At 40.8% G+C, this 72089-nt stretch overlaps 2 protein-coding genes and 1 pseudogene across 2 annotated transcripts; 1 reads left to right on the top strand and 2 right to left on the bottom strand.

Annotated features, from left to right (window-relative positions):
* Positions 1-30239: 30239 nt before the first annotated feature.
* On the bottom strand, positions 30240-52488 carry LOC148009126 (protein THYLAKOID ASSEMBLY 8-like, chloroplastic). The gene is made up of 2 exons (XM_087673779.1): positions 52029-52488; positions 30240-31133 (listed from the first exon to the last, which is right to left on the bottom strand). The coding sequence occupies exons 1-2, from the start codon at positions 52425-52427 to the stop codon at positions 30753-30755; spliced, it is 780 nt and encodes a 259-aa protein (XP_087529905.1). The 5' UTR covers positions 52428-52488; the 3' UTR covers positions 30240-30752.
* Positions 44547-46859, top strand: LOC148009127 (uncharacterized; annotated as a pseudogene).
* A 4859-nt stretch (positions 52489-57347) lies between the features above and the next one.
* Positions 57348-60264, bottom strand: LOC148009125 (uncharacterized). Its single transcript, XM_087673781.1, has 6 exons — positions 60069-60264; positions 59184-59699; positions 58990-59099; positions 58402-58740; positions 57787-58153; positions 57348-57352 (listed from the first exon to the last, which is right to left on the bottom strand). The coding sequence occupies exons 1-6, from the start codon at positions 60262-60264 to the stop codon at positions 57348-57350; spliced, it is 1533 nt and encodes a 510-aa protein (XP_087529907.1).
* Between the last annotated feature and the right edge of the window lie 11825 nt (positions 60265-72089).

Genomic DNA, 72089 nt, shown 5'->3' with positions numbered 1-72089 from the left:
CGCAACAAATCTAAAAAATCATTAGAGAAGTACTCTCCCCCTCCATCCAACCTTAGGCCATTTAATATCTAATATTGTTTCCTTCTTAACCAGAACTGTAAAGCTTTTAAAGTAAGTAAACACCTCTTTTTCTCATATATAAATAAATCCATAATTTTTTAGTATGATCATCAATAAAAAAGACATGACACTTGCAACCATTGGTAGTTGTAATCTTTGTAGGATCCCACATATCAAAATGTATAAACTCAAGTGACTTCTTACATATATGCATTTTATGTGGAAACGCATGACTTCGTTACTTTTTCCAAATTGACATGATATATATACTTTATGCATCCCATCAACTCTAAAATTCAATAAGCCATCGAAAATATATTTTGAATACATATTTTTCAAATGCTACACATTTATATGACTAATCCGGTTATGCCAAATTTCAATGCATGTCTATGACAATGCTACATATGTGCTTATAGAGCTTGATGGGATAGTCTTGAGGATAACTATTGTGAATAAGAGAATCAAACTATTCAAGAGAAGAGATGAAGAGACATATGCAGTGGAAAACTTAGGAGAGGAAGGACATATTGATAGAGGGATTGAAGAAGAGGTATGGAAGACATAGAAAATGAAGCTAAAACTTTGGATGCACAAAATGTAAAGAAAGTGGAGGAGTTTGAGCTAACAATGGACCGTAGAGGAGATAAGGATGGGTAGTTGTGGCCCATCCAAGGGATGTGCTGGTTAGAGGTAGTGGATGTTGTGGCATTGCGTATCCACTCGCAAAAAACCTTGGAGAATGACCATAAGTTAAATGTTGAGTATTTTCAAAGTATTTTTTTGTAATATGTTTTGACTAGTAATATGTTTTGGTTTGCCATGTGTGGAAGCTTGCAAATATTTTTTTGTGAGTAATTGTATAGGAGTCAAAGACGATATCTAGTCAAAAGGTGAAGTTGCAAATATTTTCTTTGTGAGTAGTTATATAAGAGTGAAATGCAATGTCTAGCCAAAAGTTGAAGTCATGGAGTATATCATTGATGCTTGGTACGATGCTTAGTACCATTAGTGATAACATCTCTACTATGGAAGGGCCTCATCATGATCGTGGAGAGCTAAGGTTGGTTGTCATGCCTCCCTCATGCCTTATAATGCCTACAAGATAAGATGTAGGTGCATTGAAATGTGGAAGGCATTCATAGTGCCTTTTGGGAGAGGCTAACTGCTTATACATTGAAGGCATCCTTTTTGCATGGATTCTTTATACTTTTGGGGGTGGGTTTTTGGGCTTTGTAGATTATCAATGGAACAAGAGTGCAAGTATTACAAGAGAGGGTAAAAGAATTGGAAACCTGAGGAGTCGAACTTGCTAAAGCAACCATTGTGATTGCATGCTCATATAAGGAGTATAAGAACCAACCTGCTTGGCTAGAGTAAAAATTGGAGCACAATAAGAGTGGTATCAGCAAAAGAGTACACTGTTGTGATAGTGGGCCACAGCCTAGCTAGTAAGGGAGGTGGAAAAAAAGATAAAAGTCTGCCATGCTTTACTAGGAAAAAGCTAGCTAATCTTGGGAAAAGGAAGTGGGATGCTTTAGCCCTACTCATCACAGGGTGAGGTGTGGAAAATTTGCAAGGGTTTTGCAGAAAATGAGGAAAGAGGAAAAGAAGACTGCAGCAGAGTGAATGCCATCTTCATGCTCAACCCAACAACAACATGCATTTGGGGGGGGGCAAGGGGGATTGTGATGATATTAGAGACTTCGACTGATGTAAATTGCCTGGGAGGAATTGCTGCAAGCAGATGGTAAGGAGGGTGGCGATGAAGCTTCCTCGAGCCTGGCCTTCTCTTCCTAGCTTCCTTGGGCGGCCATGAAAGTGGGACGGTAGTAACTTGAAAATCGAGAGGAAAGAACGCCTGAACAAGGAGCATGCAATCATGATTGCCATGGCCGCATGTGCAGAGAAAGGCAGTGCTCAGTGCTTGAAAGGTGGTTGCCTCGTATTTTTTACTGCAAAAAAACGGGGATGCTGTCTGTGCTTTATGGGGTTCAAGATTGAAATTGATGCAGTTACCAGCGCGTTTGATGAACAAAACAAAAATACGAAGACGGAGGTTCGTCACGAGGATAGGACTTCAGTTCATCACATCAAGTCACTAAATGGATGGGATAACCCGCAATTATTTATCATTAAGGCCTCTCAGCCACTTGACTTTACACTAGTCCCCATGGTGTCCACTGTCCACAATCAATAGTCATTCCACCCTTTTTCAATGACCTAGGTTTTAAAACCTTGGGAAGGATTTAAAACTTGGGCTAGGTTTACTTTGTCACTGAAATCAACAATGATCCTTCATATATCGCGCTTGGATGCACTTCAGGCCATCGGTGTCAGCTCTTAGGGGTCTTCAAGACCATATGGGAGATAGTTGTGAGGGGCTCCATCCCTTAGAGTCCCTCGTACCTCCCCTATGTGGTAGTTGGGACTCACCCCCCTTCCCTTCCTCTCTCTCACCAACATCTTCTCCTCTGTCTTGGGCTATCCACAAATGTAGCATTTGCATCAACTTCTCTCTCTTGTGGTGCCTATAAATATGGTGCATACATTTCCTTCTATCTCTTGCACCAAATCTATAAGGGCTAGTTTTAAAGAGAATATGCTTCTATCAAATCCTATGGATGAGACTCTCTCTCTCTCTCTCTCTCTCTCTCTCTCTCTCTCTCTCTCTCCACAAATTGCATGGTGCGGGGACTCGCTTGAGTTGTTGCATCAAACACACACCATACACACAAGAGAAAGCTCACTCAAGAACACCAGAACAAATATGGAGACAAAAAAAATTTCTTGCTGGTTTTTTCTTCTTCTTTCACACACAATACAATGAAGTATAAGTAAGATATAACATAAAAGAAAGTGGTCTACTAAGTCAAACAGTGTACGATTGACTATACTAATCGACTAGCATTATAATTATGCGAGTTGTAGGTAGGTGCAACAAACTAAAAATAAGAAGTGATAAGTCAATGGCCATGTGAGGATCATAATCACCACTGACGTGCTAAGTGTGGATGTGCAAATCCATCTAGTCAGGTGGTCCATCATCAATGTCTGCACATGTTGAGCTTGCCATATCAACACTCCCCCTCAAGCTCAACTATATTCTGCAACTAACATAATATTAGTGAGTTTGGGAAACTCCCAATTTTTATTTTTTGAATACTAAAAAGGTGATACCCAGTTAACATACCCATAAGTTTCTCAAAACCATATGATGTGACCTATCATTGGAAAGCGCTTGAAAAATAGAATCTATTGAGCTATGGAGCACTTGATTTGGAGTTATAGTGTTCAAGTTATGACAAATCCAAAGATTTGACCACGTGTCCCAAACTTATGAAAATTTTTCATATTCCCCAATATGGTGTTAACTCCAATTAAGCTTCGAAACTTTCAAAGCTTCTGTGCACCGAATGCTTTGTGAAAATACTAGCTATCTAGTACTATATACTGACATATACTTAGTCAATCTCTCGTACAATTACATTCTCTCTCACAAAGTGGTAATGGACCTCAATGTAATTTGTCCTAGCATGCAACACTGGGTTCCTAGCTAACTATATGATGCTCATGTTATCATAAAATGACAATTGAACCATCTCTCTACAATAACAACACCTCTATACTCAACCTCTATACTTAATAAAGCAACTGTAGGTTGCTTTTTGCTACTCTATATAAATGTTGCACTACGAAGGGAAAACATGAATCCACTTGTAGATCTTCTGTCACAAACATACTATCAATCCAATCTGCATCTATGTATCCAAACACTTATATATCCTTACTTACTTAATAGAAAAGTCCATAATGCAAAGTAAACTTCACATATCTCAATATGTATTCAACTCTATCTAAATGAGACATTTTAGTTATCTGCATAAACTTACTAACAAGGCCAACAACATAACTCAAGTTTGTAGTTATGTAAATCAAACTCCCTACTATCCTCTTGAACATAGTAGTGTTTTCTATCTCATCTCCAACATTAGCACTCAACTTCACATGGTATGGCTTGGATATGCTGTATATGGCTCTAATGGAACTAAAAGAGACTTACATGATGTCATACCATTCTTGGACAACATATCCAAGCCATATTGTCTTTGGGATAGCCATATACCATCATCACATTTAATCACCTCAATACCAAGAAAGTACCTTAGCTTACCCAAATCCTTTGTCTCCAACTTCTTCTTCATTAACTTCAGCAATCTCACTGTCACTATCATTTGTAATAATCAGGTCATCCACATAGATGGCTATGATGATCAAGCCTACATCTCTCTTTCTCACATAAAGTGAGTGATCTACATCAGAAATATTTTAGCCAATGTTAACAAGATACTCTCCAATCTTATCAGAACATGCTAGGTGCTTGCTTTAGCCCATAAAGTACCTTCATTAACCTGCATATATATATTGGATACTCTAAATCCTCATAACCTGCTAGCTGCTCCATATACACCTCTTCTTATAATTCACCATGTAAGAAGGCATTCTTGACATCCATTTGGTGTAAACTCCAACCTTTGGCTAATGCCAAAGTAATCACACATCTAAGAATTTCCATTCTATCAATTGGACTGAATATCTCTTTCTAATCTATGCCATATGTTTAAGCATAGCCTTTTGCAACCAGCCTAGCCTTATACGTGCTAACAAAACCATATACATTATGCTTAATTTTGTAAACCCACTTACAGCCAATAGCTTTCTCGCACTTAGGTAATGGTACTAGATCCCAAGTCTTATTGGCTTCTAATGTAGCCATCTTCTTATCCATTACTACATCCCAATGAGCATAACCAATAGCATCCGCAAAGTAAGTGTACTCAACGTCCTCAACCACCTTTACCATATAAGCATAATAGTGAGCTACGTAATCTTCAAAACCAAATCCTTTAACAGGATATCTAACCCTATTAGACCTACATACCACTAGATCACTTAGTGAAGCATTTACATTACCATGTGCTCTCTATACACTTTGTGTCTTAACTAAAGGAATACCAAGCTCATCATCCAAACTCTTTGATCCACTAGAACCTCCATCAAATCCCAAATTATTTGTAGATGTGTCATTAACATTTGACACTTTCTTATTCCCTTTGTCTTTACCTACAACACTAATAGAGGCACCTAAAGATATGGGACTGCTTCTTAGTCTCCTAGACCAAGGGCTAACTATAGATATAGTACTAGATGATATTTCTAGTTCACTAAGGATCCTTGATTCTTGCTTCTCTTTTCGCACATAACTATCATTATCATCTAATGCATCACCACTAGATATATACCAATTTCTCACCTCATAAAAAATAACATCCTTGCTCACTCTAAACTCACATGACAAGGCTATAGCAATGATACCGTTTCTGCTCTAAAAAATATCCAATAAAATACATTTTTCAACCTTTGGATTAATCTTCTTTTGCAGTTTATCTCGCACATGAACATATGCAATACAACCAAATAATTTCAAGTGTGACACATCAGACTTTTTGCCTATAAAGCATTCTTTGGGGATCATTCCATGAATTGTAATAATTATAGGAGTTTTGTTCATAATATAGACATCATTATGAATATCTTTAAACCAAAAGTATTTTGGCATATTCTTTTCAACCATCAATACCCATGCAACTTTTGTAATATGTCAGTTTTTCCTTTCTGCAATCCCATTTTATTGTGGGAGTATATCTGCAAATAAACTATCTCTTTATTCTATGAGACCTCAAAAAGTCACTAAACTCATTAGAGAGGTACTCTCCTCCTCCATCTGACCTCAAGCACTTAACTTTCAAGTCAACAGTAACCTTGAAAGTTTTGAAGTGCTCAAATACATCACTCTTTTCCTTCATGAAATATACACATAGCTTTTTGAACAAGCATTAATAAATTTAGCAAAATATTTACTGTCACCAAGAGATATGTTCTGTGTAGGTTCCTAAACATCTATATGCACAATATCAAGTATATTTCTGCTCACATCTCTATCATGCAAAAAAGGTTATCTTATTGCTTACCAAATTGACATGCTTCACATACTTTATGAAATTTTGAAACTCTAAAAGCAAGCAACCCTGTAATCAATCCTTTGGACTTCAATCTTTTCACATTTGTATGTCCAATACATTTGTGTCATATTTGAATGTCTGTAACCACTTTTTTTCCTTTAGCCATAGCAGCATTCATAGCAAAAATTCCAATATCTAAAGTGAACATGCAGATAACTCTATTTTCTTTTGTGACCAACCTGCACTTATCATTAAAGTCTTCTACAAAACAATGTTTTGCATTAAATCAAACATGCAACCCTTGCTTTACCATTTGGCCAATAGACACTAAATTCTTTGTGATTGATGGCACATGTAATACATCTGATAAACACTTTGTTTGGCTATCATGTAAAGGCCATGGAACATTTTCAATGTGTGAAATTGGATAGCATGAATCATCACATCTGAACATAACCTAGAGTTTGTAAATCTTGAATTTCTCCAAACCATTCAACATGACTAATCATATGATTAGATGCACATGAATCAACATACAATACATCATCGTGTATCTTCTCTCTTGTAACAACATTCATCATATGATACATAACAAACATACGCTCATTTTTGTCTTCATTCTATCGTAAAGATTATGCATAGTTTCCTTGCTACAATTCACCATTGTGGATATTATATTTCTTAGTATAACAATGGGCTGCAATGTGACATGTTTTACCATAATAATGATAAAAAATACCATAATCACCAGAACCTCTATTATGCCATCCACCTCTTCCTCTGGAGCTTCCTCTACCTCTAAAGTTTTTATAGCCTCCTAAAACTTGTATTTCACCGAATTGTTGATTCAACCTGTTTTGCTAGTTATCACCAACACGTCTCATACTGTCTTCTCTTAAAGAGAATCTGCCATGCCTCCTTCCCTGAATTTGAGTAAAATTCTTGAACCTGTTCACCACCTCTTTTAGACAATTCACCCCTACATATTGATCTCTTCAATAATCATGATAGAGACCAACTCATCAAAAACTAGAAACACGGTTTTCGTACATACACAGAAATGACAAATGATTTTCAAGCCTTCTCATTATTAAGGCTATCCAAAGTAGATGAAACCAAATCTTCATCGTTAGGGATTGCATAAATACTTGCTAGCACATCTGAAATGCTTCTCACTTTCAAAACATACTCATTTATAGACATATTTCCTTTCTTTAAGGTATTCAACTCTTGCGTGAGTTGAAACTTCTGTGCCTTTGTATTTACTAAAAACATATTCTCAAAGATTGTCCAAGCTACATTTGAAGTTTCTGTATTTTATATATACCCCAACATAACAAATAGCCAATACATTACATTTTTATCCTTTGTATTTCATTCTTTCCATGCCTTTAATTCATCTATAATCGTATGGTTACTCAGTTTTGGCTCCTTTTATTCACATGAAATGAACTCATAAATGCATTTTTCAATAAGAAAGTTAGTCACATGGAAATTCCATGATGGGTAGCTTTCTTGTCTAACTTCTCGATGATGGGATTTCCATTGTTTTCTGCCATTATCACAAATTTGATACAAAATAGCAAACAAGTCTTCTACAACATTTCACAATAAGTGCACAACAATATACCAATCAACCTTTTTCACTAGTTTCTCAACAGTACAAGTAATCTGCAATCTATTTGTAGATAAAACTTGTCTTTATTTCCTAGCAAACATCTCAAGACTTATAGATTCAAAATCTATAACATGTGCATCCACTTTCGATCAATACAAGTGAAATCTCAATATACCTTGAAATTACTTTTCACAATGTTGAGGCTCTAAAATAGAGCCCAAAATGGCCTTAGATGATCAAAAAAATAGTGGGCAAGTCTCATAGGACTTATCTTCAAAATATACATTGCTCTGCTTGTACACTAAATCTCATAAAAATCTAAGATTTTTGCTCTATCCTACTTCTAGTGCCTCAACAAGCACTATCCAAGAGAAAGAGTAGAGGAATGGGAGAGCTTCTTACCTATTGCTTGCTTGCTCAAATCCTTGCTTCTTCTTCTTTTCTTTAGCCTTCAAAACCAGCCTCTCTCAGTGGCATGGCTCTAGTACCATGTCATGAATCATGTGGTGGGGGGACTTGCTTGAGTTATTGTACTAAACATATACCATACATACAAGAGGAAGCTCACTCAAGAATATAAGATGAGAGATGGATGTCAAAAAATTTTATTGTTGGTTTATTCTTCTTTTCACATAAAATACGGTGTACAAAAAGTATAAATAAGATACAACATAAAGAAAAGTGGCCTACTAAGTCAAACAGTGTATAACTAACAATATTTATCGATTGGCACTATAACTATGCCAGATGTAGGTAGGTGCAATAAACTAAATATAATAAGAGATAAGTTAGTGGCCATGTGAGAATCATCATGACCACTGATGATGGACCCATCTAGCTAGGTGGTCCATCATCGATGTCTGCACATGGTGAGCTTGCCATCTCTCCCTCTCCCTCTCCCTCTCCCTCTCTCTTTTAATCACCATATTGTTAATCCATTTGTTCATTGTATGCTTACTCATATTACCACCATTAATTTTCCAAAAGGCCTTGTATTGTCTTAGCCATCAATTTTCGAAGGGCCCATAACTTCCAACTAGTTTTGACATGATACCTTGCAGTCCAGGAAGTGTTCCTCACTTGAGATTTTTGCTTTGCCCTACTTTTGGTGCCTCTATAGGCACTATCCGAGAGAAAGAGTGGAGGAACAAGAGATCTTCTTACCCATTGCTTGCTTACTCGAATCCTTAATTCTTCTCCTTCACTTCAACCTTCAAAACTAGCCTCTCTCAATGGTGTTGCTCTGATATCATGTCACAAATTATATGGTAGGGGGACTTGCTTGAGTTGCTACACCAAAGACACACCATACACACAAAAGGAAGCTCATTCAAGAACACAAGAAGAGAGATGGAGGCCAAAAGGTTTTCTTATTGATTTCTTCTTCTTCTTTCACACACAATAAAATGTACACAAAGTATAGATAAGATACAACCTAAAGAAAAGTGGCCTACTAAGTCAAACAGTTCATAACTAACTATACTTATCAATTGGCATTATAACTATTCCAGTTGTAGGTAGGTGCAACAAACTAAATATAATAAGTGATAAGTCAATCATCATATGAAGATTATAATGACCACCGACGTGCTAAGTGTAGATGTACAAACCCATCTAGCCAAGTAGTCCCTCATCAATGTGCACACATGTTGAACTCTATGTCTCTCTTGTTGAGAAACATGGATTCTAGAGCTAGTTAGCTATGGTGGATGTAAATCAAACACACGATACATTATCAAAATGAGAGATTGTAACTCAAGTGAATTAGATTAGCTTGGACTCATAAAGACAGTCTTGAGTAACTCAAACTGATATTTCCATTTTCTTGAAATGAGTGTCAACCAAGTACATGCCTTTATAGCTTTTTGGATAGTACCACTGTTCCTCACCATGCTTATGGGATTTTGGACATCTCTTCCTAAAGCTTCTAGAGCATACATCTTTGTCATATCTCTCATACAAAGCAACTTATAGGAAAGTCTCTTTTGGTCATACATCTAGCCTTTATGGCCAAGCAACATTTTCTATTCTCAGCACCCCCCCTCAAATGGTGAGTCTCTATCCTTGTTGACTTTTGCCACCCATGCATATAAACATGGACCAAGAGACTAGCTCTCTGGCAGCCTAATCAAGTTAAGGCTTGAAACTTTACATTTTGGTAGGGTTTTTACATCCACTATGGGAAATTCTTTGTTGTCAATAGCAAAAAGTATTTTTTTCATCTTCTTTGAGCTTCTTTGGCACCCTTTGATGATGTCTTCGATCTTCTTGGTCTTTGTTTTATTTTCTTCATGCTCTTCATTATCTTGTGCTCTAGTCTTCTTTCTGAGGTCCTTTTGATCTTCTTTCTCAATGAGTTTGAGATGGATACAAACAAGTACATTGATGTAGTTTGACATGGCATAAACTTTGGGATGCATAGATTTGGAGATTCCATGCAGCTTTACAAGATAGATATATTTCTCTTTGGAACGTTTTGGCTTAATGAAAGGGCTTGACATGACGTTGAATTTCCTTTTGGACTCTTGTGCATGGTGCAAGCAGATCATTTTAAATGTGGGAATGTCTTATTGGACTGACTTTTCGCACAGTGGTAGTGTTTAATCCCTTTTACAATGAGGTTTAAATGTTAACACAAATTGGCAACACGATTGATGTGGTGGTAGTACTAGGATTTTTCACCTATTTGAATAAATTCTAAAGTTTGAATATGGCTTTAGACGAGTTGGTTTGGATAACAACATGTGTGCACAGGATTCTGACTGAACCGATTTGAGAGGACAAAGTGTGAAAGTGTATATGTAGTTTGTGAGCCAGTGTGAATTGACTCTATGTGTGAGTGCTCTAGCCTTAGGTTAGATAGACTAAGCTTATGATAAAGAAACAATGTCGGAATGAATCGGCGCAGTTTGGATGCCTCTCAATATGCTAATGAGTTCGCCACCTGTCAGCGACCTCTTCATGCCCACATTCAAATCTTTGATGGCTGCCCTGCAATATTGACGCACAAACTTTTTCCATCCACCTCCATTCCGTTCATCTTGTTAAGAGCCTTATTTAGTTCATCTTCAGACGACATAGTGACAGAGTCAAACCCCCATGATCTTCTAGTCTTCCTGTCCAACACGATTCTTGCTTCTCCTGGTAGTGTTGCCAGTGATGGCACTATAGCAATAGTGGCTATAGGTGGTGGTGTTGCATGAAGAGCCACAGGTGACCACCAACCTCCTCAGCAGCATGGCTATGGACAAATGCTCTTTGGAATTGTCCAAATGGTGATTTCTTGGTCCTAGTTAGAGGGAGAGGGGTGTTGATACAGCATCTGCCTCTTCTTACCACTTTTCTTCTCTGTCTATTACACCCACTTTTTCTTTCTCTTCTCTGTCAAACCAAAAAGCACACCTTTTCCTTTTTCTTCAAAGCAAAGCCCTTGCTTGCAACTGAAAGCAAGCTTTCAGCTTGAGGCCCCCTCTTCTTCTTCTTCCAAATGACAGCTTCTGAAATGAGAAATGAACCTTAGTGCCTCTAATTTGAACTCCAAACCAAGCTTCTTAATTAAGCAACACCCTAGCACCTTCTTTCTTGAGCTTCTTCACCTCGTACACAACACTGGATGTTGACTTGAAAGGTTGGAAGTAGAGACAGGAATGTGCAAGGAGAAGAACGAGATGGAAAGGGTTTAGAATATGCAAGGAGAGAAGGTAATGTTAGGAAGCTATGCTCACTAGCTATCTAGCTCAGCCATGGATTTGATATCATGTTGAGAAACACAGATCTAGAGCTAGTTAGCTATGGTGGACGTAAATCAAACACACGATACATTATCAGAATGAGAGATTGTAACTCAAGTGAATTAGGTTCCAAGATAGATTAGCTTGGACTCATAAAGACAATCTTGAGTAACTCAAAATGATATTTCCATTTTCTTGAAATGAGTGTCAACCAAGTGCATGCCTTTATAGCTTTCTGGATAGTACCAATGTTCCTCACCGTGCTTATGGGATTTTGGACATCTCTTCCTAGAGCTTCTAGAGCATACATCTTTGTCATATCTCTCATTCAAAGCCACTTATAGGCAAGCCTCTTTTGGGCATACATCTGGCCTTTATGGCCAAGCAACATTTGCTATTCTCAACATCTCTCTCTCTCTCTCTCTCTCTCTCTCTCTCTCTCTCTCTCTCTCTCTCTCTCTCTCTCTCTCTCTCTCTCTCTCTCTCTCTCTCTCTCTCTCTCTCTCTCTCTCTCACCATATTGTCAATCAATTTGTCCAGTGTATGATCTTGCATATTATCATCATCAATTTTTCAATAAGGCCTTGTATTATCTTAGCCATCAATTTTCGAAGGGCTCATGTCCTCCGACCAGTTTTGACATGATGCCTTGTAGCCACGAAAGTGTTCCTCCCCTAGTGAGCCAGTGGGTTGCCCCAATTCCATGCTTATCTCTGATGTAGCTCGCATGAACAAAGTATCATGATCTTCTAACATGAGAGCTGCTTCATTGGTCAAGCATTCATCCTCTTTCCTAAAGCATTTTTGTTCAAGGTTAAAAGTTGCATGCATGTCTGCCTATATTTACTTGCATAATGTACCCCCAGACCTACACACTGCAAGTGGTGGACACCCATCACTATCAGTTTATTCCTTATATTTTTTAGTGGTAATAAAATAAGGGAAGGAAGACCACACATTGATGGTTGGAGTTCCCACACACCGGCCTCCTCTTGCTTGAACCTCCATAGCTCTTGCTCTCTTCTTTCTTCCACTTGTGCTTCCAGTTTTGCTTCACCTTTCAATTTTTGTAAAGAGATCTAGATTATTTTGAAAGACCTCAAGTTGGAGGCCAAGCACTTCCTTTGTCGAATCAAGCTTCCGCTTAGTGAAATCGACCTTGGGGATGCAAAAAATTCTCTCTTCTTGTAAGAATAACTCGTACACTTGCAAAACCTCAAGTACATAAGCAAACTTCAATTCTGATGACACAAAGGCTTGGAAGGTGTTAATGTCAAGAATCATGTGGTGGAGGGGGTTGCTCAAGATGCTGCGCCGAACACACACAGAATGCACAAGGAGAAGCTCACTCAAGAGACAAGAAGAGAGATGGAGGCCAAAACGTTTTCTTGCTGGTTTCTTCTTCTTCTTCCACACACTTTACAATGTACTCAAAGTATAGATAAGATACAACATAAAAGGAAAGTGGCCTACTAAGTCAAACAATGCATAACCGACTACACTAGTCGACTGGCGCTATAACTATGCCAGCTGTAAATAGGTGTAACAACCTGAATATAATAAGTAATGAGTCAGTGGCCATGTGAGAGTCATAATGACCATTGACGTGCTAAGTGTAGACGTGTGGATCCATCTAACCAGGCGGTCCATCATCCATGTCCACACGTGTTGAGCTTGCCATCTCAACACTCCCCCTCAAGCTCAACTGCATCTCTGCAACTCCAAGTAAGCTTCGAAGCTTTTGAAGCTTCTCTGTACCCAATGCCTTCGTGAAGATATCAGCTATCTGATCCTGTGTGCTGACATACACCAAGTCAATCTCACCTGCTAGTACCTTCTCTCTCACAAAGTGGTAGTGTACCTCAATATGTTTTGTCCTGGCATGGAACACAGGGTTCCTAGCCAACTGTATACTGCTCATGTTGTCACAATAAATGACAACTGGACCTTCCACCTGCACATCCAAATCAGCCAGTAACTTTTGCAGCCATACTACCTCACCTGCTGCAACAGCAGCACCTCTATACTCAGCCTCTGTACTCGACAAAGCAACTGTAGATTGCTTTTTGCTGCTCCAAGCAACTGTTGCACTACCAAGAGAGAACATGTATCCGCCGGTAGATCGTCTATCAGACATACTACCAGCCCAATCTGCATCTGTGTATCCAAACACCTGTACATCTGTACCTGCCTCATAGAAAAGCCCATAATGTAATGTGGACTTCACATATCTCAATATGCGTCTCACTGCATCCAAGTGTGGCTTTCTAGGTACTTGCATAAACTGACTCACAAGACCAACAGCGTAGCTCAAGTCTGGCCTTGTAATGGTCATGTAGATCAAACTCCCCACTATCCTCCTGAACATAGTAGGGTCTTCTATCTTATCCCCAACATCAGCACTCAACTTTACATTTTCCTCCAACGGGACTGAAAGTGGTTTGCATGCTGTCATACCATACTTGGACAACATATCCAAGACATACTGTCTTTGGGACAGCCATATACCATCATCACATCTGATCACCTCAATGCCAAGGAAGTATCTTAGCTCACCTAAATCCTTCATCTCAAACTTCTTCTTCAAAAAGTCCTTGACTTCAGCAATCCCACTATCACTGTCACCTGTAATAATCAAGTCATCCACATAGATGACTATGATGACCAAACCTGCATCTCCCTTTCTCACATAAAGTGAGTGATCAGCATCAGAAACATAAAAGCCAATATTGATAAGATACTCTCTGATCTTGTCAGACCATGCTCTAGGTGCTTGCTTGAGCCCATAGAGTGCCTTCTTCAACTTGCACACATACGTGGGATGCTCTAAATCTTCATAACCTGCTACTGATCCATATACACTTCTTCCTGCAAATCACCATGCAAGAAGGCATTCTTTACATCCATTTGCTGCAACCTCCAACCTTTGGCTGCTGCCAAAGCAATCACACATCTGACAGTTGCCATCCTAGCAACTGGACTGAAGGTTTCATCATAATCTATGCCATATGTCTGGGCATAGCCTTTTGCAACCAGCCTAGCTTTGTACCTGCTAATAGAACCATCTGCATTGTGCTTAATCTTATAAACCCACTTACATCCAATAGCTTTCTTTCCCTTCGGCAATGATACTAGATCCCAAGTCTTATTGGCCTCTAATGCAGCCATCTCCTCATCCATTGCTGCATCCCAATGAGCATGACCAACAGCCTCCTCAAAACATGTGGGCTCAACATCCTCAACTAGTTTCACCATATAAGCATAATGGTGAGCTGCATAACCTTCAAAACCAAATCTTTTAACAGGGTATCTCACCCTGCTAGACCTGCGTACCACTAGATCACTCAATGGAGTCTTTGCATTAACGCATGCTCTCTGCACACCTGGAGTCCTCACTGAAGGAATGCCAAGCTCATCATCCAAGCTCTCTGAGCCACTGGAGTCTCCATCAAGAATTGCATCAATGCCTTCTGTCACCTTATTCTTTCCTTTGTCTTTACCTATAGTGCTACTAGATGCACCCGAAGATGTAGAGGTACTCCTTAGTCTCCCAGACCAAGGACTACTAGATGATGTCTCTGGTCCACTAAGAGTCCGTGATTCTTGCTTTTCAGCCTGCACATGAGTGTCATGATCATCATCATCATCCAATTCATCACCACTAGATGCATACCAACTGCTCATTTCATCAAAGATGACATCCCTGCTCACTCTAAACTTACATGTGACAGGGTTGTAACAGCGATACCCTTTCTGCTCTAAAGAGTATCCAATAAAGACACACTTTTCAGCCTTTGGATCCAGTTTCTTCCGCAACTCATCTGGCACATGAACATACGCAATGCAGCCAAATACTTTCAAGTGTGAAACATCAGGCTTCTTACCTGTAAAACATTCTTCGAGGGTCATACCATGAACTGCAGCTGTGGGAGTTCTGTTCATAATATAAACAGCAGTATGAACAGCCTCAGACCAAAAATGCTTAGGCATATTCTTTTCAGCCATCAAGGCGTGTGTAACTTCTGCAATATGCCTGTTTTTCCTTTCTGCAACCCCATTTTGCTATGGGGTATACTTGCATGTGAACTGTCTCTTTATCCCATGAGACCTCAGAAAATCACTGAACTCATTGGAGAGGTACTCTCCCCCTCCATCTGACCTCAAGCACTTTACTTTCAAGCATGTTTCTCTTTCAACTGCAGCCTTGAAAGTTCTAAAGGGCTCAAAAGCTTCACTCTTTTCCTTCATAAAATATACCCACAGCTTCCTAGAACAATCATCAATGAATGTGACAATGTATGAACTGCCTCCAAGAGATACATTTTGTGTAGGCCCCCAAATGTCTGTATGCACAACATCAAGGATATTTCTGCTTACATCTCTATCATGTGAGCTTCTCAATGATGGGGCTTCCACTGTTCTCTGCCATTATCACAAAACTAATACCAAACAGCAAGCAAATCTTCTGCAACCCTTGACCTGTAGTGCACAGCAGTACACCAGACAGCCTTTTTCACTGTCTGCTCAACAATACATGCAATCTGCAACTAGTTTGCAGATAAACCTTGTGTTTACTCACTGGTAAACACCTTTGAACTTACAGATCTGAAATCTGTAACCTGCGCACCCACGTTCGGTCAATACAGTCGAAGTCACAGTGTACCTCGAAACTGCTGTCCGCAACCTTGCGGCTCTAAAACGGGCCCTGAAACAGCCTCAAATGCCCAAAATAACTGCGGGAAAGCCCTAAAGGGCTAATCTGCAGAATATACAGCGCTTTTCGCGCACACCAAATCTCACTGCAATCTGAGATTTTTGCTTTGCCCTGCTTCCGGTGCCTCCACAGGCACTATCCAAGAGAAGGAGTGGAAGAATGGGAGAGATTCTTAAACGTAGCTTGCTTGCTCGAACCTTGCTTCTTCTCCTTCACTTCAGCCTTCGAAATCAGCCTCTCTCAGTGGCGCGGCTCTGATACCATGTCAAGAATCGTGTGGTGGAGGGGGTTGCTCAAGATGCTGCGCCGAACACACACAGAATGCACAAGGAGAAGCTCACTCAAGAGACAAGAAGAGAGATGGAGGCCAAAACGTTTTCTTGCTGGTTTCTTCTTCTTCTTCCACACACTTTACAATGTACTCAAAGTATAGATAAGATACAACATAAAAGAAAAGTGGCCTACCAAGTCAAACAATGCATAACCGACTACACTAGTCGACTAGCGCTATAACTATGCCAGCTGTAAATAGGTGTAACAACCTGAATATAATAAGTAATGAGTCAGTGGCCATGTGAGAGTCATAATGACCATCGACGTGCTAAGTGTAGATGTGTGGACCCATCTAACCAGGCGGTCCATCATCCATGTCCACATGTGTTGAGCTTGCCATCTCAACAGTTAACCCCAACACGAAGAAAGCAAAAGGAAATGGAAAAGACGCAGGGCAAAGGCGGAAAAAAGGTAGCCTGACTGAAGAAAGAAGAGGAGAAAAGGCCAAAAGCGCAAGGGCAACCTTAAAAAGTCCAAGGCAAAGGTAAAAGGGGAAAGGCGCATTTTAAAATAAAAAGATGCACCCTGAAATCTTGTAAAAGAGCGTCGGGCTCTCACCTGTGCAAGTTGTAAATGTAGACGGGCGGTGGACAGGAAGCTAGGAAGATAGAAGGACAATGGGAAAAAGGGCCTAGGCTACGGCTGGCCATGTAAAAAGGGGAAAAGGGGATGACCGCCCAAAAGGGATTTAGGGTTTTGTATATAAAGATGAAAAGTAAATGAGAAGCTCATTCTTGTGTGTGGCAAAAAAGTAGCTCTCCTCTTCTTCTTCTTCTTCTTGTTCTTGCTTGCTTGAGCTTGTGCTTGAGAGAGGGAGTGTGAGAGTGTGAGGGAGTGAGTGTGTGAGGGTGAGGGACCGAGGAGGAGAAGCTCTCCATCTTCTCCTCTCTTCTTCTCTTCTCTTCTCTTCTTTTGTCTTGCTCGCGGCAATGGAGCTTGAAGCGTGGAGCTTGAGGATGGAGCTTGCTTGAAGCTTGCACTTGGATCGTGGAGCTACCGGAGTGCGCGGGAGAGGAGGTAACTCGATCGGCATGGAGGTAAGCTCACTACACTCGTAGATATGGATGGTGCGTCGGCTATGTGAGAGGTAGCCATTAGTGCTTGGCTTGGAACGCTCGAAACAATAAGCGGTCCGTGGGTCTTGGTGGGTGAGCGAAAGCTCCCACATTTTGGTTCCGTTGCCGGGACAAACGGATTCAAGCCTTGAGCACTTGTGCGCTTCGAATCGAGCATTGGAGTAGGGTTTCCCCCGAACCGATGCTTGAGATAGGTAGGAAGCGAGGGGGTTGAAGATGGTATTCGATCTCCTTGGCAAGTAGGTTTGTGTTTTTCTTGAGATTTATGTTGTGAGATGGAGTAGTGTAGGCATTTATTTTATGATTTGGATGCATTAGAGTAGGAGAAAGCAAAGAAAAACAAAGAAAATAAGCAGTAGGGTTACTGTTGCAAAACAGGGCAGAAACAGGGCAAGAATCGTGCAAAAGTGGTAAAAAACTTACTTGTGATGCCTAAGGTCGGTAAGTGAGTTATTGGGGGTGCCAATACCATACCCGGAAGAGGGTATAAGGGCCAGAAGTGGCAAGAAAGGCCACAGTGTGCATTGTAGGGTTTCAAGAGAGCAGGAGAGAAGAGGAAAGCTTGGCGAGGAAATCCGCTTCAATCTTGGCATCAGGGAGATCTTTGGCTAGCCCAGGTAATTCTACACCTTCCCCTACAATAGTAGGACCAATCTGGAGTTGTTCGACAAGGGGGAAGACCCCCAGCGCCTTACACGACGAATTTTGCGAGATTCGACGAAAAAACACGCGCGGCATTCGGCGCGTCCGAGTCACATCGACTCTGGCCCGAGGCCCAGACTCGGCCCTCGGACCACCCGGTCCACTCGGCCCAACCCTAGTCGGCCTCAGACCGTCTAAGGAAAAACCCATCCGAGACTCAAATTCGGCCCTCGGCCACGTCCCATATTCGGCCCTCGGTCCAAGTGCCTCGGCCCGCCCGAGTGACCGTGTCCAAATTCGTCCGAATCGTCCGAACTTAGCCCTCGGCCCATGCGCCTCGGCCCGTCCGAGTGACCCACTCGGACCCTGCAATTCGGACCTGTTAGGCCGAATTTAGATTTTCTCAAATTTTAACCTGAAGACAGTGAAATTAACCGAGAAACCATATAGAGCTAAAACCATATCACAGATCCATTACCGGGCTGAAACTGAGAGTAAGTGGTTCAAATTTGGCTATAAACGGTCCTCCAAACTGTGCATGGCTTTTACCGTAACGGCCCTGCGGGCCGGGGGGACTGTCCCCCCCCCCCGGACCCCCGCAGAGGGGCTTTGCCCCCTCCGCACCTCCCCCGAGTAGGTTGGAGAGACAACGCACGCTGTGACAAGTCCTTCAAATTGGACCCTAGTGTAGCAATGGCTCTACATGAGCATGGAGTCTCACTTGCAATAGAGCAACCAAAAGCCCATACCCGAACAGAGAGGAACAGAGACCCTAGAACATCAATGGGCCAATCTAGCCATCAAGGGAAAAAGGGCCACACCACGAGAACACAAAGACATTGTGTTCAAACCGTGTCTAGTCAGAGCAAAATGCAACTTCAGCAAGCTACAAATGCGAGGATGACTAGACACGACACTCTTGACGAGAGATGTACCTTGAATAGCACTGCACTGATGATCCAAGACAGCAGTGGAGAATCCACATCTGGTCATGCAGTCGAGAACTCAAGGGCATCTGTCAGAAGGCTTAAATTTACAAGCTAAGACCTGGAAGATGAAGACATAGTACCACCTGCTTATCTTAGGGTCAAACTCACCGCGAAAAGAGAGCATACTATTGATGTTCTAATTGATGAAGGAGCTGATTTTAATATCTTGACCTATGAATCATGGACCCTACTAGGCCAACCAGAGCTCACACCGACTGATGCAACTCTTAATCCTTACGGGGAACACCCACAAGCACTTCTAGGGAAGTGCAGAATCCTTGTGACAATTGAAACAGAAAGCTTGCCACTCCTGTTCTATGTTCCTCCCAATAGCGAGAATGGTGGAAAGGAAATCCTCCTAGGAAGGCCCTTCAAAAAGGCTACCAAGTGTGAGGCGGACTACGTAGCTCAGAGGATACACTTGACACTACCGAGTGTGAGGATAGTCACGACCTTTAGCAAGGGTGACCTCAGCAAACCTCGAGGGAAAGGCAAGGAAGGTGCTGACGTAACAGTCAAGCCCATTAACGAGAGCAAGGACTTGTTGGAAAAGTTAATACAAGCACAGGTCAAACAACGAGAACCAGTGGGTGAGGCCATGCCTGAACCAAGAAGGACAAGAGACAATGCCAAGGACAGGCTTTGGACTTACAAATATCGTAGAAGACCCCAAAAGAAGCCCAAGCCTTATAGAGGCAAGCATCGATGGAGAGCGAGCACAATGCCACGATGGATATCCAAGGCGTGGCTTCGGGCTCAAGGGTATTATGCAGGCAAGTGATGGATTTGGGTGCCAAAACCCCTTGCTAAGCCTCCGTGGTCGACTGAAGGCCAGATCGTATCAAGAGCAAAGAAGCGTAGGAGGAGATCTAAGTGAAAAACCAAGTCTCGAGTCAACAACAGTGGAGTGACCGAGCCCCTCATGGTCGAAATCAAGAAACCAAACGGGACCAATCAGAGGGTAGATCCTCGGCCTAGCGTGCTTGACAAGCAGATGCCAGATGTAATCGTTGAGGATACGCAGAAGCCGCTAGCGCCCAAAGAGCTTTTGATTCCCCAAGAGGATAGCAAGCATCATAGGCACAACATTGCTCAGGGCAAGGTGAAATGCTCAATAAAGCAAATAGCACAATCATCTAACAGCCACACGAGCAAATCTCCAAGCCAGTGTCAAAGCCACTTAGGAGTCCTAAGTCTCCTACACCCTCTTCCCCTACACGGACACAGGAAGCACAGCACTCGTCAAGTGCGGCTACTCAATCCCAATCTCGACCTACATCAAAGCTTCCAAATGTCCAAGAGGCAGGACATGATACCATCTGTGGCTCTCGGCCCAAGGATATGCCTATGCAACCTAATGTGGCTAGCCCAACTGATACTCGGCCTACACAAGTGAATGCTCTAAGAGCAACGACCACTTCTAATTGCCCTAAGGACTTGACACCGCAACCCACCAAGGGTAGCCAGCCCACTAAACTAGTTGCTCCTACTTCCAATCAAGAATCACAGCAGTCACAGCCCTTAGCCGTAACAAGACCCCTTGCGAACGGTGTCCTTAGTAGTTTACCTATGGAAGAGGTGTCGCAACCTCGCAAGGCTATTCAGCAGGCCACGGCCATGTCCCGTAAGGACACACTAGAGGAAGAGAATGCTGAGGCCCAACCAAGCACATCAACGGTTGATCTAGTTCAGGGTCCTGAGTCGTTGAGCGATGCACCTTCATTGACCAAGAAAAAGAGGAGAAAACAATGAAGGCAACAACAATCACAGGCGGTTGTGGACCCCAAGAGCATTGAAGCGATGGAGAACTGGGGAATAAAGCATCAAGTCCACCCACCAATGAACCCGTTAATGCCTCTTCTAATAGTGGTGAACCCTCAGACGCACCCGTGTGCTCTGAAAAAACAAAGCAACCGTTGCCATCAACAGTTGCTTGCAACACTCTATCCACAGATAGAACTTGCATTGACCAATCAAGAGTGGATACAACGTCATCACAACAGGGTGACAAATCTATACCAGTCACATCCAAGAAGAACCATGAAAAAATAGCAGCAAAACCTTAGGAGAAACGTGAGAACCCCAAGAGCATAAGAAATCCTCGCGTTGACCAATCTTGCTCATCTAGGCCTGAGCCCCCAGCCATGTAAAGCCTAAGGAAACGCTTAGAACTTTGCATGAGATAGCAATCGAGCAAGCCGTCGTTGAACATAGAAGTGTCAAGAATGCTTAACTGAGTTGGGTGCTAAGCTCAAAGTGGTCGCACGTGTCTACGTCCTGGCGGACATGGGCACAATCCCCAAGGAGCAGCTTGGAGATTACTTGACCTTTCCTCTATCGTAGGAAGAGCAAGAACATCTTAACGAGCACTACAACAGGCTCCTGCATGAACGCATGCGACTCATCTCTGACGAGGAGGCTGACGAACTGCGCTTAACCGTCACGTTCAATGAAATGCTCTGCCGACCGAATCTCGTAGACATAGAGCAACTAAAGCGACTGTCAGCAGGCCAGAGTCAATTTGAGCAGCGTTGGTGCGAAAGCCGTGTTGTAATGGCCGAACTAGGGGCTCAGATCATGACAGTCTCAGAAGAGTGATTGGCCAAATGGCGGTCTCAAAAGGACCCAACCTATCTAGCACCAACTTCCCTTCGAGTGCTAACTGAAATTCGGGGTACGGACTTAGCTGGAACTAGACTGGAGGGCCCTTTGATTGATAAGGTTCTCACTGAGGAGGAGTTACATATTGCCAGTAGACTCGATCAAGGTTCCATGCTACTTGACGTGGCAAAATATCTATCGGTATTAAGTAAGCTGCTGAGAATACTAGATGTGTGTGCCACGCTCCGGTACAACCCCGAATTCTACACTTGGTTCTTATCCTCATGAAGTGACATGGATTCATAAATATGTATATAAATAAACACTGCTTTTTGTGTCACCGTGTATAAACAATGTCAACACACACAAGCAATGATAGTCAAGCGCAAGGAGAAGAGGTGGGTCAGATAAACTAAGCTCCTTAAGTCCTCTTCTCATCACGCATTTAAAAGCCGTGTGACCATCCCCACCTTCAAGTGAAGGGCATGCAACCCACATTGCCGCCATAGGAAGCCTTGACCAACAACTCTGATGGTGTAGACAGGGTGTAGTCCCTTTCTATACACCTTCTTCCCTTTTTTTTCTCTTTTTCTTTTTTTGGTCTATCCTTTCGAGGGGGTGCCCTGTCCTACTCCACCACAACCAGTCCACGCGACTTAGCATAAGCTAATATCCGCTAATGACTGGAGGCAAAGAAAACATCAGCATGGGGGCCATTCCTTTACAACAAACACTACATGCCTCACCCCTCCCCTTCTTGTCATATGCGCTTGATAACCCACACTAAAATCCCTTCCATGCAAACAGTTGTATCCTATATCCAAGTCTAACCCTTGGCTTGCATCTTGCAGGCTTCCTTTTTTTACGGAACACATGGAGAACCATGGACATCTGGCATGCAAAGACGCTCTTTCACAGACGACGGGAGCATGTGGCATGCGCCCCTCCACCGGAGCGCTATGTGCCCACCCTCAAGAGGTATGCCAAGAAGCGAGGCCCTAAGCGACACCGTCCCGGACGAAGGCCGAAGAATCCTCGAGTCAAGAAAGTTGAGACTCAAAACGCGCAACAGGTGGCAACACTAGTGGCACAAACCCCCAACTTACGCTCGGGCACCAGATGCTCAAGAGCAGAAAAGGCGGCCAGGGATAGGGCAGAATTTGATGAATTGTTTAAAGACATTCTGGAAACAGTAGCGGCCCGGGACTACACCATTCATGTCCCGGTCGACATGTTCCCTGCCCGACCCCACGGGAGCCCCACACCAGCAGAGCCCCAATCACCCGGCCACCCACACTCGCCCCGCCTCGTCCAAATAGAGTAGCCCCATGTTGTATAAAGGGCTTATCAAATGCTACCTGGCCATGACTTTTTGTCTTTAAGTGGTTACGTGTTGACATGTTCCCGAATTGTACGAACTTTTCATATCTGCGTTTAATATATTTCACGTCTTTAGCAAAAGAAAAAGCTAATCAAGCGCATGTGATGAATATCTAAGTCAACACCATAGAATTCAGATAGGTGATGTCTCCTTGCATTGCACTAGTTTATTCTAGTTGCGGCATATACCATGCATGTACTCTCATGAAGCGACAAGTGGATACAGGATGAGACAGGTCTTTGGGCGAAAGTGTTCAATGCCCAATCACCGCAAAACCATCGACCCCACAAAGAGCCACGACAAAGCCACGCTGCCAACCGCCCATATCGCATGGCCCAAAGCATATTCATGGGCTATGCTCTCTTTCTGAGTAAAGCTCTATAGTTGGCTCACGGCAGTCGTTACCTCAATTGTACCAACATCACGTGTGACACAAGGAGGTTTGCAAAATCTCAAGTGTATCTCTTCATCTCAACGACAGTTCCTCTAGTATCGAGGCTGGTGACACAATCATATCTGTAATATCCATTCTTCATAGCCTTTGGATCCCAACATTTCTCAAATCCAAATGAAAGGCTAACAGCCTCAAAGTATGGCAATGGCATTGATTGTATTCATTTTTCCACCACCAAAAAAAAAACACACACACAATCATAGCACCACACCTAGGGGTCCTCAAATTAGGTACGTCCAGTGACCTTGGTCGGCTGGCTCCGTCCCTACCCCCTAGCCCTTTTGTACATCCCCCACAATTGTTCAGGGCACATTAAGGGCAGGACATACCTAGGGAGCTCGCCTCGCCTATGGTTAGACTTGTCACCCTGGACCACTTGCACAATTCTTTGGCACTCCATCTCAATGCCATTACAATCAACAGTGGTAAGCACGGCATGAAAGACAATAAAAAAGTACACCATACTTTTCAAGCACTACGAGTAGCTACTAGCTTCCAAAAGCTACGACATCACAGAGCTTAATTGTGCTACATTGCCTTGACAAGACCATATTGATGTCTCAAGCAATCTTCAAGTGTACTCCCCCCGTCTTCATTCGACAAATTTTTCCATCAACTAAGCCCTTGCTTCACTGACCCATTGCTATACAAGGAACCAAGACGACAGTCTTCTAGCTAAATAATACCTAAATATGCGCGAACACTCACATAATATCTGCACCGAAGTATATACACGGTTTGGGTCCTCAAGTGCAGGAAAACACTCCAGGCTTGCTTCGAGTTCAACCTGTCTCCCAAACTAATCAAAATATGTCTTGTGCACGATAGGAAGACTAGCACTACCCCTTAGAGAGAGACCACATGAGAGGTTTTCAATTGCAGGTGTTGACGACTCTAACGAATGTTTCGTTCACTCTCATCAACACCCAACTCTGAATGCTTGTCCCTTACCCTCCGACAAGCCCACAAAGAATCGTCATGAGCAGAATCCCCAACAACCCAACACTTGTGCTGGCCATCAATCAATCCCCAACATAGAATAGCCCTACCACCAACTCCAACAACCTTCCACTAGCCACCTTGGCCACCAACAAGCCCCCAAGACCTTCTTCCACACCACCACCACCACTCCTCCACGGAAACCACAGACGTCCTTGTCACCCACGTCTTCGGTGCATGCTACAGCCTACGACGGTGAGTGCCATGGGACTGGCACTCGTCTAGGAGGGGGGTAATGTTAACCCCAACACGAAGAAAGCAAAAGGAAATGGAAAAGATGCAGGGCAAAGGCGGAAAAAAGGTAGCCCGATTGAAGAAAGAAGAGGAGAAAAGGCCAAAAGCGCAAGGGCAATCTTAAAAATTCCAAGGCAAAGGTAAAAGGGGAAAGGCGCATTTTAAAATAAAAAGGTGCACCCTGAAATCTTGTAAAAGAGCGCCGGGCTCTCACCCATGCAAGTTGTAAATGTAGATGGGCGGTGGACAGGAAGCTAGGAAGATAGAAGGACAATGGGAAAAAGGGCCTAGGCTACGGCTGGCCATGTAAAAAGGGGAAAAGGGGATGACCGCCCAAAAGGGATTTAGGGTTTTGTATATAAAGATGAAAAGTAAATGAGAAGCTCATTCTTGTGTGTGGCAAAAAAGTAGTTCTCCTCTTCTTCTTCTTCTTCTTCTTGTTCTTGCTTGCTTGAGCTTGTGCTTGAGAGAGGGTGTGACAGTGTGAGGGAGTGAGTGTGTGAGGGTGAGGGACCGAGGAGAAGAAGCTCTCCATCTTCTCCTCTCTTCTTCTCTTCTCTTCTCTTCTCTTGTCTTGCTCGCGGCAATGGAGCTTGGTGCGTGGAGCTTGAGGATGGAGCTTGCTTGAAGCTTGCACTTGGATCGTGGAGCTACCGGAGTGCGCGGGAGAGGAGGTAACTCGATCGGCATGGAGATAAGCTCACTACACTCGTAGATATGGATGGCGCGTCGGCTATGTGAGAGGTAACCATTAGTGCTTGGCTTGGAACGCTTGAAACAATAAGCGGTCCGTGGGTCTTGGCGGGTGAACGAAAGCTCCCACAGAAGGCCATAAAGGAATGTCTTTACAAGCTTTCCTTCCCTGAAAGGCACTTAGCTAGGGTGGACTTTGGAGAATGTATTGGTAGGGGTATGGCATGTAAAGGAGCTCATCATGTTCAACCTTGGTCACTTTTCATTGAGGTTTGGTTTTTGTAATATTTTGCATATACTCTCTCGCTTTCAAAACAATTATAAATTGTATCTATTTTAGTCTCAAGTATATCTATCTGATGCTCTCATGTACAAGCACATATAAGCACAAAAGAATCAATATTAAGCCTCCAACATATCTGTGCCATATGCTATCCACATGCCAATGCCAGTACATGTGTTGCACACATGCACACAAAAGCATATTTTTTAAACCATACACATACACACATGCACATAAAAGCACTCTTTTTTTACCAATTTCTCTTACATGTAGATCTATTCCTTACTTCACAAGATTGAATAACATTATTGTAAATGTTAAAAGCTAGCAAAATTTTATGGTTCTTGTGATGGACTAAAAGATTTATGAGACAAAGAGAGAGCACTTGTGTGTGAACTCACAAGATATATTGGCACTTGATATGCACCACAAACACCCACATCTTGCATGAATCTAATGCAAAACACATCCATAGCTTTTGTAAAACATGAAAATATTTATAAGAGAGAAAGCTCAAAAAATGCAATGATGCTTGGTACACACCTTATGAAATAAGAGCATGTTTCTATACCATCTATGTTGATATGAAGTAATCTATAAGAGAGAGAGAGAGAGAGAGAGAGAGAGAGAGAGAGAGAGAGAGAGAGAGAGAAGGGGGGCTATATTGCACATCCACACTCAATAGGAATCCTCACACCTCTACTTGCATGATGCCCAGAGACTTGGCATGTGTGGCTAAAAGACACCAGGTCTCAGATAAGAAGACCTCATAGTAGAGAAATTTGGATTTCATTGGAAAAACATGAAAAGAAAGAGAGAAGGTATGTAGATCCAAACACAAGGGATCGGATATGCTCAAAACATAAGTATAAATGTCATATATTCCATTTTTTATACTTTTTCTTAGCATAAATTTGGGTATAATCAACCCTACATGTAAATCCAAAATTATCGTGTCTATACATAAGAACAATCCTAGACTTATTCAACCCATATAAACACAATAATCCCTATATTGGATCATCAAAGAGCCCCTCTTTCACCCTTATACATCAATCTTACAAGTTTGAAAAGCACTGAACTAAGAAAGTATCAAAATAATTCATTATCTTCATTGTCCAGGAACAACCACGTACATAGAGCACAGCTTTATGGCAACAATGGATTACTCTATGATCCATGTTTGCATTAGTTTAAAATAGTATTTTTTAGCATACAACATCCCTCAAATAGCATCTCATAAATATGAAGCAAAAAGACCATGCATGCCTCTTGTTAAGACATGTTATTTTATGATACACAAAGATAGGTTCAGGATAGCAATAGGCTTGCTATAATTTAGCATCTATTCCTTGTTTTCAACCTACCTATATCAATCCTAAACTTGCACAAATAAGCCCTAGAGTATGCCCTATTCTTAGCCCAAAAGCATGCCCAAACCCTTTCGTATCTAGCCAAAAAGCATGCGCCATATACCCCTTGTTGTATCTTCAAAAGCAAGACAACAAGGAGCAACCCAAATCAAGTGCAAATTACCTTTATTTTCAGTCCTCCTTGCTAGGATTCAATGTTGCCAATAGACTCCACATAGATCTTACTTTAGTTTTTAATTTAATCCTCTCCTTATCCTTATGCAATCCAGTTCATACTTAGCCCTTAATTGCGCATGGATAGACTCACACTGTAGCGTTCAGTCTCTGCCCTCTTCCCACATGCATAAATGATCAGCAGTGTAAAACACCTCTTGTCCATGCACTTCATTCAAGTCATGTTTGTATCTTAATTTCTACCTTCAAATCTACACAAGAACAAGTCTAGCATAGAGCAATAGTTAGAGAGAGAGAGAGTGAGTGAGTGAGTGAGTGAGTGAGTGAGTGAGTGAGTGAGTGAGTGAGAGAGAGTGTGTGTGTGTGTGTGTGTGCGTGTGTGCGTGTGTGTGATAAGAAGGCACATAAATAAGAATAAAAAGATGTAAACTTTAATCAGTCTTTTATTTTTCTAAAAGAGGATGTGAAAAAATTTTGTTTGTTTCTTTTTTAAAGGATAGAGAGAAAAGAGCCCCTTTGGGAAGATAAAGTTGTCATTCAAAAGATTTGATATGTGTATCTCACATATAAGCTACTACATACACACCATGAAGGCGAGCATAACACGTTGAGATGTTTCTAAGAAATATTTCTTATATTCCAATTTTAAGTGCATCTTGATCAAAGAAAAGGGTGTGTCGATTAAAAGGACAAATGGAGGACAAGTGGTTGAGTTAGAAAGCCACGTGCAAAGGGCCCTATGCCTACTCAAAAATGCACTCATAAGTAAGGAGAATAGGAGACACATTCAATCAAAAGACCACAAATAGAAGCAACATGCCCAAGGGGATGGGGAAACCCTAACATTTGTTCTAAATCTCCTCTCTACTTGCCTGCACTATCAATGTGAGGCTTCAAGAAGTGCACTAAAAAAGTAGCCATCAAGACCAACTTTGCATCCATAGCACACCATGTGCTTGCACTACAAATACAAGTCTTTCAAGAGCATGCTATCAATCAAAGTAGCACACACAACTTGCATTGATTGAGGTATATTGAAACCCTAATCCCAACTTACGTTTATTTGCTTGATTCAAGCTTGTATATTCTAGCAACATGTAATTTAGTAGCATAAGAAGGAAGATGTGGATGATTATGTTGCTGGAGATCCATATTAGTTGAAGATAGAATTGAGGCCGATGTTTACACAGGTGATGACTCCAACTATAATTATGGCCTGGCTCCACTTTGATAGCAGATTGATGAAAGTGTCTCTCTAGATTCAATCATGGCTGTTAGAAGCTCTAGTAGCTTCAAGCTGTCACTATTATCATCTCTTACACAATGCTTGCAGTTTAGGAACATTATATACTTGCCGCATAGGATCGATATTAGCATGTGGAAGGGAGAGAAAGAGAGGAAATGAGAGAGAGCCAAGTTTAAGAAGATTGTACAGATGCCACATAAGATTGGTGTTAGGTTAGTGAAATTTGTTAATTATAATATAGCATAGACAATACATATGTGATTCATCTCTTCTTCACCATACATAATAATTTCAATGCAACTACATATACCACTCGAGTATAAATGAAAAAAATCATCATTTTCTTACATATGTTTCTCAAGACAAGAAAGCTACAAGCTCTCAAGAAGTTTCCATTGCACGATAAGCAGCCATGGCCATAACCATTCATGGAGAGTAGTATGCTATTTGGGAATAGAGCTTTCGTTAAACCCTTTTTCTCTTTTTTTCCTCTTTTGGTGAATACTAGTTATAAAGGTTACTTTATACACCCCACCCTAGTCCTATGTTAGAATGCCTAAAGCCAAGGTTATTCTTAAACACCCTAAAGCTTTAAGAACCATAAGTTTATCAAAAATAGATGGGCACTAGGTGAGAAACTATTTTATAAAAAAGTATTTAAGAATTATGAAGAATTTGAGAGGCAAATATTTATGATTGAACAAAGGAGTGTGTTTTGAAATTACCCATCTAAACAAACACATCAAGGGGTATCCATAGAATGGGTGTCAATGAAGTCCAATAAGATGAATTCCTTGGGGGTAAATGTGAAAGCAAGATTCATTACATAGGTGACTGTTAAGAAAGATGGTAGGGTTAAGAATATTCAAGAAAAGAATATCATAATATTTATTACAATGAGAAAACCATCTCAAAAGGTCATGTATTTGGTTATTCATGAGTCAATAGCAAAACAATTATTAAAAGAAGACAAGATGGAAATTGCAACATAGGGAGAAGCAAGAGAACCCCATTTGTATGCCACAAGATTTCCTGCAAACTTTCTCACCAAATTAAATGTAAGTGATCATAACAATTTATTCCAAGTCCAAGGAAAGAGACCTTGCTTTAGACCACGAGCCTTTGCAACATTGAATGATATGTGAATCATGTTCTGACCATTTAAGTACCATTTGATAAAAGTGACGAGACTTTTTTAGTCCATTATCACTAAATGGGGGAATACAAACACAATACTTCTTAACATGTGATGAGCAAGCACTATTTGTGGTGAAGTATAAGTCCCATTGGTAAAGCAATAATGCAATAACTTTCCATATTTAAGCCCATTGTTAGAGTGATATATCTATTGAAATCTCCAAAGCCCTCTTACATAACTAGTTCACAAGTATACGAACGTGAAAAACAAAGGAGAGAAATTTTTGAATACATATAATTAGAGGCATAAGTTGGCCATCTGAATTCCCTTTTTTGTGCTTTGTAGCGAGCTATAGGAAAGCGGAGTGAAGGGGATGTAAGAGGTATCAAGTAGATAATTAGGGACATCGTGGTTGCCTACTGTGCACTTTGTTCAAAAATCACAGCCCCTACAAATTCTTTTAAAAGCACATCACAATATACATATTATGCAAGTCAAAGAGGGATTATTGGGACCCAAAATTAAAAAGTTGCTTTTTGTTTGTTGTTTTGGGGTTTTGGAGGGAAAGACAGCATGTGTGTGGGCAGGATATGCTATAGTCTGAGAGCAACAGACATTAAAAGAATCACTGCTTTCCTTATATATATAGGCATTCAACAATGATGGATAAATGATGGATAATACAACTCTTCATCAATACTCGGCTTTGCTAGCCTTGGGCCTGAAAAGCCTCTCAGAAGAAAGCAGCATTAAGCTTTTTCTAGACCTGCAAACCTCTTCATTGTTGGCCAAATCAATAGCGGAATGTATACAACATAATGATGCTTGATTGCCATATCATGAACAAAATATGGATCTGCTATGATGCATCTGCTCTTCCAGTGCTATGTCCTTGCTATACTTGAGAGTGATGGATGGAAGAACAGGTTTGCAACTCCATATATGGCTTTTGGACTGGAGAAAAGAGAGTTCATCTTCTATCCTTACATGTCAACATTGAAGTGCATGCTTCACTAACTCATCCTCTAGAGCCTTCTTGTATTCCTCCTCAACTGCAGCAACGAGATCGGTTTCTTCATTGCTGCTCAAACCCCTCCGAAGAATGCCAAATGCCAACTCACAAGGAAAATGCCCCTGTGATTTCAAATCATAATACACTTCCATAGCTCTCCCTGAATTGCCCAACTGCAAATGAGCATCTATGACTTCTGTATAGAAGTGTATAACTGGCTGCAATCCTTCTTTTTTGGAGAGGGAGTATAACATGTCAACTTCCTCAATCAGCATATTTCGGGCTAATGTTTTAACAAGTTCCGTATACAGTCCATCATCTGGCTTGTACCAAATTTCTTTTCTGATAACCTCAAAAACCTGCCAACACAGGTCACAAAGTAAAAACTTTTACAGTACAATCTTCTAACAGCATTACTAATTACATGTTATACCATCATCCATATGCACAACAAGTTGAAAGAGTCAGAAAGACATATCCACATTTCTACTTACTAATCATCTTGTACACATGACATTGGCATTAAAGCATAGCTTAAAATGTCACCAAGCTCATCCCTATACATCAAAAACATGTTTCCTCCTAAAGCAGCAGCTGGCAATTTGGCAAAGCTAGTTCCATGAGGTACTTGTTTTCTTTCCTTTTCTGACACATCTATCTAGCACACTTCTAATCATAGACAATTAAAAGGTCTTCTAACAAATGAACCATATAATCTGTCTAATGTAAACCATGTTCACTAGCTTTGAACATAAGACCAAAAAGGATCTTGTTATAAAGTTGAGAAAGGCATGCTTCAAATCCTTGACGACATTAAGGAATGCTTCATGTGGCAATCTACTAAAATTGCTATAAATGAGCAAAACAAAATCTCACAAAAGGCAGAAAAGAGAATGGCAGTGGCAACCTGAACAACACGTACAAACTTTGGAACCTGGAGATTCTTACACATCTACACGATTAACAGACTGATGAAAATACAATGCATAAGGCTGATCTACTTCTAACAGCAGAGAATCTAGGGATCATGAAGAGATCCTGGTAAGATACTTTATACAATCAAAGAGAGTGAAAGGTGGCTGCTGTCCACAATCTCTCACTCAATTTAAGCCATGTACAATAAGCTTTGAGATGAAAATCCATCTAACTGGTGGCTGAAATCAGGCAAACTTGGATTGCATATGAGCTGATCCAACCTGCAATTGATTTGACTGCTTTCATGGCCCCTGCCACATCATTATCTGGTCTGACCAAGGTCCAAGTCCAAACTACAGCTGGTCCACCAGCAGCTTTGCAGCTGCAGCCACATCATCATCAGTCTGTGCCTGTCAGCAATCACCCTGATCATAATCCATTGTCTTGAGTCTAGAGGAAACATGAAACTTGGGCAACTGTTGCTGATATCCCCTACCATCTCATGTGCACATCTCCATGTGAGAGTGGGCAGCGGAAGCAAAGGAACACAAAGTGCAGAGGAGAGTAAAAAGAATAACACTCTGAACACAAATACAAGCTACAAACAATCAGCCCTTGCACGTGTGAGTGCCACGCCGTTGAGGGCACCAAGACTGATGGCAGATGATGATGATGATGATGATGATGATGATGATGATGATGATGTAGGTGTTAAAAGTGGGTGCAGCAATGGAAGCGTGAGACTCTACTGTAATAGACTGCACAACACGAGAGAAGAAAGAGGCTGCAAAGAAAGAGAGGAACACAAGAATGCTGCAAAGAGAGAACTGAAAGATATGCTCAAGAAATGGAATCCATAAACCATGAGGCAATCAAATACAACAGTGAGTCACTAGCTGTGTGGGCACTAGCACCAGCTCCCTCTCTCCAATAGGACCTGCAGATGTCAATGTGCTGATGTGATCAATGATTGAGGAGAAGGGGCCCTGGCTATAAATAGCCACAAACCTAGGAACAGTCGTCCAGCAAATAATAAAACAATAAAATAATAGCTGGTTGGCCAGATCAGGTCAGCCAGCAATAAATCCTCAATCAACCAGAAAACAAGCCCCAATAGCACATGCACAGACTCACTCGTGAGCTAACTAATCTGCTAACAGCAAGCAATGATGATATGACTCAGGCGAAAGATGTAAAGTAAGCAGCCAACAGGAACGTGAACAAGGAGTGAATAGAGAAGAGGGACACAAGGGAAATGCACTAGAATGGAAGAGAAATTTTGAACGAACACTGAATGATAAAAAGTTGCAACAGTCAGTCCCAACACACCATTTGAGTGTCTATATGGGCGGCCAACAAAGGTAGGAGGATGAGATAGAAAGAGACGGAGGGCTGGCTAAATTATCTGATGATGCAATGAGTGAGGGGGCTGCTATGAATAGACAACCACTGTCAAAAATGACCAACCAGCTGGCCGATCAAGTCAAAAATGATGTCAAGGACAAAAAATGGCCCAAGGTCACATCACTCATACTCAAAGTATCTACCCTGCTAATATGCTTGCCCAAAACATGAGGAACAAACTATCATAACTCCAAATGTCCTCATCTATAACTCAAACTTAGGTTCACAAGCAAGAGATGAACCTATATGACACACATGAGTCATGACTATTAACACCCCCTCTCACATCCTCGATGTGATGAAGGCCAAAGAAGATGGAATTGATTCAAGGGTGGCAAGAGGAGTTCTATTGCCAATGAGGTCCATCAATGATAAATGCTAGCCAAGGAGTAAGACCTCCTCTCCAAATGAAACCCCGATCCAACTAAAGCACATAGGCCAATGAGAGTGGGGAGACCTCAAATGGATCACCCCAAAGATGTCCAATCAAGAATGGTTGAGCCAAACCTCTAACCCAACTATAAGATAATAGCTAGGACCTATTAAAGGCATTGTAACAGAAAATCCGTAGTTGCATCTCTAAGATTGTTACCCTCTAAAAGGGATGCGGGGATACAAGGGAACCGCAAGAGGAGATGGTGGGGAATGCAAAAGAACTTATGGGATGGGGATGCACACCCCCTCTCCTACCAACTCATCGCAAGAATGGCTTTTGTTGAGAGTTCTCAATAAATACGGCCTACCCAATGAAGACAAGCCGAGTACCAAGTCTAGTAAGGCCATAAACTGAGAGGAAATGGCGTTAGAAAAATCATGTGCGTCTTGTGTTGTCATCTCTTGCCTATGAGCCTCAATCTCACTCAGATGAGGACATTAGAAGCTCTAATATTGTATTTATCTGTCGTTTTATGTGCTTCAAGCACTTTAGGTGCTAGAATGATAGAATGAAAGTACACTAGGTCTTAAGTAGGTTAGACCTATCCCAAACTCAACTAAAGCTAATTTAACTCTAGAACTAACTCTAGAAGTGACACAACTTATTAATGTAGTTATATTCACACTACAAACCAAATAACTAAAACATTGGGCACTGCCCATAGAATTGGCAAATTCTAACACCTCCTTGTAGTGCCAATGTGGTAGAAATATAGGAAAACCAATCACCAAAGGGTAGCAAGTTCAAGGACTTTTGAAAAGCCTCAAACTTCTCACGAGAAAGTGCTTTGATAAAAATGTATGCAACATTCTCTTGTGTAGGGACATACGTCAAACTAATCTCTCTTACATGGCGTCTCTCTCTGACATAATGTTAATGTACCTCAATGTGTTTCGTATAAGCATAAAACACAGGATTCTGTGCCACTGCAATAGCACTATGCCTGTCAAAAAGAATGGGTGTTCCTCCAAAGAAATCTGTAGATCAACCAACAATCTATGCAACCATATACATTCCATTCTTGCGGTAAAGACTGCCTTGTACTTAGCCTTGCAAGACGAGATAACCACTACAAGCTATTTCTTGCTTAGCAATGAAATGCATAAACGGCCCAGAAGGAAACAATGTCCACTAATAGACTACCTAGTGTCTGCATCACCAATCCAATTTGAATCACTATAAACTTGTAAGTGCACCTCTCTCTCTCTCTCTCTCTCTCTCTCTCTCTCTCTCTCTCGGAAATAATAATGCATGTAACTAAGTACCTTGCAAGTATCTGAAGATCCACTTGATAGCTTGCCAATGTATGGTCCATGGGCTGTGCATATATCTGCTTACTTGACATATTGCATACTAAATGTCAAGACGTGTGTTGCAAAGGTAAATAAGGCAATGTAAATTGCAACATCATATATCTCTTCACCATCATGCATAGACGGCTTTAAGCTTGACTCCATAGGAGTATACAAGGGTTTGCAATCTTGCATATTAAACCTATGAAACAACTTATCCAAATATTGTGACTGTGACATGATACCATGCTGATTTTGGGTGAACTAAATCCCCAAATAATAGTGTAGACAGCCATATTTGACATAACAGATGCACGTTTTAATTCAATCTTAAAATCTCCAAATTTTCCCTTCGTAGGTCTGGTGAGCAGCATGTCATCTACATAAAGAATGATAATTAACAAGTCCCCCCACTTCATTCTTAATGTATAGAGTGGGAGCAGTTGGGACTATTTTTGAATCCTTTGCTAGCCAAATAAGTATCAATTTTAGAGTACCATACACGAGGAGCCTGTTTGAGACCACAAAGAGCTTTACACAACTTACATACCATATACTCTTTCTCCTTAATCACGAACCTTGGAGGCTGTGATACATAAACATCCTCATGAAAATCCCCATTCAAAAATGTTGTCTTAATGTCCAACTGATGTACTTTCCAGCCATAATTTACAGCCATAGCAATCACACATCTCACCGTATACTCATACGGTGTCGTGCCACTACGCGGACACGGTGTGAAAAACTCTGGAATGCATCATCATCCAACTTTCTTGTTAATGTAGAGAGTCAATGTGATTTGAGTCATTAGTGCTAGTGTCCGTGGCATAGATTATCCAAGAATACTAGATTTTTGAATAATTTAAGCCTATTTTTTATATTATTTATTGTAAAAATCTAAAAAATGTAGAAAAGCTTCTAGATTATGATGGCATGCAAAAAGCAAGTTGCTTTTTCAGCCAGTGATGGGATCTTTCATAAAAAAGAGAGATTGGTGAAAACGCGCAGGTCGCGATCGCTATTAACAGGCTGAAAACTGCAATTTGAACTAAAAGAGGAAGAAGTGATCTGGGAGATCCCTGACCAAACAACCTGAAGTTTTATCCTCCTTCCGAAGCCAACGGAGCCATTAGATTTAGGTTCCAAGCAGCAGAGAAGGAGTTGTTATTTCTGATCCACGTTTTTGTTCTACGAGGAAGCTCCAAGAGATCTAATGCCTAGAGAGTGCTTCTGAGTAGTGCCAAACAAAGGATTTCAGGTTCCGTCCATACATATTGATTTGATTCATTGTGCTTTGTCATTATTGTGTTTACCTCTTGTGTATTCTTTATCTTCCCTTCCATCTCCTATCTCTGCTTCCTTCTACCTCTAATTCCCGATGGATTCAACCTTTCAACAAAAACCCCTCCGACATTGGTGAACCCGACGTAAAAGGTCGTCAGAAGAAGGAAAGACAAGATGGAAGAACCTTCGAACACAATCTCCAGTGATGTTTTGCAACAGTTGATGCAAAATATGAATATGCTTATGCAGATACAACAACTGCAACAGATGATGTAGGCTTTTGCTCAAACAAAAAGTGTTGTGATGAATGCTTTGCAAGCAATTGAGTGTGAGATGAAGCTATTTAATGGCAGCAATATATCTGCATATGTACATACATATACTCAAAAGATAGAATTCTTTGGAGTGGCTCAACTTGCATGGAGCCGGTATTTTGTTTGGATCACTCTACATGAACTGAAAGCGTGAATCACTAAATTATATATGTAAGATACTGATTGGGTAGCTTTCAAGAAGACACTTAGGGAAGAATTTTACATTGAAGATACTAGTTTAATTATGTACAAGACTTTTCAAGAGTGGGTTTTACAACCCAATAAAGGTCTTCTGGCTACAGAATTGTTAAGAGAATTTAAAACTTGATTTGAGAAGTTGGATCTTGCAGAACAACAAGCTTTTGCAAGTCAAAAAATTGAATTGTTTCTATAGGCAACTGATCTTGAGCTTCAAGAGAAGCTTGATGATTTGCTGGAGGATCAGACTACAGAGATAGGTCTAAAAACAAAGTGAGGACATGTCAAGGAAGTTGTTACTGCACTTGTAAAAAAACATAGAGGAAGAGAAAGATTGCATATCTCTAGCTTGCCCACTGTTACGAGCAAATCAGTTGATGTATCCAGTAAGCCACCTACTTCTGTGATTAACCCTATGACTGTACCTACTATTATTCCCTCTATTAGGGAAGATGTCTTAGATGAATTGGTCAAAGGCATGCGGGATCTTCAACTGAAGGTTGCAAAATTGGATGAAAAAGAACAAGAGGAAAGGGGACGGGCGGCAGCCCCTAAGCCAGGAAAAAGATGTATGTAGTGTGATAGTTTGCAGCATGAGAGAAAGGATTGTGCTGCCTATCAGGAGGCCTTGGCACGACAGCTCATCTTTTGGAAAGATGGCAAGATCCATGCACAAGAAACGGGATTGCCTCTTGCTTTGAATTTTGGAAAGAGAGATATGCAAAAGTTATTAGAAATGCTAATGTGGTGGTACATGCTTCTACTTTTGGTCTACAGTTGAATAGAATGCATGGCCAAGTGATGGTTGGTCCAAAGGCTGAAATATGGACACATACTTTACATGCAGCTGAAAAGAGAAAGGTTACTTATTGTGAAATGTCTCATGCAGAGCAAGGCATTCGTAACATAACTGGTTGAGAATCACCGGTAGATGCATATTCAATGGATGCATATTTAGCAAAAGGGCAAAACAGAGATGTACTTGTGGAAGAGAAACAGAAGAGAGATGAAGATAATACAAGGATATCTAAGGAAGTGACAAGAAGAAGTGTGGATTTGCCAAAAACTGCAAATCAGCCACCTTCCGAGCATGTTATGGAAGAGGTCAGTTAGGAGCAAAAACAAGATAGCAAGCAAGGGGGCAAATAGCTGAGATATAAACTGCAGTCTGATATTGAGATAACCACGAATGCCTTGGAAGATCCTGTACTGGAAGATTCAGCCACTGCACCTATAGATTTTCTTAATGCATCTGAAGAGGTTTGTGAAGATAATGTTTTACTTGATGCAGAAACTCAAATTGAGATCAATGACTTGTAGGATGCACATGATTTGCAAGATGATACAGTTATCGTTTCTAAAACAGTTCATGAGCTCAAGAATATGCATTTACAAGATGTTAAATGTAATGCTTTACAACTGAAAAATGTTTTGGATGCTTTGTCAAAGGCCTTGATTGACAATTCTAAGATGCTTTTAAGATATGGATTGTTTCACTATTTTCGGCGATTGTGAAAATATGTTGAATGCAAGTGAGGCTCAGTTTATGTTGGATGTGGAGCAAAAAGGTTATCAAAAGCAACTTTCCATGCAATGGACTTTGAAAGAGCAGACATGTTGCTATGTATTTGTTGATGGGTGCATTGATAGAATGTATATGGAGATTCAACAACTTCTGGAGTATAATATGCAACCAAGGTCTTATGACTCTAGAGGAGATACTAGGTATGGCTTAAGAGTTGTACAAATGCCGAGTATTTTGATCTATGATCCACGGGGATGCTTTCTTATATGTATGATAAGCGACAAGTTGACATTATGGATGTTTGACCTGGGTGGTGCATCAGTGGCACATACCGGAGGATGTGCAGGTTCAAAGGGGGTGGATGTCGTGCCACTATGCGGACACAGTGTGAAAAACTCTAAAATGCATCATCATCCGACTTTCTTATTAATGTAGAGAGTCAATGTGATCTGAGGCGTCCTGGAATTTTATCCCCCTTCCGAAGCCAACGAAGCCATTAAATTTGGGTTCCGAGCAGCAAAGAAGAAGCTGTTATTTTTTATCCACGTTTTTGTTTTACGAGGGAGCTCCAGGAGATCTAATGCTTGGAAAGTGCTTCTGAGTAGTACCAGATAAAGGATTCCAAGTTCTGTCAATACATATTGATTTGATTCATTGTGCTTTGTCATTATTGTGTTTATCTCTTGTGTATTCTTTATCTTCTCTTCCATCTCCTATCTCTATTTCCTTCTACCTCTGATCCCCAGTGGATTCGACCTTTCGATAACCCCTCCAACAACGGGATGTAAGAGCAAAAGTTTCCTCATAATCAATATCCTTCTTCTCTGCATAGCCTTTTGCTACTAATCGTGCTTTGTACTTATCAATAGTGCCATCAGCCTTGCATTTGAGTTTAAAAATCCATTTTGTGCCTATGGCCTTCTTAACAAGTGGTAAATCCACAAGATCCCATGTAGAGTTAGTGGCAATGGAATCTAACTCCTCCTGCTATATGACCTACATCCAATGTACATCTTGCTGAGCTTTGTCCAAGGAAGTAGGCTCATCATCATCCAACAATGAGCTCATAAACACATGCTCATCACAATCATCTACTTCCATTATATCAGCCAAATGTGCCCCTCCTGCATTATGTGTTGCATGCCTAGCAGCCCGTCTACTACATTGAGGTAATGGGGCATCCTTTTTACTCTCCTAGAGAGTTTGTAACAACCATCTCGAGACTGTTTTTGCTGCATTTACAGCAGCCTTTTCATGCTAAATTGCTACCTCCACTGCATGACGCAAACCCTCATCAATAGCCTGCTATTCAAGAGCATATGGAGAAGTAACAGCTTGTTGTAACAGGTTTGTCTTGCCATTTACAACATGCATGGACTCCAAAGAAAGCAGTAGAAGGCCTTTAAAAACATCACCAATATCATGTGTAGCTGGCATTTGAAACTCATGTGAAAATGTTACATTTTCAGCAAATATGACATCCCTACTCACAAACACCTTCGTGCATGGGTCATACAGGTAATAGCCTTCGCTTTTCGAACTGTAGCCAATAAAAATGCATTTTACAACCTTATCATCAAGCTTCCCACAAAGCTCTTTCGGAACATGTGAGTATGCTACACAACCAAACACCCGAAGGAGTCAACTATGGGTTTCACGCCATGCCAACCTTCAAATGGTGTGATCGTCTTCAAAGCTTTTATAGGTACCCGATTCAATACATGATTGGCATACTAAAGCCTTTTTAACCAAAATTTATAAGGCAACCCCTTTCTTTTCAACATACAAGTCATTTCCATGAGAGTGGAATTCTTCATTTCAGCAACTCCATTTTGCTGAGGAGTTATTCTAACAGTGGCTTGATACGTAATGCCGCAATCCAACAAATATGTCTCAAATTCCAGAGACATGTACTCCCCCCCTTCTATCTGTGCGAAGTGTTTGCACTTTTGAACCAATTTCAGTCTCAAGCTTTGCCACAAGATGTTTAAAACGCATAAATACATTAGATTTAGCCTTCAGTCCATACACCCATGTATACCTCGAGTAGTCATCAATAAATGTAACAAAGTAAAGACGACCCCCAAGTGCACGTGTCCTCATGGGACCACAAATATCAAAGTGAATAAGTTGCATTTTTCGAACAGCACGCACTGCACCATCCTTTTAAAAGGCAAACATGTGCATCTTGCCCAAAACACATCCCTCACATGCTTGAGGAGGTAAAGTCTCCACTGGAGGCAATGCATCTACCATATGACACCTTTGAAGGGTCATTAAACTCCCAAAGCTTATATGTCCATAACTCCATGCCAAAGCTCCACATTCTGCATAGCGAGCGTAAGGTTAGTGATTGCAGAGCATCATGAGACTGTCGATCATAAGTGTCTAACAAGAATAAACCCTTGTACAAGATGTCGGACAACTTGAGTGCATAGTTCATCTCTCTATCTCTGACAATACATTTGTCATTCTCAAAGATGACTTGAAAGCCATACTTATTGAAGGCAAAAATAGACAAGTAGTTCTTTGTAATGTTAGGCACAAACAATACATCTAGAAGTAAGAAGTTTGAACCATCTGCAACAACAATAGCGACTGTCCCAATGCCACAAACATCATAGCTATTGTTGTTCATGCAAGTGACATGATTCCCAGCAAGGGTTGAATGCAAACAAGTAAACAAACACTTCCTTAAAGTAATGTGCTTTGAAGCACCACTATCAAAATACCATGTTTGTTGCGTTTTGGCAACAATAAATGCTGAATCAACCATAGAAGAATCATAAATGCATGTGAGAAATGAATAATGCTCCTCTACCAAGTTAGCTAAAGCATCAATATCTACTGATTTGTTGGATGATACCTCTTGGACAGCCAAACCAAAGTCTTTCTTCTTCTTCTTGGCCAATCTCTTTCGGCACTCATCAATATAGTCACCAAGCTTCTTACAATAATGACATTTTTCCTTCTTTTTAAACTTATATGAGACTTGGACCAAGGGCTGTCCAGTATCACCCTTTTACTAACTTTGTGCATTTTGCGTAGCTTTACCCTTGCCTTTAAACTTAGAAAGAATAGCCACATCACCTGAACACAATGCAACATTCTTCCAAGTTTGCTCCTCTTGCAACCAGAGACCTTCCAACTCCACATAAGGGACTGCTACCTCTCCCCCCCAATGGCAACATCAAAAAGATGTGAAAATCAAGATATGACTCTAAAAGAGAGTTCAAGGTGATGTTCACCAATTCAACATCCTGAATAATCTAATCAACATTGAGCAACTACTCACACAAATCCTATATATGGGTAAGATGATCCATCATACTATCACCCTCATCCATGTTTACATTTGCCAACTCTCTACGAAGGTAGGAGATCTTGGCCTGATTGCGGGCAGCAAACATACGCTCAAGTATGTCCCATGCTGATTTTGAGGTCTTGCAAGCATAGTAACAAGGGAACGCCGTTCCACCCCCTTGGAAACGTGGGAACGCGTTCCACACCAAAAAAATGCCAAATGGGGGAACACTGCGTGGAAACGCCTGAGAAGGGGGAACGGCCGGGGGGACATAGGGGAACGTGGGGGAACGTGGAGGGGAACTTGGGGAACGCTAGCGGGAACGCCTGTGAAGGGGGAACGGCTGGGGGAACGTGGGGGAACGTGAAAGGGAACGTGGATGCTACCGTTCCCCAAAGGGGAACATTAAAAAAGTGGCAGGTACTATTGCGACTGCCGAAAGTGACCACAAGGTGTACAGATTGTGGCGATTGGCGTGCAAACTATCGGGCTGTCGGGAGCAAGGCGTTGTTTGCTACGACTCGTGTGCATTCGTTTCAACCTCTAGGTAAGAGAAAATTGCCTGCTCGACTGCAGTCTCCTCTCTCTCTCTCTCTCTCTCTCTCTCTCTCTCTCTCTCTCTCTCTCTCCAAAATAATTACAGTTATCTCTCCCCCTCCCATTTCAGAATAATTACAGCTCTCTCTCTCTCTCTCTCTCTCTCTCTCTCTCTATCTTAGCTTTGTTTTTACAGCTCTCTCTCTCTCTCTCTCTCTCTCTCTCTCTCTCTCAAAACAAGCTTAGAGCCTCAGATTTTTCTGTTTACAGCTATCAGCCTTTTCTTTTACTAATTACAGCTCTCTCTCTCTCTCTCTCTCTCTCTCTCTCTCCCCGTTGTCTGATCGACCAGACACGAGTGAAGAAACAGAGATTGTACTGTTGCTTTGTGGATTTCCGCAAAGCCTTTGACACGGTTCCGAGAGAGAGGCTTTTCAGACGCCTACTTGATCTGGGGGTGGATGATGACATGATGTGGGGTATTTATGCACTATATGAGCGGGTTACTGGCAGAGTCAGATGTCCGGGAGGTATATCAGATCCCCTTGTGAGCACCATTGGTGTGAAGCAAGGATGCCCACTCTCACCGACTCTATTTGGGCTATACATTGATGAGATAGCAGAGTTTATTCAACAGCGAGCCGGTGGAGGTATAGATCTCAGTGGAGCCACAGTTCATATCTTACTATATGCAGATGACATTGTGTTGGTCTCAGACTCAGCTCAGGGATTACAGCAGCATTTATTAGCATTGGATGATTTTTGCATACAGAGAGGCATGACAGTGAACCTTGGTAAAACCAAGGTTCTTATATTCCATACATCAGCTCAGATACGTAGACAAAGTATTTTCATGGCAGCAGGAGGGAGTATTGAGGTCACTGGATCATATGTATATTTGGGAGTCACCTTTACAGCAGCTTCAAGGACTTTCTCGATGACACAGGCAGCTCGTGACCGCCTCACTAGAGGATACTCAGCATTGGCTCTTATGGAGCGACAGTGTCATCAGGCACATTTCCAGGAGCCCCGCACCAAGGGGTGGCTCTTTGATACTCTAGTCACTCCAGCACTGATGTATGGAGCAGCTATATGGGGGCCAGGCCTTGCCGATTATGTATGGACATTGATGGAGAGACCTCAGGTGATCATGATATCTAGATTGATTCGCAGCAAGGCCTCAGTCCCACATGACATTGTGCGAGCAGAGCTTGCCACACCGCCCATGCTAGTCGAGGCATTATTTCAGACAATCTGCTTCCTACACAGATTTCAGGATATGGACAGAGATCGCATTGCATATAGAGCATATATGGCATCTCAGGAGATGGCTCGAGCGGGGGATACCACATCATGGTATGCACAGACTAGAGCTTGGTTTGACAGACATGGGCTGGACATTGATAGACTCCCACCTCTTCTATATGATACTCAGGCTCCCACTTACACCCTCTCTCTCTCTGAGAGGAACAGAGTCATCAGACAGGAGATATGGCATATTTATATACAGAGGACATGGGTCAGCCCTGCACAGCCACTGCCATCGAAGATGGCACATTATTATACACAGTTCTTGAGGATATCAGAGCAGGGATTCATAGAGATTCCGAGATATATGCAGATCTATATGCCACATCGATTGAGAGTTCTTATTGGACAGCTCAAGGTATCATCACATCAGCTTATGATTGAGAGTGGCAGAGCCAGTGGCATCCCGCGAGAGGAGAGGATATGCCCCCTTTGCAGATCAGAGGTGGAGAGTGAGGAGCATTTTGTTCTCAGATGCCCGGCATACTCAGAGTTGAGATCTAGATACACATTGAGCAGCTCACTTCAGGGATATATGACTGATATGGATCAGAGATCATTTGGCCGTTTTCTGGGAGAGGCATGGCACATCAGAGAGCAGAGACCACAGCGGGTCCCAGTCAGAGAGGGGCCCACCCAGACGACTATTACACAGTTCTTTCAGACAGACAGAGTGAGAGCTACTGTACCAGCCTCCAGCCAGACCTCCGAGCTCACACTACAGCAGGCTGAGGATCAGCGTACCTGACGCTGCACGAGGATCCGTGGGTTTCGGACCCCACAGCCACACCGACAGGAGATCCGGAGGATTCTTGATCTACATCGACAGCAGACTGAGATCCGACGACACTCGACACATTGGATCTCAGATCTTCAGTTTGCTCTTTCTCCACCGCCGATGTACCACATCCTGCATCCAGGAGGGATCACCTGCTATTAGCGACTTCGACGACTGCTACTACATCCCAGGATAGTATATCTCCCTGCATCTGTTACATATACACATCGCACCACTTTATCACAGCCGACAGTTGTTCCCCTATCACAGCCGACATTTGTTCCCCTTTTGTAGCCATTATCTGGAGTACCAGAGCTACATACGCACATACACATACACGACACTTATCACACTCACAGCACCGTATTTTCAGTTTCCAGGTTTTAGCTTTTCATTCAGCACTTTTATTTTGGATAGCTGGACCTCATCAGTTGTATCACAGTTTGTCTCATAGGCCAGTTTTGGTCTTTAGAAGACGTTAATATAACTTTCTTTCTTTTCTTTCTTTCTCTCTCTCTCTCTAAAACAGCTCTGTTTTCACAGTAGTCTCTCTCTTAAAACAAGCTAAGTCTCATGGAGGGTCGACTAATGCTTTTGATTCCTAAATTTGTAGAAGTCCTGGCTTCCTCGGGATCAAAGCGTTCGGGCAATAAGCGATCTCAGCCTAGTTGGTGGGACGAGGTTGAGAAAGTGGACCATTATGCATCAAAGGGAGGTGCAAAGAAATGGAAATGCAAAAGGTGTGAGCAACTGAAAACAGGAGAATCCAATCGTGTGAAGCAACACTTATGTCATATTGACATCAGAGCCCAAATAAATTTCTGCCCAAATACCACACTCGAAATGCGAAGGCAGCTCTTGGCAAAGTACCCAAGTGAAGAAGACAAAGCATGTGCAAGGAAAAAGCAAGCAATTGATGCATCTTTTTTTCATGGACAAGCTGATGATATAGTCATGGGTGATGGAACCATGCATGGGGGACTTGGAACTTTTGCATCCTCACAATCCCATCATGAAAAACGCAGCAAGCAAAAAACCTTGAAAACAGCTTGGGATCCTCGTAAAAAGGACAGGGTGGATGTAGCTGTGGCAAGGTTTTTCTACCATGATCATGTTGCATTCAATGTTATAAGATCACCCTATTTCCTTGAGATGGTCCAAGAGATTGCCAAGTATGGACCAACCTATAAGCCTCCACCATATGAGACACTGCGTACCACTTTGTTGCAAAAGGAAAAGGATGCAATTGAATGTGCTTTGGCAACTGTGCAAGAATGTTGGGTAAGGATTGGTGTCTCTCTGATAGCAAATGGGTGGAGTAATACTCAAAAACGGTCCATCCATGGAATGGTTGCTTATTCCCGAGGAAAGATGCAATTTATTTCCTCACATGATGCCTCAAGTATAGGAAAAAGTGCAGATCAGCTTGTGGAGGAATGAGCGGAAGGTGTTGAAAAAGTTGGGGAAGAAAATGTAATCCAGTTTATTGCTAATGGTGAGGCAACAAATAGGGCAACATGTATGAGACTTGAGGAGAGATATCCGCACATCACATTCAGCCCATGCTTTGCTCATTGTTTGAGCAATTTGTTGAAAGACATTGGGTAGCTTGTCATGGATTGATCCCTTCATCCAAAAGGGCAAGGATATAATCAATTTCATCCAAAGCCATCAGTTCATTCTTAGTGAGTTCTACAGGAGATCACCTAAAAAAGATCTCTTAAAGTACTCTGAGAAGCGCTTTGGCTATAACTTTCTTATGACAAAGAGACTTGAGAAGGTAAGCTTACCCCTTAAGCAATTGGTGGTAAGTAATGAGTGGATGGGATGGGCTACTTCTAGATCAAGGGCTGGTATAGTAGTGGAGAGCATCATACAAGATCATGCATTTTGGAATGAATTAAAAAGCATCAATATTGTCATGAAGCCAATCATGCGCTTGATGCGAATTGTAGATGGCCGAGTGCCATGCATTGGAAAGGTCTACGAGGGGGCAGATCGCATGATTGAGAAGCTAGGACAGCTTGGTTTGGATGATGCAAAGTATCAAGAAGTCTCAGATTTATGTGAGGCAAGATGGAATGCTTATCATTCACCTATGCATGCAGCAGCATATGTATTAGATCCAAAGTTCCAAGGGTGTGGTCAAGAGAAGGATGAAGAAGTAATGCAGGATTGAGACATAGTGCTTTCTAGGTTGGTTCCCATTGATACTAAGAGAAGATTGGTAAAAGATCAACTTGGTTTTCATAGAAACAAGTTAGGAAGGTTTAGGTCAGCTGATGCACAAATAGATCGGTGGGGCTGCCTTGTGGTGGAAAGATTATGGGACACGTACACCTGAGCTTCAAACATTGGCAGTGCAGATTTTGTCTCAAGGTGCAAGCTCCTCTCCCCTTGAGCAACTATGGAGTGTACTTGGGCATGTTGCATCTAAAAAGCAGAATAGATTTGGGACAAAACAAGTGAATGACTTGATATTTGTCAATGCAAACTTGCCCTTGCTTGCAGATGTGGCTTCCCTCAAGGCAGAAAAGTTTATAGCTCTTGATGAAGAAGAGTCCTCTGCTGATGAGGATGGGGAGACACCTATGCCTACACATATGGCCGATGATCAAGATGCTTTGGAACTTGCAAATGCTGATTTTGATGATGATATGGCTTTCTTAGACAATGTGGATGATAGTCTTTTGGATAGTCTTCATGCTAGTGGCACCCATGTATGATCCAATGGTTACTTTGAGAGACTTTCAATTTTCAAGTTGCCATATTTTGTCAACTATACTTGTTACTTGATGCTTCTTGACTCTTATATGTAGTATAATCCTAGATTATCATCTATTTTGGATCTTATAAGTTATGTGCCATTTCAATGTAACCATCCTTTCATCTATGAAAAAGACTATCATGTTTTGCAAATTGTGCATGTGTTTTTCAAAGAGCTTTTATGAAATATATAAATGAATAGTTTAAAATATATAAATCATATATATAGTACAAGTCGTTCCCCTTATGTTTCCGTTCCCCTTGGGGCTTCGTTCTCGTTCCCTTGGGACCCCGCATTCCCGTTCCCGTTCCCGTTCCCGTTCCCGTTCCATTGCTACTATGCTTGCAAGACTAAATGTGCAGAATAATAGCCATTTTCACTGACAATGCTATCAAAGAAAGTGCCTGAACATCCTTTGAATCCCATTTCCTCTAATCCTCTATAGGAGGGGGAGAAGAAGTAGCAATAGTAGCAGCACTAGCAACCTGTCCTCAAGCATGACACTGAGGTGTCTAAGGTGCAAAACCTCCTAGTCACTGCAAGTCACCAATAACATAGTCTCTCTCTTTCGGAAATTTGTGCCACATGGCATACATGTAACAATTTTCCCGTTTAAACTTTTTGGTCTAAAATTCTCCATGATCGGTGCAAAATTTAACCTCGGCACAGACCAGAGAATTAATCCTCGTGCAAAACGAAGATAATGACGCGAACAGATTGTGGGGTCCAAAAAAAGTAACTCTCCAAATTTTAGGGATGGTGACCCCTGCATTCCTCAAGTTGCTCTGAGCAACTTTTATCATTGTAACCACATCAAAAAGTGTAATGTGGCTCAGTTATGGTGACTTTTATTCCATGAGCATTCTCACATGTGCATCTTTTGTCTTGGCCAGGCTCATTGTCCTGCACCATCTCCAGTGGCTAAGCACACAGTCCCAAACCACTAGTATTCTATTCTTCAGTGCCTATTCAATATGGAATAGGTCCTAAGGCTCAGACAATACCATTAGTCCAATTTGTCCCAATGGCTGCCTCTTCTGGCCATGCAAAGATCCCAGCTTATTCCAAGAGAACTCTGGGGGGTAAGAAGCAACAGCAACAAAAGAAAAGAAAAATCAAATATTTATATAATTAAATAAGAAAAGCAACTGTAAAAAGTATCACCACCTGGTGACAGTGGCTAATCCACATAGTATCTAAGACAAAGGGGTGGGGATAGTATCGATCTCCTCCCTAATGGGCTCATCAAACCCTCTGAGATGCACATACCAAGGGTATTTGAAAGGAGAATAACAATCTCATCATAGTCAGGTACATACAAGGGAGTTTCTACACACCAACTATGGGTTAATTTATGCCATGGTGGACAAGGATCCCACAACATTGCAACGTTATATTTTCGTAAAGCCATGGAGCAAGAACTTGAAACCATTAAGCAGAATAGTGCATGGAAGCTAGTGCCTTGACCAACCAAACAAAAGGTGATTGAAGTAAAGTAAGTCTTTAAGACTAAATATCATAGTGGTGGTACTTTGGACAAACACAAGGCCTAGTTGATAGCCATAGGATTTGTTCACAAACCCAATGTTGATCTTGACGCCACTTTTGCCCCTATCATACGAACGGCCACTATTCATACGCTTCTTGCAATTGCTAGCCATAGCAAATAGTCAATCTACCAATTGGATATAAAGTTCACGTTTATCAATGGAGACTTGAAGAAGGAAACCCATGTTGAGCAACTTTTTGGCTTTTCTAGGTCACCTGGACAAGTGCTCTCTATGGCTTTATGCAAGCAACTCAAACTTGAAAGGACAATATCAATATCTTTCTTAGTGAAAGTTCAAAGATCAAGGCCATAGTGTCCCAAAATGGCATTTTGGACCCTAGAGCTATTTCTAATACGTTTTTGAAACTTTGAAGTGCATTTCAAGATCAATAGTATTTGTTTTTTTTTTCTTGGATTTTTTTTTGGGGGTTGGGGGGGTGAGAGGCATTTTGTGAAAAAGTTTTTGTTTAGGGGAAGGAGAGCTTGAGAGGTCTTGAGTAGACATGCAATGTGTTTTAGTTCTCAACTTTCAATTCTAGCCTTCCAAAAACACTTTTATTGCATGTGTTTGCATACCTATCTCACTTCACTACAGTCATTTATAGTAAGAGAATGATAGTAGTCACACAAAGATTTGCATGACTAAGAAGATAATACTAACTCTCAACTCTTGCCACCAATCTACAAGCTCATGAAGGCTTGGAGATCGTAAAATTTGAGAGTCACCTTAACCATAGATGAAACCAGCCTTCCTTCCATGAATGGGTGGTAAATCCCTAATTACAACTTAATTACGACAACAAATAATTAATGCAAATCTGAAAATACAAATTTACCTACTAATCTTGGACAATGCACACCCGATTGGCCCCAAAATTGGCACCCCTTTCGGTATTTCTTTAGCTTTATTAAAGAAAAGTTGATTTACAATGGGGTTCTCCCAATCCCCTTCACAATCCAAACTCCCCTTGCTGTCCAAAGTGACCAACAAGTCTTCAATCTGATTTGCCCCTTGATTCGGGCACATAATTGGCCTTCACCCACTTCATAGACGATGGAAATGCCCCAAATTCAATGGCTGGCTAGTCCTCCACCTAAATCCAAGTCTTGGAGCTTCCAATTTTTGGCATGCTTTCCGAGACTACTACTAAACCCAAATTTCTGCTGTAAATTAGGGTTTACAACACAGAAATTTGCAATTTCTCGGTCTCCAAGAGTCCAAATGCTGAGATCTTCGGAGCAAGGCTATGAAATGGTTGGAAAATGAGAGAGAAAGCTATAGAGAGAGAAAATTCAAAGTTTGGTCGCAAAGAATCACTAAAAATCAATCAAATGCGGCTATTCCCCTACCACAACAGCTTGTAGACGCAAAGAACTGAAAAAAATCATTCATTTACTATCGTTGCCCTATCTCAGCAGCCTGTAGATGCCATCACCTACTGTTGATTGGACTTCTCCAACCCTTGGCTGCCTCAAAAGGTCCTCCAATGGCTGCAAATCAAACCAGTAGCATCTCCTCCCTCTCTTGTAGACTAAATACACTAAAAATGCCTCTCTCCAACCTCTAAAGACATTTTTTGATCTTACATGGGCATTTTCGACAAGTAGCAACCTTCCCAAATGATTTTTCCAACATTTGTCATAATTAAATATTAATTTTTAATATTTAAATACTAAAAATAAAAATTAATCTAATAATTATTTCGATGCCCTGAAAAATAATCTGACTGGCCAATAATTAAATTGGCTAGGCAACTTCCATTCCCAAGTATCTCTGCGCCATCTTTGACCATCAAATTAACATTAGGTACCATTAAATGCCACTTCTCTAGTGTCACCAACTGACACTTATGGCCAAATGAATGACCTAGGCCAACAATTGACACCAGATACCACCAAGTACCTGTGCAACATAACTTATAGCAACTTTTACCTTTGACATCCCATGATTTCCTCAGGTCTCGGGCTTGTAATTTACTCTAATCCTAGTTGCACCTCACATGTGCAACATTTACTTAACCATGTGATTAAAAATTAATCCACATGTTAAGTGAGATTTCAAAAATACATGTCCTCATGACAATAGATGAGCAATCATTCTCAAATCTACTGTAATTTCTCATCATTTCCAACAAATCTCAACGGCACAGTTCTCAAGACAATTGAAAACTTTCATTTTTGCAAAAATTCAAAATTGTACCTAGAAATTAGAGCCGAGAAATATCAAAATTTGTCAAGGGAGAAGATATGAGTAATAAATTAGAGAAAATTCTCTAACTTTCCTACAATAAAATGCTTGCACGGCAATTGCCTTGCTATTCCAACCTTAGAAAGTACTATAGATCAAGTCACTTTGTTGTCCTTGATGGCTCAACTTCTCTCTCAACCAACCCCTCAATTCTCTACCTTCAAATCTGCCCCACACAACCTAGAATGAAATAGAAACAGCCCAACATGAAAGATGTGCTTGCATGTAACCCAAAAGTAATCTGAACTTGACATTTTGCCAATTTCCATTTTCATTGAGACATCCACATGCAAATTCAAGCTACATAGTCCTTTTAGTCTTGCCCTTATAAGATTAACATTAAATGGTGCTCAACCTTAATTTTAAATTGAAAATTCATAACGTCTTTGAAATTGAAAGTATTGAAACTTTCCACAAACCTGAGTCTGGGATATTTTAAATCATTTAAATCTCTAATCTCCATGACATCAAAGGTCATTTTCAAAAGGAAATTCAATGTCCTTGCTGAAGATCTAACCTAGCTACCCCACCAATATCTACCCCCCACAACTTCTATCAATGTCCACATAGCCAAAGCTAGGATTTCTTGTAAGCAGCCATGTGTGTCTTGTGCGGTCATCTCTGACTTGTGAGCCTCACTCTAAGTCAAACAAGATCCATTCACCTTTCCTATATAACATCTACAGTCTTTTCCCATGTCTTTTAAGTAAATGGTGTCTATAGTTTTGTATGTGTTTGTGTATGTATATGTATGTATAGTTGATTGATAATGATCCCTCGAGGTATTCATCATTTGTGTTTTTTCCTCTCTTCATATTGGTTATCATTGTGCACTACATGGCTTGTCTTGTCAATCACGTTGATTTTCACAATCATCAATAAGCAATTGGTCAATTTGGAATGCATTTGTCTATACAAGTGAGTAGATTGAAATGACGATGGACAATAGAGAGATTTTCCAAGTGATAAGTGAGAGTCAATAGTCCAAATGGCAATTGATCTCCCCCCTCCATCTTCATGTACTCAAGATCTCCCTCTTGCTCATTCTAGTGACGCTCTTGTGGGAGGTGCCAATCATGCTTCATCTCCATGCTGCCCTGATCTCCCCTCCCCTTCACCCTCTTGCTTGGTCACATCCCCATTTTATGGCTCCCCATCTTATTCCTCTCCCCCTCTTCCACAACACTATCACCCTTGTCGTACTGCAGCAACCTTCACTGCCATCCCTTATACTCAAACCTCCTTTCCTTCCCTCTCTTGGCCACCATCACCACCGCTGCTGCTCCCCTTACCTTCCCCCTTCTTGTTTTGCCACATATAAAACTATAGAAACAATTTACTTGAAAGACATCGGACAAGACATAGAGATGGTAAATAGGGAAGGTAATGGATGACCTTAAGGGCAAGTTCACATTCATTCTGCCGTTGGAGCTCCTTGAAGACAGCGAGCATGTCAGGCTTGATGAGGCGAGCCACTTTGGTTTGAAAGACGGAGAAGGTGCGCATGGCGTCGCCCTTGCATCTCTTGAGCTCTCGTACGGCACGCACAGCCTCGTTGGAGAGGATCCTTCCTTTCCACAGAGGCCCCCGGGGCTTACCAGGGTTTCTGGAGCTGCAGACGACCTGGGAGCTGTAGTGGCGCCTGCTGCTGCAAGGGCTTGTGGCGATGGTTGGCGGCAGGCAGAGTTCGCCCGCCCCGCACAGCCTGCAAAGACCAGGGGAGAGGTTGCCTGTGAGCTTGCTGTCCGGCGCTAAGGCCGACAGGCTTGTACTCCGTTGCTGATGAGACAACATGATCTGAATTGGCTGTCTCCCTTTCTATTCATGCCTTGGCACATCGTGAAAATATCTCATCTCATCGCATTAATAATAAAGTACCTTGTTTCCAATCTATCAAACCCTCTTAGAATACACTCCACACGATCAACGAGTTATCTTACTATTATAGTAGCGTTCCTTGCGCGCGCAAGGAATGCTATCCCTACCGCGAAGCGAGGTGCGAGGGAAGTCACTTCCCTATCGCACAGTGGGTAATGCTATCACAAAAACATCACATGTTTTACCCTCCTCTACTCACAATCCCTCTATCTCTCATCCCATTTACACCTCCCTCCTTTGTATCCACACTCACTCACTCACTCTCAACCGCTCTCTCTCTCTCTCTCTCTCTCTCTCTCTCTCTCTCTCTCTTTTTCTCTCTCTTACACACATATATAAAAGGCCAAATATGCATTGGCATCAAGGAGTACATAGACTCATATATACATGCAATGACCATGCACCAAACTTATAAACTTGTATCTATACTTGCTCTGCACAACAATTAGAAACAACTTGTATCCTTGGATGCTACAATGAGAAATAATATTCCTACGGTGAAACGAACCACAAACGAAAGATGTATGAACCACACCACAAATTTAAGTTTGTCCAAGCATTGCATGCAAACTCTCAGTATTAATAACCCACATAGGTGAAGCAAAGCCCGAAACCAAAGTTTCTTCTAGAGACTGCACCAATAACCTTGCACCACAATTTCAAGTATCAACAAACCACAAAGTGTCACTCCTTGATTGTGCCTATGCATCTATATTCAAATGTTACAAAAAAAATTATAGTTCCCATAGGGTCTAACCAAAATGAAGCTTTCTTTTCTTTAAGAAATAACTGGAAAATTTTTCACTCTCCATATAGCATGGCTAGGCGAAGCAAGTCCGATCGCCACTCTTCGTCTTGTTGATGGTACAGGGGACATAATAGTATTTCCTCTCTTTCTTGCACCTAAAATTTTAGAAGTCCACAACGTTAATGTAAGCATATCTAACAACCAACAAATACTACTTAACATTAAAACAACAATACCTGGCCTAACATCCGCAAACCACTCGGTAGGCTTTATCATAGCTTGATGCAGGGTCACAAAACAATCAAGGTCCTTAGAGTCATACATCGCCCACTCTCTTGGTACTCTATCAGTGTGAGATCGTCAAAACCTCTTATCCTGTTCATCTTCACCCATATGCACTTGAAAACGCTAAGTATATCAACAATGTACTCTTCCCTCCCCTAGTCTATGCCTCTCCTTTGTTTGTGACCCATCTTCCACACAATTTTTACATCTCTCCCTATATTTTCACACACACACATATACACACACACACACTTTCTCTCTCTCTCTCTCTCTCTCTCTCTCTCTCTCTCTCTCTCTCTCTCTCTCTCTCTCTCTCTCTCTCTCTCTCTCTCGTTAGAAGATGGGCATAGAAGCCCACTGTAAGCAAGGGAGTATAAGGGCAGATGAGTGTGAATAGCCCTAGGGGCAGGGAAAACCCTAACCCTAGCTGGCAAGGGCTATATAAATAGCCTATGGGTCACTATCATTGGTGAGAGAGTGTACCCAAGTTGTACTCTAAGCAACTTAGTAAGCGAGATTTCATTCTTGTACTTTGAGCTCTCTTCTCCCTCTTGTGCACACATTCTACTGCTGCAAACTCTGATTCTCAACATGGTATCAGAGCCATCTCTGATCTCCTCAACTTCCCTCAGCATCAGTTATCACTAAGTGCACATGAGCCATCATTTTCTTCATCCTATCCTTCTTTCCTCCATAGCTGCCTGCAACCTACCTCCATTGGAGGACTTGGGGAGGACAAAGGAGGCCATATCAGCTCCTGTTTTCTTCTAGGAACTTCTTCCCTACCTCAAGGAGAATCAGCCTGGAGTGATAAACCTCGGGATTGGTCGACGTCGTGAGCAGCATTGCGTGGATTTCAAAAACGGCGCAGTTCTGGGCAGGCGCATACCTCGTGCTGAAACGCGGGCAGTAGGCGACGCAATCTCAGCTACCACCATAGGGCTTTGATAGCCCCCCAAGTGGGCTATCCTTAGCTAAGAGGGCTTTGAGAAATTCATCCTCTGCTGGCTGCTACAAGCCAAACCCTAACTGTGTTTTTTTGGGCAACCATAGCCAACAAGCTCCAAGCTTGACATTTTGTCATTTTTACACTCTAAGCTTCATTAACAGTGATTCTAATCACTGAAGCAGAGTCTCTGAACCCTACTCCAGAGTCTAAAGCTCTTGGGCATGCTCAATGGGTATCACCAAGCATCGGGAAACCGACTTCCAACCGGGTTCCATTCAAGCACTTCACTAAGCTTGACAATAGTGTTCTTTTAACACTAATCATAAGTCATCAGGTTAATTGCTTATTGGGCATTCATTAAAACCCAGTGAGTTTTTTATTCCTCTTCATATATTGTTGTAAGGTTATGTGTAAAATTAACACATAGACCATCATGCACAAGAAGTGTATTGCATACCATGAGTGACTTTGTCTCAAGTACATTGGTCAGTGAAATCAATAGCATGAGTGTCATCATACTCTCCTCGGAATCATCAGCACAACAAGCATTGAGATCATAGATAAACCGTGTCCAACACAAGCTTCATCCACTAAGCCGTACCACAAGGAGGAGCCTGAAGTCCAGTCTAGGTTTACTTCATTAAAACCTAAAAAGACTATTAAACCACGGAAGAAGCTTGCACATAAGAAAGGACCACCAAAGTCATACTTTGAAATATTACACTTATATGATTTTCAACCTTTCTCTTCATTGCAACTTTGACTTCACTTTGTTTAATTTGCTTCCGCATTCAGTGAAAAGTTTGTAAGGGACTAGACACTGCCCTTGTCCTAACAAGTGGTAAGACCTTCCCAATGACCACAACATATACTGATGTCCGTCCTCAAATTCGAAAGTTTGATGGTAATGATTTCCATCCATGGCAGGTACTTATAAAATACAAAATGATGGAGAGAGGGTATTGGCCTCTTATTCAAGGCAGTAGAGTTGTAAACTCTGCAAATATGATTGATATAGAGGATGACCAACGTGCTCAAGCAATCATAATGCTACACTTAGATGAATCCCTGATTCATCATGTTGATCAACTAAACACTGCTAAAGAAAAATGGGATGAGCTTGAACAGCTCTATGGAGCCACTGGCAAAAATACTAAAATCTTCCTTAAAATTGAATTCTTTAGCTTGGAATATCGTTCAGGAGAAGATTTTGGAAAATTCATTTCTCATATGAAGGGACTTATGGCACAGCTTGCTTCTGTACAAGCTCCAATACTTAAAGAAGATGCTATTGCTATTCTCCTAAAAGCTGTAAAACAGGTGTTCCCTACTCTTGTAACCACTCTCACCAACATTCCAGATCCTACTTTGGCAAGTACCATTCAATCCTGTTTGGATGAAGAAAAGAGGAACCACAAAGAAAGCAGCAACAATCAGGCAACTTCAAATTCCCGTGAACAAGTATTGGTTCATACAGTTCTCACTAAATGTTCTTTCTATAAGAAAAAAGGACATCTTGTAAACAACTACTGGAAGAAGTATCCCGAGAAGATGAAATGTAACAAATGCAAGAAGACAGGGCATATCACTAGTAAATGCCCCAACACTCCTGAAATACCCAAAGAATTGGTGGCCAACTATGTCTCCAATTCATCTGAAGATCGACTGTTTTGACTATTTAAATCATCTACCTAAAACAACCTTGTAAGCTTGATTTATAAAGGCATCCCAAAAAGGGGGGGGAATCTCTTACATGTCTTGTAATCCAATGCCACCCTGGCATTGAGGGGGGGTGTTAGAAGATGGGCATAGAAACCCACTGTAAGCAAGGGAGTATAAGGGCAGATGAGTGTGAATAGCCCTAGGGGCAGGGGAAACCCTAACCCTAGCTGGCAAGGGCTATATAAACAGCCTATGGGTCACTATCATTGGTGAGAGAGTGTACTCAAGTTGTACTCTAAGCAACTTAGTAAGCAAGATTTCATTCTTGTACTTTGAGCTCTCTTCTCCCTCTTGTGCACACATTCTACTGCTGCAAACTCTGATTCTCAACATCTCTCTCTCTCTCTCTCTCTCTCTCTCTCTCTCATGTACACATGCATAAAAGGATAGATATGCATTTGCATCTAGATGTATAGAGATTCACATATGTATACAACGCCTTTTACACACCAAACTCATAAACTTTACCCATATGTACTTTGCATGATACCTAGAAGTAGCTCTATACAATCCTTGGATGTTGCAATCGGAAATAACATTGCACCAAACCATAAACAAAAGACATACAAAATGCATATTTTGTATCCTTGAGTGCAAGAAACTATATACTTCCTTACTGTATTCTCTCTATCCCCCTCCCTACCTATCTTCACCCCCCCTCCATCTGTTACCCATCTCTCTTTCTCACATCTATCTCTTCCTCATTCACTCCCTCCTCCCTTGTTATCTTTATTCTCCCTCCACAACCTCTATCTCTTCCTCCCTGCCCCCTTGTCACCTCTCACTCCCTCCTCTCTTTTACCCCTCTCCTCTACTCTCTCTCTCTTACCCCTTTTACACCTCTCCCCTCCTCTATTTACACTCATTCACTCATGCTCTCCCTCCCTTCTCTCTCTCTCTCTCTCTCTCTCTCTCTCTCTCTCTCTCTCTCTCTCTCTCTCTCTCTCTCTCTCTCTCTCTTACACGCATGTACAAAAGGCCAAACAGGCATCTAGGAGTACGTAGACTTATATATATATATATATATGTAATGACCATGTACCAATATTGCAGTTGCATCCATACTTGCTATGCGCAATAGCTAGAAGTAGCTCTACATGATCATTCGATGTTACAATCAGAAATAACATTGCTACGCTGAAATGAACCACAAAGTGTAAGCATATCCAAGCATCAAATACAGATAGGTGAAGCAAAGCCCAAAACCAAATCTTGCTCCAAAGCCGAAAACTTTGTACCATAAATCCAAGTATCAACAAACCACAAAGTACCACTTCTTGATTACACCTATATATCTACATCCAAATGCTACAAAAATGTTGAAACTTTCCATGGGGCCTAACCAAAATGAAGCTTTCTTTTCTTTGAGGAATCACAGGGAAAAATTCCATTCTCCAACATAGCATGCTCAGGTGAAGCAAGTCCCATTGCCACTCTTCGTCCCGGTGATGGTACAGGGGACATGATAGTCTTTCCTCTCTTTCTTGCACCTAAAATTTTAAAAGCCCACAACGTAAACATGAACACATCCAACAATTGACAAAGATCACTTAACATTGGAATAACAATACCTGGCTTAACACTTGCAAACCACTTGGCAGGCATTGTCACAACTTGATGTAGCGTCACAAAACAACTGAGGTCCTTAAATTCATACACCAGCCACCCCCTCAGTATTCTATCAGTGTGAGATCGCCGAAACCTCTTATCCTGCTCAGCTTCACCCATATGCACTCGAAAGCACTGAGTATACCCATAATCCACCACCTCAATAAAAACTGGAAGTAAAATCTCTATGTTAATATCATCATACAAACGCTCAATGACCCTTGCAAGCGTTCTTCTTATAATATCATGCGTTGTCACTGCGCGCAAGTTACACTGTGGTTCCTTCTGATACTCAGAAGCTGGATAATAACCCCAGCTTGAAGTAGGCATCTGCAAAAGTCAAGCAAACACTTATATACAGTGTAGGGAATATATACTCAATTACCATCGAGTATATGCCAATCGAATACAGCTTCGAGGCCATTTCACATACACACCAAGCAAGGACTACAAAGCCATCAAAATTCAATAGATACATCTCTGAAAAAATGCAAGCATATCTTCCATCCTCCAAAAAATTCATCTTCGTATGCATCTTTGCAAAAAAGCAATGCACATCATTGCATCTTCTGAAGTACCTCCTTGTACACAATGTTCGTCGTGACATTCACAATGCTTCCATCCTCATTCAATAACACCCTCACACCGCATGAGGATTTCAGCCTTGAAAATGCAACATACAACTGTCCATGTGTAAATACTGGTGTCTTTAAGTAAAGATCAACAACAGGCAATGTCTGGCCTTGCGACTTATTAATCGTCATAGCAAATGCCAGTCGAATAGGAAATTGCCTCCTCCTCATAGCAAACGGAAATTGCAAGGTGCTAGGAATAAAAGTGATCCTAGGAATAAAAACTTGTTCCCCTACATTTGTCCCTGTTATTATCTCAGCATCTTTCGCCTTTTTATTGAATGCCTTACACATCAATCGTGTACCATTACACAAAGCTTTTGCTGGATTTAAGTTCCTAAGCAAAATAATAGGTGCATTCATCTTTAGCAACAATAGATGGGGAGGAAATCCACCTCCAAGATCCAGTGTATTTAAATACTCTATAGAGTATAAAAATAAGCTATCACCCGTCTTTGCAATTGAATCCGCACTATAGTACTGTATAACTTCTCCTGGCATTGATTGCAATGCACAATGATTCAAAGAAGCCACCTCTGTATTCTGCGCTGCAAGTATAGCACGCTCACTGAAATATGCCCCAAAGTCTCTCACCGTGGACACTTCACCGTACACACTATTAACCAAGGTTTCAATAGAGCGCCCTTTCAATACCATGCTAGATGGAATATGTGACTTATCACAATTCTCCGTAATACCCACTCCATCCCCTATCCCTTGAATCCAACCAATAAATCCATTATCCATTACACCACCAGTGGTTGACATCCTCATATTCCCAGATAACCTTAGCACCTTAACATACTGCCATAAATGAGAGTAACATAGTGCTGCATTAGCAATATCTTCACGGGAGCCCTTCATCACGACGGGCAGGATTTGCCTAAAATCACCCCCAAGGAAAGTAACCTTTCTACCAAATGGTTTATCACATCTCATAATATCTCTTAAAGTTCTATCAATAGCTTCAAATGCAAACATGTGCATCATGGGAGCCTCATCCCATAAAATAAGGCTCGATTGTTTGAACAATTGAGAAAGATCGCTCTGAACAGGAATATTACAGGTGGATCGATTACATAGATCCAATGGAACTTTAAACCTCGAGTGAGAAGTACGACCGCCCTGCAGAAGCAAAGTAGCAATGCCAGATGATGCTGTTGCTAATGCTATATGACGATCACTGCGCAACCTAGCAAGCAAACACTTGTAAAGAAATGTCTTTCCAGACCCACCGGGACCATCTAAAAAAAAAACATCCCCAAAGTTTCCACCAATGGCACCTATAACTGCATTATATGCAACCCTCTGTCCATCATTCAACATTGCCTCCATACAAACACAAACTCTACGTTGCTCTAGTATATCATATGCATGTTCATCTTCTAAAAGAGGGTTAGCACACAACTGAGAATCTGTTCAATGAGGTTCTGGCAATCCATCAAAGTCAGACAATCTTCTCCCATGCTGTCGCAAAAGATCCTGAAGATGCAATAAAGCCCTCTTTGATGCTTCTTATTGTAGAACTGCAGAAGATATATGCACATGCTCTAGCTGTAACTTATACAAAATATCCTCCACCATTGGTGACATAAACCTATCCCAGAGCTGACCAGGCTGCGCAGGCTCACAAAAGACCAAAATTGCAGCAAACAAAGCACGCAACTGGGCACCAGTTTGTACAGATGCAGCCTCTTCCAAGCACACAACACACTCATCATCACCCTCTAGCATGCCCTTTGCAATGCAAGCTTCCTTAAAGGTGTTGTACACCACGTTGCCAACAGTACGTAAATCATCAAAAGACATACATCCTCGAGACACTGTCAAGAGCATTCGCAAGTAATAACACTCACCATGTGGGCGGCACAAAGTATATTCAACCACATGTATTTCCACTCTTTCTCTTCGTCCATACCTTTCGTTGTGCATTCCACACCCAATAATCGGGGAAGTCTTAATACCAAATAGCTCAAGCCTCTGGATGAATACGATTGCACACAAACCATTTCGTAAGAGTAGTTTTTCTGATATCTTCATTCTGCATAACATATGATATATTGACTGTATCTTGAAACACCACATAATTCTCATGAGGCAAGTGCACCTGCAACTGTTGTATATCAGGCTTCTCATTGTGCAATGCATAGTCATATATTCGCCAACACGCTTCCGAAGCAGAAACATACCGTGCATTTAAATAACTCTCGATCTCGTCCACTTCATGAAAGGTCGTACCATTTAACCTTGAGTTTCCAACAAAAAATTTAATCGTTGCACGATCATGTCCCTTGTATATATACTTATACAAATACTTAACAGCTGCCACCGTTGAGCATACCTCAACATTTATATGTGCATTGTATTTTTTACTCAAGTACGGATTGTATGGAACAATCCATCGATTATCACCTTTATTGTGACTGTCTTTCCATCATCTCGTCTTCTATAAACATGATAGCCAGAGCTATCAACAGCTGTTATATTCACAAACCTCCAAGGGAATTTTTTAGTGCATTGACCATTGCGCATGCAAGGGCTCTTGGGATTCATTACACCGCAAGGACCATGGACATTGCATTTTGAGATAGTTTCAAACAAAGCTGAAAACTTTGCTCTATCAGGAAACTCAGCACAAACAAATCTATCATAATGGCATGCTTCAGAGGGTTTAAAAGGGTGCTCCAAAATTAGCAAAGTATGAGAATGCGGTAGCCCTCGCTTTTGAAACTCAATCACACTAACATAGCCTGCAACATTCCCAAACAGATTCCTTTTCAGCAATGTATGCATCATATCAGCATGTTTTTTATGGAATACCTGAGCAGTCAAATCAGGATGAGCATAAGCAGTCTCTCATCTCTAACCACTTTGGATTACATGTCATCGTTATAAACAGATCAGGTTTTCCCTTACTTCACACTATAACCATGGTATCGTGATACAACTAATACATGTGTCTTGGCCCACCAGTAAAAGAAGATGGCAAAACCACCCTTTTACCAATAGAGGCACCAATAATCCCCATCGGCCCATCATCCATCACTCCCACCATATCTGCTAAGCCCTTATAAACTTCCGAGCGTAAAACTGATTGATTTTGACGACACCAAGCTAACCTACATTGCTCTATACTACAATAAGCATCAACAATAAATTGTTGCAACAATCGGCCACCCCGCAACATGCACACCTCAATGTCCTCACACACTTGTAGTTGAAATGCATAAAATTGCATCTGAGTAACACAGTCCTTATTAGACAATCCATGTATATTAATTGGAACATTAACACCACTATAAGGTACCTTTACATGCCAACCATCTTCACCCATAGGAAAAAGAAGAACGTATAGCATTGGCATATATGCCCTATGCAAGTTTGAAATAGCAATACATCGTCCATCTCGACTATAAACATGTATGTCTTGACGATCAAGAGTATTCTCATCGCCTTGTCCTGGCATGATAGCCGCTGGAGCTGAGTATTGTCTATTAGCATGTTGAACCCCAAAAATAGTCATTCTCAAATCATGCAAGGGATTGTTTTGCAATTGCATACCCACGGATCTAAAAGCTTGTGCATATGCATTGTGTTGATGCATCATAGACTGGCTCCCCAAGCAAGTTTGGCAATAAATTAGGCATAACATCCAACTGATTAGATAACTCATGCTCAGTATCATAAACATAAAGTTGTGCAAATCTTGGCATTTCCTGTCGTTGCACATTAGGAATCAAAGGGCCTATACGATGATAAATGGAGCCATGCACTCTAAAGGTATAAGAATTTCCCACAACAGACAAAAGCTCATCAACATTGGCATCAAGTGACACAAATGCAAGAGCACTATTATATGCTCGTATATTATTTTTAAATACTCTGCTTTGAGGATGCATACCATGCAACAAATCATGCAATAGTTGTGGTGGATATTGCAATTGTAGCAACATTACTTTTCCATTTTGACAACAATGTTTACCAAACAAAATTGACCCCTGCACTTGAGCCTCACGTCTCCACAATTTAGCTGAACATCGCTCACACATCTCAGAAAGACTCCCCATGGAATGCACATTTAGGTCTTGAAATAGCAATATTGTGGTTGCAGGATAAATATCCATTGCAGGAAAAGCATGTAAAATGGAGCAAAAACCTCAATTTTGAGTACTAAAGGTTGGAGCATTATTGACACGTGACTCATTAATCACAGCATTTCCTAGGTTTTGGTGATTTTCAGCATCACAACTATAATCATTAGCAAATTGCTGCTCAACCAAACTGTGAAGTCCCTCACGAATCAAGCTATCATGATTTAGAGCCCCTCCTTGTAAAACGTTCCGACACTCAACTATAGTAGAACACATCTCTTTATACCCCCTCCAGTCATGTCTTGCCATTTGAGCCCTAAGCCTAGCAAACTGCCGTCGTCTATATCATGTAGAGTTGAGTCTATGCCTATGAATACGCAACACATAATCCCTGCTAGTTCTCTGATTATTTAATCCCATATTGTTTGGATTCTCACAAAGCTTGCACATCAAGAGAAAACATGCATTTTTTCAAGGAGAGACTTGATTGGGATTAGTATTTTCAAAAAGACTTAAAAGTAGAATCAATCTAGAATCACATAATCCAAAATACTACGACAATTTAAATTAGCACAATCCTCCTACGTGCAAGGAACAATAGTAGTCAAAATTAGAATCATCGTATATTTTTATATATTCTATACAATTAGATATCTAACCCAAAGACAAATGAAAAAAAACTATATCTAACTGGCGCGCGATCCCCTAAAGCCTATAACTCAAACCCAAACATCACTCTTCAACATGAATGCGCAATAAACTATAAAACGTTAGGATTCTTAAATCAATTAACTCTTCTCTGTAGATTGCAAGACATAATAAGTATTTCTGTAGATCAAACCTCAAGAAAGAGGCAATATACTTAAAAAGAAAAATGTATTTAATATTTACAAACTCTTGAAAAGAGAAAGAATACACAATCTTATTCCAATCCATAGCAAGTTCCTAGATATTGAAATTAATATTGAGAGAGAGAGAGAGAGAGAGAGAGAGAGAGAGAGAGAGAGAGAGAGAGAGAGAGAGAGAGAGAGAGAGAGAGAGAGAGAGAGAGAGAGAGATGTCCATATCCAAGTATTTTACAGAGAATATTACTCTTTGATACGTACTACATTGCAAAAATCAATGCAATTTTCTCTCTAGATTGCAAGACATAATAATTATATCTATAAATAAACTATAGATCAAACCTCAACAAAGAGACAATGGACACATACATATAATTATAAATGCGATCAATGTTTACAAACTCTTTAAAAGAGAGAAGAATGCATCACCCCCAATAAATTGACACCAAGCATGAGAGAGAGAGAGAGAGAGAGAGAGAGAGAGAGAGAGAGAGAGAGAGAGAGAATATTACAATTAGACCATACAATTAGAGAATATTACTCACATGCATTACACCATAAAAATAAATAAAGTTATATATCCACATTGTTTGACATGATATCAAGTGTCAAGAAAGAGACATCACACCATATTGTAGATACCCAATACAATTTACTCAATTTAGTCTCATTACAAAAAAAAAAGCACACATTATCACAAAAAAAGCAGTGGCCCAAGCATTTCAATATCTTCATAAGCGAGACAATAATAGATTATAACCTTCATCCAAATGTTGAAGAGAGAGAGAGAGAGAGAGAGAGAGAGAGAGAGAGAGAGAGAGAGAGAGAGAGAGAGGGGTGAATATTCAAATATTACAATTATAATTAGACCATACAATTAGAGAATATTACTCTTGCATGCACTACACTACAAAAATAAAAAAAGTTGTATCCACATTGCAAGACATGATAATTCTTTATACAGATCAAACCTCAAGAAAGAGGTATCACATCGTTGCATTAAAACCAATATAAGCTTCACAAAAAGGAAGCACACATCATCGTCAAAAAAACATTGGTCCAAGCACTTTCAAGTAAGATATAAGCGAGACGATAATAGATCATAAGCCTCAACCAAGCAAATCCTCCTCAATTGGGACCATTCATTTGACGACTCAATTGTTGTAGCAAGGCATTGAACCTATTAACATTCATTTGTGTCAAAGAGAGGAACTGGGAGAGAGAAAGAAGAGAGAGAAGACTGTAGAGAAGAAGAAGAAGAAGAGCAGAAGAGAGAGAAAGGCAGTTACGAGGAGAGAGAAAGACAGTTACGAGGAGAGAGAAAGACTAAAAATAGAGAGAGAAAGACTAGAAGATAGGGAAGGAAGACATGGAAGCTTGGAGAGCAAGGTGAAGGAGAAAGAAGACTTGTATATTTATCTGATGATGAAAAATCAAGTCCCCGCACCTTTTATACCTGGCCAGTGTAGCCGAAATTTTCCCCTATATTTTAATCCCCCGTGTATCTCGTGCATCCCCATCTCTTACATTCCATCCCCACCTGAAGGTTTTTGCCCTTAAAAACAAAATGGGCAACTGTGGCAGAGTAGGGATGGCAGGCCTGAGTACTACTCAGCTGCATGATTACAAGGGGTTATTCATTGAGTCATATGGGTGAAGTGTATGTAATGGGATCATATGTATGGTATGAGATATGGGTATGTGTTTGGGAAGGAGTAATTACAATATATACCCATTTACAATGATCCATCACCCTCCTGGATCAAAGGGATATCCACCATAATGACCGTCCAAGGGGGAAGGATCATCATCGAATAGGCATTCCCAGCCACCTGGATCAAAGGGGTATGAATAGGCATCCCCAAAATCCTGCCCCAAGTCATAGCCATTATATATGGGTTCATAGCCATCAATGGCTCCATATGCGTCCTCATCATAGGTATCTTCATCAAATGGAGTCAACTGCTCTACACCTGACAGGTATGAGTCTTCATGGAGCATGAATTGATGCATAGCCTCAGCAAGATCATCATTAGAGGGATCCATGACATCCAAAATGTCAGATTCAGCATGCTCATATTCTGCCAAAAGTGGCCCATATGGCTCTTCACCAACTAGGGGTCCCTCAGATGCCTCATTGTCCTCTTCATAAACTTCAGGTGGATCATCTTCTTGCTGGTCATGATCTGTAAGATGCACATGATCCCCATGATCCTCAACATGTTGTCCATGATTTGCTTCATGCTGGTCATGATTTACAAGGTGCGCATGATCTTCATGATCTTCAACATACTGCCCATGATCTGCTTGCCCATTCATTTGAAACTGCAGCCATTGCGAAAATTGAAGAGCAAGGTTGTCCATGGTGGCTCTCAACTGGTGCATCTCCGTCACCAATTCTGCACTGCCTTGGCATAACTCAGTTATCATTTCTGCATGGCTTCCAACAGGTGATGCATGGCTGCCAGTCATACCTGACATAACCACATTGCTGTAACAAGGTGCTCCTAGAGGCTTATAATAGCCATAATGGTCTGGATACCCTGCATGTATTTCCCTTGCCATGTTTGCTACTGAATGAATGAGTGATCCTCCTTAACAAGGGTTGAGTTGGTCCTGTTTTATGCAGTAACCAATTACTGCAGTGAGAAGTTCACTGTTGATCACTTAACTGATTGCCAGGATAGAGTAGAATGCTATTTGTTACTCCTCCTGTGTAGCAATGTTTGAGAACCATTAGCAAGGGTTTTAGTTTCAAATTTTCGTGATGAGGGAGACTGCCAGGATAGTGCAAGCTCTGTGGATCTTGCAGGCTGCTCATGTGGCCTGAAACTTGCCAAAATGGTGCTCTACATCTTGTATAGGATGTCTAGGATCCCTTACACAAGCCATTGCTCCAGGAAGATAAAGATCTTGAAGGAAAAAATGAAGTTACTAGCATAGGTCTACCATGGAAGCTTGAAAGAGAGCTTGGAAAGAGGAAAGGAAAGGCTTCTCTTCAAAAGTAACCCTAACTTAAGCCTTCCCTAACTGCTGTTACCACTCTTTTCACCAAAATACCTTCAAAATTTGCATGGAGTTGCAAAACGAGCTACCATCTTTGTCTGTCTGCCTCCATTTTTGGTCCAAGCTCCATTTAAGACTCCAAGAAAGGTTGCCATGGTCTGTGTGATCTTCAAGAAAGCTGCTATTAATGCTCCTGCTTGCAGTCCTTGTGGTCCAGAGATCTTTGGAAACTCCCCTACTGCTCCCTATACCTGTGTACCTGTGAGTCAAAATTCCATGTGACTAGAAAGTTGTAACTGGGTAAAATGAGGGACTAATTGGGACCAAGAACCTAGGCTCTGATGCCAATTGTCAAAGAGAGGAACTGGGAGAGAGAAAGAGGAGAGAGAAGACTGCAGAGAAGAAGAAAAAGAGCAGAAGAGAGAGAAAGACTAGAAATAGAGAGAGAAAGACTAGAAGATAGGGAAGGAAGACATGGAAGCTTGGAGAGCAAGGTGAAGGAGAATGAAAACTTGTATATTTATCTGATGATGAAAAATCAAGTCCCCGCACCTTTTATACCTGGCCAGTGTAGCTAGTATTTTCCCCTATATTTTAATCCCCCGTGTATCCCGTGCATCTCCATCTCTGACAATTTGGAATTGCAAAAACGGTAGTCGACAACCCCTCTGGTAAATCACAGGCTTGTGGTCATCTCCAAGCCCCCAAAACGATGCCCACATATCATTCAACAACAAATTCATCAACCTACTTGTCTCAGAGACAATTGCTGAAAGTTCCCTCACTTCACCACCCAAACCACTCGAAGAACACTCTGGGTGTGCTTTGTCTCGCACACAATACCATACAAACCTTTAGCTTGTTCATGCAACTCTGTAGAGTAAATAGCTAGTGCATGATCGACACGTGTGGATAAACTCGTCTGCAATTCCATCAACTCATTCATCTTGGTCTCGAGGTGTTTAAACTCCAAAGAACTTGAAGCAGCCTTTGTGTTTCTTTGGATTGTTGATGTCCTTGTGGATTTACTAACATGCCCTCCCTGTTGCCTCGCCACTTCTTTCATCTTTCGGACATTAACTTAATTCACTCTATTAAACTCCACATTTTGGCTGCAACAAAATACACAAATGACTATCTCCCCAAAAAGAACACAATACCTTGGCGAAAATATAGTTATTAGAATAACTATCTCCCATACCCATGCGAACGGCTCCAAGCAGGCAAGCGTCGAAGAGATGATGTTGTGGCTGTTTTCTTTGATTCAACCAAATCAATTGCATTCAATGGAGTCGAATGCATTATGTCTGGAACATCGTCCATAGCTTTGCTTTGTTCCATGATGACTACACGAAACTTTCAATAGAGTATAAGAGTCCCAATAGAGAAATCTCAAAGCCATTGAAAACAAACACATTTCCAACTGAAAACCCTAAATCGAAAGTGTCTTGGACTCAAAGACAAAAGAATAGTCATGCACGAACACATGTGTAAACAATCATGCATGAGCACATACATACACAGTGCTCGCCAAAAGCCAATTAATGATTCCCCTCTCCAATGGATGTCCATTCATCCATATGTACACGTGACACTCACCAAAGGCCCAACAAGCATAACTGAAGACATGTTAGTCTTGATGATATCCTAGACTCGAAAGTGAAAGAATACACATGTATTAAGCCCAACATGCATAACCAAATGCATATATAGCCATGCCTTACCTCCTCTCCTCCGACGCTCTGTGTGTGTGTGTGTGTGTGTATGTGTGTGTGTGTGCAAGCCCTACTAATGGATGTTCATTCGTCTAGATCCATACATAGGTCTTGCCAAAGGCTCGAATGTGTTAAAGATCCAAAGATGTTCGACGCTCAAAGATGAATGAATACCAAGGTAAAAATATGGAAATATAAACTATTAAAGTGAGATAAAAAAATCTTAATAATTTGGAAGAGATAGACAATGTTTTTAAAAATCGAGATTTTCATCAATCTAATAAAACACAACTCATTTAAAAAGTCTTTGCAAAGATTATATATATCAAGTATGTGGTGATTTTCAATTTGGAAGAGATAGACAATGTTTTTCAAAATGGAGATTTTCAAGGATGTGCTTATGCAGTGGTTGACTAATCCAAGTTAACATTGCCAAAAACCTATCTAGATAAACTTTGAAAGAAGCAAATTGCACATCAAGGGCAATGCTCTCGAGTGAAAGGGAATGATCCCACATGGTGATTCATCTGGGTTAAGATTGCCGAGAACCTATTAAGAGAAACTTTCAAAGAAATAAGTTGCACATCAAGGGAAACATTTTCATTCTTGTGAGCAATTAACTCACATACGCCATCCTTTATACGACCAGCACTGTCAATAAGATCTTTCGTCTTCTCATCATGATCATCCAAGGATCCAATACGTGGCCAATACTTTCAGACATGGTCAAATATCTCCCCTATGTAACCCTTGATTTCTTCCAACTCATCATGTATCCTCACCCCATCACAAAGGTTTTCTTCGTATTTCTCCTCCAAAATTATCTCAATCCTCTATAGACGGCTATCAATGCTCTCATCAAGAGAAACCGAAGCCCTTTGACATCAAAATAGTGCATTTACTTACTTCTCAAGCCCATCCAAGTGATGAATGACTCTAAAAAAACTAACAGAACTTCCATATCCTCCAACATGCCTGAGTGCACGATGAACTGCCTTCTTCCTTATAACCTATTTCCCTTTGCACACATTCATTTGCACACTGGGAGCGCACTGCACAACATTTGCTACAGACACATTTTTGTCCTCCATGCTGCGCAAAATACATGCATCAACATCAAGGTGCATATCAACTATTCTTATCTTATCTTAAAAATTAGAAACAGTGGAAAATCCTAAATGACATCAGATTAACTTCCAATGCATTAAATTTAAACATACGTGCATTAGACCATATGATTGACTATAATAGAATTTGCTATAGTAAGTAGCATCTAGAGTGAGGTTTCAATTTGTTTATCCCACACATAGGACTCAAGTGGGTCTTCAAGATGCATTTGGATTATTTCAAGCAAATTCTCATGGCTCCCTAGCTGAGAGATTAGGCTTTTTATCACAATGGATGTATCCATTTCATGATGCAAAACCCCCCTTGCATAATGAGAAAAGTCAAGGATCAAAGGCAACGTCACAATGACCAATGAGTTGGTATTTTAAGTGGTGCACCTAACATTGCATGGTGCACACCACACAATATCCTTTCTTAGAAAATCATGCCCCAGGACAATGCAACATTCCCCACCCCTGCCAATAAAACTATAATTCACACACTAAACAATCTCCTAAGTTTAAAAACGTCAATAACAGATTTTTAATGCCATGAAGGGTTATTATATCCATGCCAACCCCACAAATCGCAATGAGTTCTGAAGGATAGTTGTACCTCTCAATAATGAAAGTCACGACTAGGAATAAGTAAATAGTAATATAATATAATACAATACATATATATATCTTATAAAGTTTATATGATATATATATGTATCCTTCCACCCCATAAAATACACGTGTATTAGACCTAAGTTTATATGATGCCAATAAAAATATAGCTCACACACTAAATAACTTTCTAAGTTTAATAATGCCCCACGAATCGCAATCAGTGAGGCAAAGGATATAAGTTCTATCCACTCCATGTCTTAAAACACATATCTTAAAATGTTTATTAGTAAGATAATAACAATAATAAAATAAGATAACAATAACAATAAACTAATATCTATATCTATCTAATCTAATATTCTATATATCTATATACTCATAAAAAAATAATAATAATAACAATAACAACTAAAGGAACTAATTAAAATAACAAAACAATATTAATAACAATAAATTGAATAACAACTAAACTAATAATAATAACAATAACAATAATAACTAAACTAATAATAATAATAATAATAATAATAATAATAATAAACAAAAATATCTAACCAATAACTAAACTAATTAAAATAACAAAACAACAACACTAACTAACTATTACCTATTAGTTACTATTTACTACAACTATAACTATTAACTACAACTATATCATTATTCACTACAACTATAACTAATTATTTTATATTATCACTATTAATATTATTTAATTTTATTATTATTTAATTTTATATTATTATTATTATTATTTTGTATATATATCTATACTAATAAAATAATAATAAACTAAACCAACAATTAAAATAACAATAACAATACCACAATAAACTAATAATAAATGGAATAATAACCAAACTAATAACAACAACAAGAACAACAACAACAACAACAACAATAACACTAATAAAAATAACAATAACAACTAACAATATCTAAATAAAATAATACCATAATAAAATAAATAACTAATGATAGAACTACATAACTATAATTATAACTAACTATTAACAACTAATTAAACTATTTAGCTATATAATATAATAATAATAAAATAAGAATGTAATAATAATAATATAAAGTAATATAACATTCATAACTATATAATAATATGTATAATAATAATAATAACTATAACTATACAATACAATATAATGATATAACAACAATAATATAATAACTATTAATAATAATAACTAACTATTAACTATATTATTATTATCTATATTATAATAACTATAACTGTAAGAAGCTGGGAATAGCAGCTGGGAATAGCAAATAAGTGTTAATAATGTTGATATTATGCCATGTCACACTGACATTGGTATAAAAGGAGAGAAGATGTAATTTTTCACATCTTTTTGACACATTAATACAATTACAATCTTTCTCTCCCTTCTTGCTGACAGCTTCTATGGCTTCCTCATCTTTCTTGTCTTTCTCTCTCTCCAAATCTAGTCTTTCTCTCTCCTCGTCACTCTTATTCTCTCTCTTTCTGCAGTCTTTCTCTCTCCTCTGCAGTCTTCTCTCTCCTCTTCCTCTCTCCCTGGTTCTCTCTCTGACAAGTGATATCAGAGCTTGAGTCTTTGATCCATTATTTTCTTCCATTTTCAGTCCCATTTTCCTATTTCAAAACCAATTTCAGACAAAAATGGTACAAGACAGTGACTAGTGGAGTGCTTCAGGACACCTACAGTTAGCAAGAGACAACATCTGGAGATATCCAAGGTCAGATATGGCGGGTAAAGGCTTAAATGACTGGACGCCATCAAATTTCATGCAAAAATGGAGGTAACTAGGGTAAAGGATGGTTAACCGGGCTTAGTTAGAGACTAAACTACAATTACTTTTTAAAAGAGAGCTTTTGTTCTCTCTCCTTCAAGCTTTTGGCTGAAGCTTTCATGGTGGCTATCAAGAATCTCTTCAAATATCTCTCTCTGCTGAACATTTCTGTCTGTCAAAGCATGGGGCAAAGGATCCTTACAGCATGAGCTTCAGGAGGAGTACCATGGTTGAGGTGTGATGTTGATGATCAGCCAAGAACAGCCCGAAAAATGCGCCAAAAATTGCACTGGATTCCCTGCTCTCTCCTCCCTGCTCAGCCTGCTCCACATCCTCAGTCATTGATCTCAGCTCTTAAAGGACTCATCAAGCACTTGATTGGCAACAATCTTCAGCCTCTGAAGCATCCTGATCAGTCATTCTCTTGCTCAAACCCTAATACACAGCAGGGCAGCCATAGCCACAGACATGGAA

Source organism: Lygodium microphyllum, unplaced genomic scaffold (assembly GCF_053477565.2).
Source record: "Lygodium microphyllum isolate KBCC unplaced genomic scaffold, Lygodium_microphyllum_v1.1.10 scaffold_38, whole genome shotgun sequence".
Taxonomy (NCBI): Eukaryota; Viridiplantae; Streptophyta; class Polypodiopsida; order Schizaeales; family Lygodiaceae; genus Lygodium; species Lygodium microphyllum.
This window is presented reverse-complemented; position numbering and strand designations above follow the sequence as displayed.

Coding starts and splice junctions, on each gene's coding strand:
- LOC148009126 (XM_087673779.1), bottom strand. CDS start 52,427: ATGTTGTCTCATCAGCAACGGAGTACAAGCCTGTCGGCCTTAGCGCCG. Junction 31,134..52,028: donor AATGTGAACTTGCCCTTAAG/GTCATCCATTAC, acceptor CTGTGTTGGCAG/GTTTTTGAGGTTATCAGAAA.
- LOC148009125 (XM_087673781.1), bottom strand. CDS start 60,264: ATGTCTTTTGATGATTTACGTACTGTTGGCAACGTGGTGTACAACACC. Junction 59,100..59,183: donor AATGGATAATGGATTTATTG/GTTGGATTCAAG, acceptor TGGTATTGAAAG/GGCGCTCTATTGAAACCTTG. Junction 58,154..58,401: donor CGAACATTGTGTACAAGGAG/GTACTTCAGAAG, acceptor TGACTTTTGCAG/ATGCCTACTTCAAGCTGGGG.